This window comes from Lactuca virosa, chromosome 5 (assembly GCF_052849685.1).
Source record: "Lactuca virosa cultivar CGN04683 chromosome 5, Lactuca_virosa_CGN04683_v6, whole genome shotgun sequence".
NCBI lineage: Eukaryota > Viridiplantae > Streptophyta > Magnoliopsida > Asterales > Asteraceae > Lactuca > Lactuca virosa.
The window spans coordinates 289,966,534-290,038,622 of record NC_136430.1 but is presented as its reverse complement, the minus strand read 5'-3'; the positions used below and the strand labels follow the sequence as shown (position 1 = coordinate 290,038,622).

General features: G+C 38.1%; 2 protein-coding genes across 3 annotated transcripts; one reads left to right on the top strand and one right to left on the bottom strand.

Moving 5' to 3' along the window:
• Positions 1–47,527: 47,527 nt before the first annotated feature.
• On the top strand, positions 47,528–50,301 carry LOC145114679 (uncharacterized). 2 transcript variants are annotated; one of them, XM_079050746.1, is made up of 3 exons: positions 47,528–47,646; positions 47,814–47,904; positions 48,804–50,301. In XM_079050746.1, exons 2-3 carry the CDS (start codon positions 47,833–47,835, stop codon positions 49,917–49,919), a joined length of 1,188 nt encoding a protein of 395 aa, XP_078906872.1. In that variant the 5' UTR covers positions 47,528–47,646; positions 47,814–47,832; the 3' UTR covers positions 49,920–50,301. The 2 variants fall into 2 exon arrangements, with proteins under 2 accessions (XP_078906872.1, XP_078906873.1); XM_079050747.1 differs by having other exon boundaries at positions 47,534–47,904.
• Positions 50,302–50,456: 155 nt separating this feature from the next.
• On the bottom strand, positions 50,457–52,939 carry LOC145114680 (chloroplast thylakoid lumen protein). The gene is made up of 4 exons (XM_079050748.1): positions 52,484–52,939; positions 51,744–51,883; positions 50,845–50,917; positions 50,457–50,745 (listed from the first exon to the last, which is right to left on the bottom strand). Exons 1-4 carry the CDS (start codon positions 52,806–52,808, stop codon positions 50,636–50,638), a joined length of 648 nt encoding a protein of 215 aa, XP_078906874.1. The 5' UTR covers positions 52,809–52,939; the 3' UTR covers positions 50,457–50,635.
• Positions 52,940–72,089: the final 19,150 nt, after the last annotated feature.

Here is a 72,089-nt window from a genome sequence, read left to right as displayed (position 1 = left end):
ACCCTCCGGTCCGGTCTATACAACACATAGCATACATATATCACAATGCACATAATCTCATACATACACATAGCACATAAGACCCTCCGGTCTACACATAGATACCACTCTAGGTAATGTATAGTGAGAAGACTCACTTCGTACGAAGTCCGATAAACTCTCGTGCTTGACGTCCCGACCTAGCCTCCTCCTATCATCCGAATAACATCTCCGATCAATATTCTCTCATAGTCTCATCTCTAAAGATTGGGTAGAAGGCCATTCTACCCCTCTCTGAACTCTCTTGAATCAGTCTTGACCAGAACCCTAAAGTCAACGAAAGTCAACGGTCAAACTTTGACCCGACTCGTCGAGTGCACAAGGGCGACTCGGCGAGTCCATGTGGGTCCTCTGAATCCTTCCAGCCTCTCTTGGCTCGTCGAGTCATCCTTCCACTCGACGGGTTCCTCCGGTCACGAATCGCGGGGCAACCCCGACTCGACTCGTCGAGTCCACTTATGGACTCGGCGAGTTGCTCCCATAACAACTCTCAAGTGACCTTCTGAGGTCAGATCTGTTTCTCTAAACTATAGATCTGACTTCTTCACAACCAATAACCACGTAAAGGTCAAAACTTGACTCACATGCAAAGCACCCAAGGCTTTCCTTGGTGAAATAGCTTCTAAAATGGCAACCTAGTCTCCTTTCCTCCATAAACCAACATAAAGCAGAATGGGGAAGGTTCTCTGGACCTCTATGGGTCCAGATCCGAGGTCTAACACAGCAAGGGACCATAAACTCAACTTTTCAAGCCCTAAAAGGTTATAGAAAACCCTAGATCATAGATCTTAACCCAAAACAGGAAGGGAGTTCGATTTGATACCTCAATAGTGTAGATCTGAACTTGAAAACCCTGGATCCACAGCTCCTTTGACCTCCTCTTGCTGGAAACAACTTCTCCTTTGCTAAATCACACCAAAATCGATCAATATGGCCTTATCACTCTCTCAACTCGCTCAAGCTCTCAAGGGGCACTCTCTCAGGGCAGGTAGCCGCACAAGAGGGCTATAAGGTCCTTTAAATAGGGCTCAGGCCTGGGGATTTAGGGTTTCAACCGACAGCGTGGACTCGTCGAGTCCCCCCTTTCCGACTCGTCGAGTCCGCTCATTAATCCAGTCAGCAAACGCGCTCCTACTCGACGAGTCCAAGCGTCGACTCGTCGAGTCCCTCTCTTTTACAAAAAGAAAACATGATCAAACATAATACCTGGAAATCCGGATGTTACAATTCTCCCCCACTTAAATTAGATTTCGCCCTCGAAATCGCTCCTCAACCACATAGATAGAAACCAAACACTCGAAAAGCACCACTGAGAGTTCCTCACACCAAAACGATATCTTTCTCCATGAATACCTAGATCCGACCAGGAACTCCAAATTTGGAACAAAATCGGCCCCTCTGTCGCTAAAATACCCCTTTCTGACCTTCCCAGAATCGGGAAACTCTAGTGGCCTGGCCGGCCGCCAGACCCTCCACTCACGCTATCACCATGATATTCGCTCTTCGAACATCAAACCCTAATAACTCCCTGCTCCTCTGATTCTCACAAGACAAAATCCGACAATCGGCTACCGATCGCTCATACCAACGTACCAAAACAGTCCGAATCACGCCCCAAGGAACGAAAGGGTTTACATCCCATCAGGGCTCATCCACTGAACTACTATCAGAATCCATCCGAACAATAAACTTTCAACATCCTATTCTCTGACACAAGAGAATCATGCTCGCTCAGAAGTCCTCAGACATCTAAAATCATAAGCCTCAGCTGCATCCCTCGTATCCCTTTTTAACACTGAGTACCAGGTCTGATCTCGACCCAACAGTTGAACCTCCAGGGTCATCCGTTGCATTATCCCAACCGTCTCCATGGTTTCCTTCTTACTACAACCACATCGGCCCAAGGTGACACACGAATAACGAAGTTCGCTTAACCCTAAGCGAATGCCACCTCCCCAACTGGAGATCGACTCAACCCCAACCTCTGTCATCTGTTACTCATCGATCCATGCAACTTGCGGTACCTCCCGTACCCGAGTACTGACCCACATAGGTCTAAGACATCAGATGACAAACAATACTCCTCAACATGGAACCCACCTCAAAGTCCAGAATCTCATCTCACCTATTCAACGCACCACCAGAGCTAAACTCAAACTCGAGGGTTTGGTCCGACCCAGAGTTGGAACCACTCGTCCCAACGAAGCACTCAACTCAGAACTCATTTCCCGCAACCCATGCATACCTCACTTATCCCATTCTTTCGGATTGCGATGACCACACCTTACTCAGAACATAATGACTCCCTATCATTGAGGAGACCCCGGTCTCGCCCCTGGTCTGACCACCATGTTCCCAAAAACTCAAAAATTAGGGCCACCCGATGCCTAAAACTCTTATGCGCCATGCTCTGATCAACGAGTACTTTATCATGACAACTTCTCGCTGACTAGTGTGTACTACATCTTCCCGTAGCACCACCTCGACCTCTCACTGACTGGTGAGTACTACGGCTTCCCGCAGTATCACCACAACCTCTAACTGACTGGTGAGTACTACGGCTTCCCGCAGTATCACCACAACCTCTCACTAGTGAGTACTACGACTTCCCGTAGCATCACAACAACCTCTGACTAGTGAGTACTACGGATTCCCGTAGCATCACAACAACCTCTGACTAGTGAGTACTACGGCTTCCCATAGCATCACAAAAACCTCTGACTAGTGAGTACCACGGCTTCCCGTAGCATCACAACAACCTCTGACTAGTGAGTACTACGGCTTCCTGTAGCATCACAACAACCTCTGACTAGTGAGTACTACGGCTTCTCGTAGCATCACAACAACCACTGACTAGCTTACAATCTGCGGGTTAATCATAGATAGGTGCATGCACTTACCCAAATTATGCATCACTATATCTGGCGGCAATCGTCATAACAAAACACCCTTCCCTGCTACGATCCATATTCTTGGACAATCTCACTTGCTGTCATTAACCGAAAGGGCTCCCACTGGAACCATCGATGCTTGATCCACCACTTGCCGTCTCCACTCAAGACTCAAAATTATCTGAAATCCAATGCATTAAATTCGGATACCTCGATACACTACATAGGACCTCACGACGTCTCGTTTCATCCACTGATCTTCCTGTTCCACAACCTGAAATTGGTTGTCTAATCAACTTCTGCCCTTTCCAAGCTGAATAACAGCCCCATCATTGAACCAGAATTTCTCAACCGCCGAACTCACCCTACGAGCCAACCATCTCGAATTTACCATTATGACCTTGAATAATTCCCGTTCACCCCAAGGTCTCCGATCAACGGCCACTTGTCGTGGAGGCACTCATCCTTTTCAAACATAACACATCCATTATATCGCTCTGCACCTCGTCTCAATCACCAACAACCTTGGGCTCAATGAATTTGCATCGCCGGTCTCTATATCCAGATCTCTAACCATTCTCGATCGAATCTCTGATCCCCTCAATAAAATACCCGGTACTCCCCCACTTAGGGTTCGAACCATCCCTAATCGGTGCACCAGCAATCTATCACACCGACTGTTCCCACCAGTAATCATCGCACCTACTCTTGGAAGGTGCTACGCAACGCTCGATGATCTCCCGACAGGGATCGAGCAACTCCAAATGCCCTGAAATTCAGATGAAATCCTCAGAACTTCCCACCATGACTGCCTCTAGTCATTCAGAATCTCACACCATTCCATCACCGGACCTCCCAACTGTCCAGTGTTAACTCTGACTCTTAGTCTAGAAGTAATGATCTACCGTACTCCTCATCATCGACTCCTCAACCAACGTTCCATCCCGTCACTTATCATAAGAGCAGAAACCATATTTCCACTCTTAATACCCATCAAAGACAATAAGGTCCACCGCCCTGATATACTCCTCTTGATCGTCCGACGCTGCAGCTAACACATGCCCTACTATACTCAGTTAGGGTGTATCCTGGTCCTTGACCATCTCAGTCCCCACTGACTACCTGTTCAAGCTATATCTTTACCTCGCGGCAGACCTACTGCCATATACTCTGGTTGGAGATCACCATCCGTGCAATCCTACAGGGCTCACCCCCAAACTCAAAAACCGAAATCTCATCACCTCTTACGTCTCCCACAGGAAACGGAAATAGCACCACTCGGGTCACAGAAAGTGACTTCTCCACTATCGGTCGGTCGCCCAGCCCAGACCGTATTCTCCCATAATGCACCATCCCTACTCATCCTTGAGTCTTGCGACTCCAACTGGCATGTCACCCACAATCCCTCGGAGCTCACTCGATTTCCCTTTTCAAGGGATGCTCCACTAAAACTTGTTCATCAAGGCCTTCTGGCCCCATACTCATTCACCACTGATCTCAGTCTAGACAATCCCCACGGAATAACCGGTAAAAACCCGAAATACTAACCGCCACATGTCATGGTACTCAAACCGCATGGCCACCTCTCGATCTGCTATGAATCATGGTACCTGCACCATGTTATCTCCTCTTAATCTTCTACGAATCATGGTACTCGAGCCATGTTCCCTCTTCTCATTCCACCTCACATCATGGCACTCGAACCATGACATCACCTCTCGATCCGCTACTTATCATGGTACTCGAACCATATCATCACTTCTCAATCCGCTACTTATCATGGTACTCGAACCATGACATCAATTCTCAATCTGCTACTTATCATGGTACTCGAACCATGACATCACTTCTCAATCCGCTACTTATCATGGTACTCGAACCATGTCATCACTTCTCAATCCGCTACTTATCATGGTACTCGAACCATGACATCACTTCTCAATCCGCTACTTATCATGGTACTCGAACCATGACATCACTTCTCAATCCGCTACTTGTCATCCTCCGGATTAGCCTTCCGGATCGCCGCGGTCATCTCATCATGAATCATACGGCGAATCTCATCATCACTAACACCGCTGCTCTCCGGTGTGTGTGTGGTGTACCAACCATGATGTCTCGGAAACACAACACAAAGATACCAGAGACCCGATCGAGTATCCTCGCACTCGATCACCCAACCCTACTTGTTCCTTGGTACCCTAAGGATTTTTACTTGGACTGCTCACTGATCCGGTGTCTTCAGTAGTACGGGCCCTATACTACCGTCCACACCGCATCAGTATTCACCCCAAGTCCTCCTCCTAGGATCCCAGATCACAAGTACTCTACATCTCGCTGGCATAGGCTACCCTTCAGTAGACCTCTCAAAAGCTCCTCACTGCTACCTACTCACTCTCAAGCATCACATAGCAGCAGAAATCTTCCTAGGCTAAGGCATCAAAAATCAGGCCACTCTAGTCCTAATATGAATACCTAGCCTACTCTAGCACGCATAACATATAATATCATATCTCATAATACATAATGTAAGGGTATTTTGGGAAATCACCGTTCGGGCGCTGGCTGATCGTACACACTGCTCCTTTCTGCTTTTCTCAAAGTCTTTTACTATTTTAGAAAAATTGTTCCTTTTTATGAAAAACTTTCTGAAATCCTCAGTTTGAGTTCAAATACGCCCGAAGGTGCATCCGAATCCCTCAAACCAAGGCTCTGATACCAACTTGTAACGACGTAAAGTTCTAAAACAATTTTTCATTTTTAAAACATACTTTTATTCATAAGGTAATATCAAAACATAATGTATCCAATGTTATCATAACAAAACATATCACAGAACATACTTTTATTCATAAGGTAATATCAACGTGTACGTATCATGTAGGCGCCTTCCCGCGATCCTCGCTAGTACCTGAAACACATAACACAACAACTGTAAGCATAAATGCTTAGTGAGTTCCCCAAAATACCACATACAACACATACGCCACTCGAGGCTATAGTGCGACCCTACGGACGATGTGTCTCAGCGGAACCCTCCAGTCTCGTAGCTCGTTGGACCCTCTGGTCCGGTCATAGCTCCTTGGACCCTTCGGTCCGGTCTGTATCGTTGGACCCTTCGGTCCAATCTATATCGTTGGACCCTTCGGTCCGGTCTATATCGTTGGACCCTTCGGCACGGTCTATATCGTTGGACCCTCCGGTCCGGTCGATACAACACATAGCATACATATATCACAATGCACATAATCTCATACATACACATAGCACATAAGACCCTCCGGTCTACACATAGATACCACTCTAGGTAATGTATAGTGAGAAGACTCACTTCGTACGAAGTCGGATAAACTCTCGTGCTTGACGTCCCGACCTAGCCTCCTCCTATCATCTGAATAACATCTCCGATCAATATTCTCTCATAGTCTCATCTCTAAAGATTGGGTAGAAGGCCATTCTACCCCTCTCTGAACTCTCTTGAATCAGTCTTGACCAAAACCCTAAAGTCAACGAAAGTCAACGGTCAAACTTTGACCCGACTCGTCGAGTGCACAAGGGCGACTCGGCGAGTCCATGCGGGTCCTCTGAATCCTTCCAGCCTCTCTTGGCCCGTCGAGTCGACGGGTTCCTCCGGTCACGAATCGCGGGGCAACCCCGACTCGACTCGTCGAGTCCACTTATCGACTCGGCGAGTTGCTCCCGTAACAACTCTCAAGTGACCTTCTGAGGTCAGATCTGTTTCTCTAAACTATAGATCTGACTTCTCCATAACCAATAACCACGTAAAGGTCGAAACTTGACTCACATGCAAAGCACCCAAGGCTTTCTTTGGTGAAATAGCTTCTAAAATGGCAACCTAGTCTCCTTTCCTCCATAAACGAACATAAAGCGGAAAGGGGAAGGTTCTCTGGACCTCTATGGGTCCAGATCCGAGGTCTAACACAGCAAGGGACCATAAACTCAACTTTTCAAGCCCTAAAAGGTTATAGAAAACCCTAGATCATAGATCTTAACCCAAAACAGGAAGGGAGTTCGATTTGATACCTCAATAGTGTAGATCTGAACTTGAAAACCCTGGATCCACAGCTCCCTTCACCTCCTCTTGCTGGAAACAACTTCTCCTTTGCTAAATCACACCAAAATCGATCAATATGGCCTTATCACTCTCTCAACTCGCTTAAGCTCTCATGGGGCACTCTCTCAGGGCATGTAGCCGCACAAGAGGGCTATAAGGTCCTTTAAATAGGGCTCAGGCCCGGGGATTTAGGGTTTCAACCTACAGCGTGGACTCGTCGAGTCCCCCCTTTCCGACTCGTCGAGTCCGCTCATTAATCCAGTCAGCAAACGCGCTCCTACTCGACGAGTCCAAGCGTCGACTCGTCAAGTCCCTCTCTTTTACAAAAAGAAAACATGATCAAACATAATACCTGGAAATCCAGATGTTACACACTGACGAGGGGTCAAACTGTCCAACAACATCCTTCTTTGTCTTCTTTTTGCCTTATCTCCTGTTTTCCTGCTCCCAGCTTCTCGTATGCTTTCTTTTTGTCCCGAGCATTTTTTCGCTGCAACAAAACATATTTCAAACATAATAAGTACCTTTTTCTCTAGAATTAACACATAATGTAGAATAAAATATAAAGATAATGTATGAAATATATAACTAAATATGCACACATCAAAATACCCCACACTTAACTTTTGCTTGCCCCCAAGCAAAACTGAATTTTATCATACCAATATCGCACAAAACAATCCAAATTGAACCCAGCCATTATGCCAAGACCGCAATGCATGTATTTGTATCTAAATTTTCTTAAGAACCTCCCTAATCCTAAATACTCACAATCTTCATAAACATATGCCCACTTCTTTCGAACAACGCTCATTTTATGCATCCTTCCGAATCCATCCCCAGAGATCTTTCTTAACCTCAAGGTATATTTGGTTAAACCCCCAAGCATACATATGGAAAAATAACCTAGAAAATAAAATATACAATAAATAACTTGGCAAATTTCTCCTTTGAATATTTAATGATGATATTTCTTCTTCTTCATAGCTTTGTAGATTCTTCAAACTTGGAAACTCTCTTTTTTTGTTTTCAACTTTTTTTTCTTTTTTTTCTTTCTTTTTTCACAACTTTTTTCTATTTTTTTTCATTTTTTTAACATATTCACTTTTTCACTCAAAACTAAAAATCCTAAAAACAACATATGCTTAAGCAAAGGAACTTAACTTCAACCTTTAGTGGTTAGAGGTATTATTCTAATGTGCAATGACTAAATAAGCTCTCCTGTATACATTTCAAGTACACGATGCTAAACATATTGCGTCCCTCAAACTAATCAGGGTCGTGTTTTTGTTCTATAATTTCACTACGATAAGGAGGCCACAAATACACTATAACATATGTTGGCTCAACGAAACCTTTAGGTTCGCATTGAATCATCAAACACAATACTAGCATTGAATCCTAATAATGAAAACTGATTTTACCATAATTTTGTAAATTAACCTAGCAATTTTTATGCAATTTTTCAAAAATTATACTTGGATTCTAATAATGTAACCAACCCCCTACCCCACATTTAATTCATGCAATGTCCCTATTGCATGTTATGCACTATAAATAACAAGTAAGAACGGAGAAAAAGGAACAAACTCTCCTGGAATAGAAGTGGTGAGGTTCATTTTTTTCTCTTTTCTCTCTTCAGCTGACTATGGCGTGGGAACAGCTCATCCACGCCTTGGTTATCATTCGTCTCATGTGGTGGACATCTCAAAACAAAACTGGAAACAGTACTTCTAGACTCTTTTCTTATGAATGCAAATGTGCCGAATCGAAATAAATCAAAGAACCATTCTTTGAAAAATGTGTTGAACCTCAAACACGTCGTGGGAAAGCAACGCCACAACGCAGTGTAGAGCTTGAAGTCGTAATGCTCGCGAAATTTAAAATTGCCACCACGTGGTCTAATGGTTCCACGTCAAGGTGACTTCTCATAATGTCTTTAAGAACCAAAATAATGCATCTTTTCTTCTTAAGGGCTTAGGACCATTCCCGAACTCTTCTTTCTGTAGAATTCCTTCAAAACTCTTCTCTTCATCAAGTAGGGAACCCCACACATATTAAAAAACATGGTCTTCAATTGTAATCTTCAAAAATCGCACGGCTTTTACTCTCGTGACAAATCAACCTTCGACCCCAATTGTTGAAATTTCCGAAAGCATCCGAAGGGCAAAAATCCTGCAAAGATCTGAAACATTAAGAGCATCAACATGGAAAACAAAATTTAAACAAACTAAAAATAAAAATAAAAACTCACTAAAATAACTAAAAAAATAGCAAACCAAAATAACTAAAAAGGATATCACGATCACTCGTCTTCGTCGAAATCAAGCTACAATTCTTGATTAAATCCCTTGCATGCAAGAGTTGGTTTGTGAAAACAAAAACTTTCGAGGGCTGTCAAACTATTTCCTTTGTTTTCTTTGCACCATTAAATAATAAGTAGAACAAGAGTTGACCCAACTAATCAAGAGTAGCAAGAGTTCGGTCTTCCACTTAACCACCTTCATACGCCTTGCTATAGTACACCTCGTGGATTGAGTTGGACAAATCACAAAAGTAGTAGACTAAACAAGTACAGAATTCCCTAATCGCTTATAATCTCGAAACCCATGCAAAAAGATAAACCAACAATGCGTATGATCACGAATTTTAGCAAATAACAACAAAAAACCTTCCCGACAAGTGACATGATATCAACGAAAATAAAAATAAAAATTAAAAACAAATAAAGAATAATCAAATAAACTAAATTAATTGAAAGTTATTCCCCGGCAACGGCGCCAAAAACTTGATGTGATATATATATATATATATATATATATATATATATATATATATATATATATATATATATATATATATATATATATATATATATATATATATATATATATATATATATATATATATATATATATAATCAACTTTTCAAATTTATAAAACTAAATTTATCGCAACCGAACTAACACACACACTAGGCAGTGAACCGAATCGTGTAATAGTATAGTTGCGGTAAGAACAAGTGTCGAACACAAGGGGAACGGTAGTGAATTAATTTAGAATGTTTGATTATAGGTTACACAAAACACGCAAAACAATAAAGAAAGGTTTTATGGAATTACATCTCAAACAATCAATTAAACAATAAATCTCGATAAACTGACCAAAGACAAATCTCTTTAGTTACTTTGGTTTAGACAAATTACATCTTAAAATCATAAATAAATGCACACACAGATTTAGTTATTCATGTTCACCGATTTCTAAAATGATTGGGTTCATGTTCACTATTACTAATCCTTTGATTCCAATACAACTATTAATTCATTGATGAGGTGAACAAATAATTATTCAAATCAGTATTCAATTCGTATTAAGCAATATTTGATCTCATTTAACCCTAGTGGTCATAGGAATTAAAACATGTAGAGAATGGTCATTCTACTACATGCACACACACATTAAAGTTCATTATTTAATTCCAAACTCTAGGTTTTGGTCAAAACTCTAGTGGAAAGCCTTAATTTAAATCAACACAGTCAGACTGTCATCTAAACTTTATCAATTCAGCAATAAGGAATAAGTGACAATCTCTAACACATATGGATCTTGCAATCAAACTTGACAAAATAAATTAAACACAAATAAAAAATCCAAATAGCAATTAATCCACAAAACCAAGGTTTCTTTCAATCATAAACACAAAGTAAAGGGTTTAAACACCCAAATCAGAATGTAAATGCATATAGAATCACATTTGAAAGCTAATCTTTGTTGGAACAACGAACCACGTGATTACCGGCATGAATCAGCTCTCCAATCCTTCAGATCTTCGCTCCGGTCAGCTTAACGGCCTTCCAGCCGCCTTCTAGACCCTCAAAACGGCTTCTTGGGGGGTTTATAATCGCAGGAATTGATCTAGGGTTTAAGATCTATCATTGGGGCTAATTTTCCGCTCTATTTATAGGTTTCAGCGTCAGCACGGGGTGTTTGGACACAAACACGGTGTGTTCTTCATTAAAATACCATATTCCCCAAGTAAGCGTCAAGAGTCGTGAAGACTCCATTCACCACGGCGTGTTTGTGATCCACACGGTGTGTTCATTCAGAATCAACATTTTATCAAACCACAAAAGTCGTCCGAAATTGTGTCTAGTTTTCAATAAATTTTAAATCTCGTCAATAGGAGTTACGAGTCATGAGATATGGCCAAAACACTGACGAGCGGTCAAGCTGTCCAACGACATCCTTCTTTGTCTTCTTTTTGCATTATCTCCCGTTTTCCTGCTCCCAACTTCTCGTATGCTTTCTTTTTGTCCCGAGCATTTCTTCTTTGCTACAAAACATATTTCAAACATAATAAGTACCTTTTGTTCTAGAATTAACACATAATGTAGCATAAAATATAAAGATAATGTATGAAAAATATAACTAAATAAGCACACATCATAATGCATATGCGTTTGTGAGATTGAGGCTTCTAGAAAGAGGTGCCAAGTTCGATTCTCGTTGTTGTCATCTTTTCTTCCCTTATGCGTTCATTTTTAAAATAATTGTATGCCACCTCATCACCTAAGTGGCGCTACATCAGCCCATAAGGCGCCTATGTGATATGCCACATATGTAGGGGACCAGTTACTAACTTGGCAACCGGATAAAAAAAATCGTAAATTGCAGGCTTTAATGAACCTAAAATACATAAACTGGTAAAACCGAATATTTCCTAAAAACTAAAGGGCTTTTATGACATTAGCCCTATATAGTATATAGTGGTTATTTTAGTATTAATCGTATGATATGACCTTACTTAATTATATATTTTTGGACATCATTGAAAGGTTTTGATACATAAAATGGTGGGTTTTTCATAAAACCGACAACAAAAGCTTTAAAAATTTCTAGTAAATTCAAGTATATAGCAAAACCAAACCATAAAGGATCCTTTTAAAGAGGTTATAATGATATTAAAAAAACCATAAGATGTTTAAGAATGACAACTTTTGAAGACTTTGAACCCTCTTGGATTTGGGGTGTTTAAGTAGATGGCAAGAACAATAAGCTTGATCCTCTCTACAAGTAATTCACCAACAAGAATAAGGTATGAAAAATGCTAGTTTTCTTTTTGTATCATATTGTTCTTTAAGCCTTATTGTGCTTAACAAAGAAGCACTAAAGGAAGACAAAAAGGAAGCCCTAAAATCCAGGTAACAACTTCAAAATTTAGAGAGCTCCCAAGCTCTTGCTACTTACGGTTTTTTTAGGAGAGAAGCAGTAGAAAATGGAGACCAAAACCAGAAACTTTTTCATGCATAAGATCCCCTTTTTATATCCCGTGCAAGGTAAACCAATTCCATTAAAATACTCTAAAGTATTGGCATGAAATAAGAGCACGTGGGACAAGAGGATGAAGGTTGATAAGAAACCTACATCCCTCTAAGAACTTTTGGCCATATAGCCTAAAGGGGACAAGTTTTGTTTGCTATTTAATTTCACCATGGTAGAGTAACTCAATAATTTAATCATGGTTAACCAACATGTCCAAAACATTATACATGACATATTACATCGTACCATATGATAAAATGACTAGTTTGTTATATATATTATTATTATTTTCATATAATAATAATTATTCTCTAATTAAATACAAGACTTAATGTTGGGTCCAAAATATGGTTTATACTTTGTTTTTCTAAGAATTTATTGTTTTTATTATTTGGGCCAAAAATAGTATAGGATTAATTGTAGCTTGGACCGAGCATTGGATTATTTGTATTTTGGGCTTGGCCTTAGGTCCATATATATAGGCTGAGGAGTGCATGTGAAGAATGAACACTAGAGGAGCTTAAGTGTGTGCATTTGAAGGTGTTCTAGAGAGAGAAACTAGAGAGAAGAACAAGTGTGTGTTAGTGTGTGTGAATCTCATGTAAAGGATCATCATTCTATTCATTAATACATTGAGATTCATATTATTCTTCTTCTCCCTCTCTTCTATTTGATATGACATCATCCGTTTGATTGGGATTCCGCACCATCAAACGGATCTGATTGATACACAAGCAGATTGGGGACTTACAATTGGTATCAGAGCTTGGATTGTATCAGTCATTTTTCTCAGATCTGGAGCATATTTGACCTTATTTTTGAAAAATTCCTGCGTTTTTGGATAGATCTCTGAAAATTAGGGGGGGTTTGTTCTTCGTGTTTTTGATAAAAACGGGTTTTTGATCGAGTTTTGGAGCAAAAAGAGGTGAAAACGCTGTTTTTCACGTAATCTGCGAAGAGTTTACGGTCTTTGAAGGGTTTACGGTCGGCGGCGGCGGCTAGGGTTTTCCGGAGTTTACGGCCGTAAACGTGTTTACGGTCGCCGGAGTTTACGGCCGTAAATGTGTTTATGGTCGCCGGAGTTTACGGTCGGCGGTTTACGATCACCGGAGTTTACGGTCGGCGGTTTACGGTTGCCGGAGTTTACGGTCGCCGGAGTTTGCGGCCTCGGCTCGGAATTCGGCTCGGTGAACGGCTTGAAGGACGGCTCGGTCAGCAGCAGTTTCCGGTTTGCACGCCTTCTCGGTCAGCAGCATCCTCGCACCAGGTCCTCGCCTTCGCACTTCGGACTAGCATCTCGCATCGTAGCACCCTCGCCTTCGGACTTCAAAAATAGGAAACGGATTGGGGGGTGCCGGGGATCAAACCTGCGACCTCTGGTTGAGAAACCCAGCGCCTTACCAACTCTTTTAGCAACACCTTTGTTCCTTCCCTCCCAATTTTAATTCAAAAGCACTCCTTTTCGTTCCTAATTTCGATTTTTTTACTTTTTTAACCCAAAAATCAATTTTCTTTATTTTAAAATTCCATTTTCAACCCAAAAATTTAGTTTTTTATTTTTGTCTTTATTTTTTAACCTTTGACTTTAAAGTTTGACCTTTGAATTTAAACTTTGACTTTCTCATTTGACTTTTAAATTTTCAAATTTAGCTTTTTGGTTTGACTTTTCAAGTTTGACTTTTCAAGTTTGACTTTTGAGTTTGACTTTTGAGTTTGACTTTTTAAATTTGACTTTTGAAGTTGACTTTTGAGTTTTTAGTCAAAGGGCATATTTAAAAAAAAAAAAACAATGAGTTCTTCAAACGTTCCAGTCAATAAAGTTTCATGTTCTCAATCTTGTGAAACTACGATTAAATTTCTTCGAGAACAAATTGATTTATTAAAAAGAGAAGTTGAGGACCTGAGATATGAAGGATATCAACTTAGAAAATGACAAAAACCCCTAAAGGCCCAGTTAGAAACAAAAATTAAGGACTTTAAAAGAATTCAGACAGAATACAGTGAAAAATGTGAGCTTTATGATTATGTTAAAAGACAAAATGATGAGCTAATTACCGAGCTTGATACATTAAAAGGACAATTTGAAACTGCAAATTTTGATTTTAGAAAATTTGATGGATCAAGCGAGGTAGTTGCCAACATGATTGATCACTGCATGCAGTTCAAACGAAACCAACAAAAGGGCTTAGGATATGATAGTGTACCTCCTCCTTATAATCATACATATCAGTATCAACCCCTATCCAAGGATGAGATTGCCAACGAACCATTTATGGTTTATGGAAAGCCGTCTGGTTTCGTTTCAGGCGGATTTATTAATGTTGAAAGTACTAACATTTCTACTTCCCCTACAGATCAATCCTTAGATTAGTCAAAGCACAAAGTTGAAGGATCTATTTCTGATAACAAAACTGAGCCTGAACCTGATGTTTCTGTTTCCAATGAACAACCTTCTGTTTCTGATATTAAAGTTGATGATACATCTTGTGATGCCTTTGATGCTTTTGCATCGGATCATGTTGAGTTAAATTTTTTTGACATATTTGATTATTTGTTTGAAAATACTGATGTTCCTGTTTCTAGCACATCTACTTCATATACAGGTAAAGTAGCAGAAGATGAGAACAAGGAGAACACCACTGAACAAACCAACATCTCCTTGAGCTCTGAATCTGTTGCTTCGAACTCAACTGCTTCTGATCAACCTGCTGTTGAGAAATACAGACCACCAATTCCAGTGAAACAGAGTGCCTCCTGCAATTGTGCTTGTGGGAACAATAAGAAACAAGGCAAAGATACGCCACCAGGGGCAGGAAGAAACAACTTCACAGTGAAGAAAAAGACATGCTTTCACTGTGGAACACCTGGTCACATTGCCCGAAACAGTCCAAATCGCGCATACGTTCCCTACTACGCACATGGATGGCAAAACGCGCCAAGAGGGAGATACTTCAAAAGAAACCCCTCAAGGTCACGTTCAGACCATGATGACTGGAACGCGCAGAAGGCCAAGAATCAAACCCACAAGGCCAGGAATCTAACTCCCAAGGACAAGAAGGGAATGTCGGCCAAGAAGCCCAATCCAAGAGATGCTCCAGTGAAACATAGACCGATTAGGTCAAAGTCATCTCAACGGCCGACATCAAGTTCAAAATCAAGTACCGAGCCACCCATCAGATCAAAAAAGAAATGGGTTAAACCCAACTACAAATAGATTTCAAAGGCTCACTCTCCCAAATCTTCTAACGATTCTAATATTTCTTCATCTTCTGTTTGTGATAAACAGGATATGTCATGGGAGAGAGTATCGTGCAAGGATGAAAAAGGTCAACCCAGTTTCAAAATGGATTGGGTTCCCAAGACCAAGTAATCCCGCTCTGTGTCGGAGCAGCTATGGAGGCATATCATCAAACTTCGGTTTGTTGGTAGTGGCTGCTCCAGGCACATGATAGGGGACATCTCTCAACTGTACAACATTCAGATCTTTGTTTGAGAGTATGTGTCCTTTGCGGGAAAGGAAGAAAGGAAGAGATCACAAACGGGGTTAGTGCTTAATGACATGAAGAATTTTCGGATCTGTTCTGAGATTACGCGTGCTATTCTCAGACCTTCTGGCTGCAAATTCAATCGGTGACTTACGGTTTGAGTTTTCTTCTCTATACTCCTGAGTTTTTCTTAAGCTGATTCGCTTTAAAGACTAATTTTTTGTTTTAGGATAGTTTAAATTTGCGCATTTACTTTCGTTTCTCTCCTTTGCACAAATTTAGGGGGAGAAATAAAAACAAAACAAAAATTAGAAAAGTTATAAAAAAATATATGGTGTTAATGAAATGTGCTTGAGGGAGATGTTTTGGGAAGTGATATAATCATGTGATAACAGGCAATTTGAATCTGTGTAAGGGACTGAATCTGAATTGTCTAGGCTCTGTGTTCGATGCGCTGGTAGGCATGAGAGATTAAAATGGACTTGACTAGGCATTAATGAACTTAAGGAATTTATAGACTTGACAAATTTTGACCTAGTTAAATCTGTTTAGCCTGACAATACGACGCTTGGATAGGTTGAGCAGGGAGATATACATGATAATCCACCGGTCACATTAAAGTAATCCGTATCTAGAACTGTGGTTTAACTCTTCCTCGATGTGCGGATTCTGTCCTTAATTCCGGTATTGATGGGGCGACTGGTGAATTCCGATAAATTAGGTCTGTAGAAGGTTATATTCTTTCTTTCTATCTGTTAGTCATATGTTGCCTCCTCTGCATGATCGAAAGATCCGACCTGGAATGTAGCATATGCAACTCTATTTCTCTGCATCCTCTATCTATGCAATTCTTTCTATCTGTTAGCCATATACTGTCTCCTTTGCGTGACTCACAATCCGACCTGGTACACAGTATATGCAACATTCTACTTCTCAATCCCTCTAAAACTTCAGTTAGTCATATGTTTCACCCTCTACGTGATTGGAAGAGATCCGACCTGGGTGTATAGCATATGCATTCTAAATCTATCTTCTCTCTCAATAATTGTCTGCTCACCCGATGTAAGGAGTATTCTGGAAGTCCTTGATTACTGGAGCATATCAGGAAGCGGGAACCATGTTCTAGTACAATTAAAAATTGAACACTTACAGATTGTCTATAGATCTCGCTGCTCAATTTAGGTGGACAACAATATCTCTGGTCGTCGTCAGCTGAACGGTCCTTAAGAAATAGTATCTAGGAACTTAGGATCACTTTGTTTTATAACTTATAGTATGTCCTAATTTTGTCACAATCTCTCGTGTTTAAGTGGACCACAATACCGGCGATTGACCAGATCTATTCATGAAGGGAGAGGTACTGATAAACGGATAAAGGCTGTCTAAAAACTTTGATTCCAAATCACTCTTAAAGTTAGATATCATTTTATTTTTGTTAAATTTGTTCATAGTTTTCTTCTAATTTAAATATTAGGGGAGAATTAAAATTAAAAAAAAAAAACCAAACAAAAATCAGAAAATTAAAAATCCAAAAATAGTGTTATTTCTGTTTTATTTCTTTTTCAGAAAATATGAAAAATCCAAAAATATTGTGTGCTAAGTTTTCTTTTAGTTTTGTTTTGTCTTGAAAAGTGAATTTAGGTGAAGATGAAACTCATGGAGTTTGTGTCGAAGATTTCTGAGTCAAGGCTTCATCCGTGAGCATCGAAGAATTCTCATTCGAAGGAGAAAGAAATGAAGATTATTCTTTCGACATTCAATCTTTCAACCCCAGAAGCAAGGTGAAGCTGCACTTGAAGATTAGCTGACGGATTGCATTGAAGCCTCCACAATCAGTCTGCTGCTATCTTAAACCTGTTGAAGTGATCCAGAAGATTTGTTCTCTCTGACGTTCTCTCTAAAGATTCTCAAGCTGAAAGCGCTATCTTTCAAGAATCAGTACAAGAAGCCTCCTCATCCGACGTGCGTTCAAAGCCAAATTCTGAAGAAAAGCCCAACTGCTCAAGATGAAGTCATTCATTAAAGATTCATATGTTCATCTTGAAGTCATGAAGATATCAAAGAGTAAAGCTGAAGCCAAAGCTCCCAATGAAGATTAACAAGAAAGCCAGCTATTTTTTAGGGGGAGCTTGTTGGGTCATTTAAGAAAAGAAAAGAAAGCTATAAACCAAGGGGGAGATTGTTGGGTCAAAAATATGGTTTATACTTTGCTTTTCTAAGCATTTATTGTTTTTATTATTTGGGCCAAAAATAGTATAGGATTAATTGTAGCTTGGACCGAGCATTGAATTATTTGTATTTTGGGTTTGGCCTTAGGTCCATATATATATATATATATATATATATATATATATATATATATATATATATATAGGGTGAGGAGTGCATGTGAAGAATGAACACTAGAGGAGCTTACGTGTGTGCATTTGAAGGTGTTCTAGAGAGAGAAACTAGAGAGAGGAACAAGTGTGTGTTAGTGTGTGTGAATCTCATGTAAAGGATCATCATTCTATTCATTAATACATTGAGATTCATATTATTCTTCTTCTCCCTCTCTTCTATTTGATCTGACATCATCCATTTGATTGGGATTCCGCACCATCAAACGGATATGATTGATACACAAGCAGATTGGGGACTTACAGTTAAATTTATTTATTAATATGAAATACTTAATAAATATTTAATAAGTACCAACTTGATTAAGGTGTGACCCTATAGGATCATATGCCATTATCAATAGAACTTAATAATGATTCTTGGGAATATAGATCCAACAATCTCCCACCGGAATAAGATTCATTACAGACTAACATAGAAGTAGTTGGCATCTAGAAATGGGTTATTGCCCCTAACAACATATGAAGGGGTACCATAAATCAACATCTAATTCCAGGAGCTCTAATGTTACAATTGAAGTATAAGCTAAGTGTATCAATATTCTCTTTGTTACAAACATCATGTTGGATATGAGACATAGAATGTAATCATTCTCATTTCACATCCAAATTTAATTATGTCGCCTTAGATGTATAACTTTCAACACATAAGATGAAAAAATCCCATCTTGACTATATACACATTCTCATATAGTTCATGTTATACCCACTGAAAGCTTTTATGACTGCACAGTTACAAACAACGTTTAACCATGTCAAAGTATAACAATCTCCATGCTCGACTTCTCTAATATGCATCTCAGGTCGAAAACACAGAAAGATATTTACATGTGTTCAAGATTCACTTATGATAACGATCCATGAAGTGATTCTTGACGTGGGTTATATCCAATAGCTATTCTCTAACAAGTACGTATGGATTTGGATGCAACACATTTTTATTTCACCGCTTGAAATCAACCAAGCCGATTCATATTAGTCTTAATTCACAACTGCTCCTATAACAATTACAGACTACGGAAAATTTTGAATACCTACATTATTCAATGATTAAATAAGATGCTAACATAGAACACAATATTATTTAACACAAAAGAGATATCTCATATATCAAAAGAGATTACATATCATTGCTACATAGTCCTGAATATCCATATATTAGTAAAGTACAGATTTAAATCCAACCACTAGCTAATCGAAGACCTATTCCTTTTGCGTGACTCTCAATCTTGTTTTGAGAAATAGTCTTCGTAAATGGATCTGCTATATTATCATCTATAGGAACCTTCCTAATGCGTACATTTCCCAATTTTAATTCTTGACGAATGAAATTAAATTTTAGTTGAATGTTTCTAGTGTTGTTGGTAACCATTAGGTCTCTTACGATAGTGATAGCACCAGTGTCGTCACAAGGCATCTCAATGTCATTTTGGATGCTTGAAACAACATCCATATCACTGCTGAATTTCTTCATCCAATCAATTTCTAGAGCTGCCTCACACAAAGCTATATACTCTGATTATGTTGTAGAAAGTGCGACCACTTCTTGCTTTGAACTTTTCCAGGAAATGGCTTCTCCATCAAGTGTGAACACGTATCCCTAATATGATCGTGAATTATCTAGATCAATGTTGAAACCAGCATCAATGTAACATCTTATAGTAAGCACTTTTTCAACTCATTTGTAACTAAAACATCTCTTTGATGCAAAATGTTGATATTATGTTTTATGCATGCCAAATGTGATTTAAAACATAATGCTCATCACCCAAATTTAGTTTCTCAAAATATGACTTTTATCATAAGGTATATACAATTGAGTTTATTAAATAAAATGAGTTTTATTCTACAAATTCAAAAGATTCATATGATTTTGATTATTAAAAGGAGATTTAAAATTTTGATTTTAGAACTCATCCAAAACTTTAAGTCTTAAGTATAAAATGAAATTTTATTAAAAGACTAAAACCGGTTCTTAAAGTGTTATACGACTAAACTTTAAATATCGAATTTTAGTTTATAATTAGTCTCGACTAATGTCAAATAAAATGAAGTTTTATTTGGAACCTAAAGAACCTTATAACAAGTGATATGAATTTTATAAAATGGTTCATGAATTTTTGGATGCATGCAATATTCATGAGAGCATGTTTTTTATAACTATATTTATAAAACATATATATATATATATATATATATATATATATATATATATATATATATATATATATATATATATATAACATTTTCTTCAAAATGCAAGTCAATTCCGTCCTTTTGAAAAACACTTCGGAATCGTTTGTACGGTCTTGGTGGCACAGGGTCACCTGGTCATTAGGATTGTTTTATGATGTTCGAGGTGATTTTGTATTTTCTAGTGACTTAAGGGTCACCTAGTCACCAGTTAGTTGCAATGCTACAAGGTGTTTCAAGTAGGACGACTTGATCGGAATTTTGTGTGATAAAGGTCACCTAATCATAAGAGGTCTGAGGCGTAGATGGCATGAAACATGCCAAGATAAACAATAGTTGTTTAGGATCTCGTTATCTAGGAATTACATATTTTATGAAATTAGTAATCGCTACTTACCGAGTTTGATTAAGTGAATGAGATAAAGGTCATCTAACCATTTATTTATTTTGTTACTTGGATCGTAGACTTTAATAAATTAATGTGTTTAGAAACAATAAAATGTATTAATTTTTTAAAGACATAATATTGAAAATACTAAATAAATTTTTTTTAAATTCTTTAAATAACTGTTATATACTCATACGCCCATGTAAAACGTTTTATTTTATTAAGTTTCAAGAGATAATAACATTTGATGGTTATAATTTCAATAACTGGTATAATACATTGAGGTTCTTCCTTAAGGATAAATAGTAAGTATATACACTGAAAGATCTCATGCATGAACAACCTCTACAAAGCAGTCAGTCTGATCATGATGCTTTGATGGAAGCGCTATTGTGATGATGTTGATGTGTCTCACATCATACTAGAATAATTTTCCTTGACTTACATAAAGTCTTGGATAATTATGAAACATATCAGATGTTTCATCAAGTAAAGCAGATATTCATTATGAACGGTAGAACGTGCTTCAAAACTGTTCAAACATTAAATAAAAGGAAGAGCTAAGAGATTGTGTACTCTAATAGACCTTTATTTCAGATATAGAAAATACAGCATAAACCCATAAATCAAAAAATGACCAAAATGATTAGTGTTGTTTCTATTGTGAAAAAACTAGACACTGAAAGAGGAACTACTCCTCTAAATCTCATCAAGATAAGGACGTATGACTTAATCAAGACTCATATATCTATATGATATAACTATTTATTTTTCCATCATTCACTTGAGTATTTTATACTGCATGTGACACTAATAACTGATATTATGTGTTGATGTTTTGGAAGAAATAATCAACTGATTACAAATAAATGGTATTTCCATGCTGAGGATATGACAAGTGATGTTATTGATATTGCTGAAGCTTTTAATGACCATATAGTTCGCATTTAAACAATACATGTTTTGTACCTATTTATAGAAACATGTAACAATTATAATTTTATAAGAAAATCTATATTTACTTATCATTTAATGGATTTTCACATTCATGGTTTGAAACGATGTATTTAATTCAAATGATATTTCATTCAAACTTATCTATATCATAATCATCATGACTATATAAATATGAAACAAATATACCAACTTCAAAAGGATGGAATTTTTGAAGGCAAAAGAGTTTGATTCATTTGATTTATGTGAATCCTCTTTATATGGGAAGATGGTTGTAACATACACGTTCAGTTATCGTGTTATGTAATTCTAAAAGTGAATAATATAATGAAATATTATATGAACTTGAGCGTTGAGTTCTAACAGATAGTTTTTACTAGAAATGAAGTAAAACTATGTTTAGAATCGCTCGGAAAATATTAGAAGTCTTATGAGATTCCAATCAAAACTCAAATACTGAAATTTAACGAAAATATAGAATTTGAAAATAAGTAAAATTATGTTAATGAAAGTTGTAAATAATCTCGTTAGAAACATTTAGGTGAAAATTTCATCGAAATCCGAATTATAACGAAGAAGTTATGACTATTTGAAGTTTCGCGACAGAACCGGCACGACGCCATATGACGTAAAAAGTGAGTTTTCAATAAACTACTTTTTAGCTTTATTGATCTAAACGAAAGTCGTAGTATTCGTTAACCCGAGAATTTTCATAAAAAGAACGTCCAAATTTGACTTCGTATGAGGAAGTTATTATTTTTCTAAGTTTCGGAATAGCAGTAGACAGCTAAAAACTCGAAATAAAGATCGAGTGATTTTTCGCCGACGCAACCTAAACAAGAATCGAAGGTCTCGTCAATAGTAGTACAACGGTAAAAAGACAGACGCAAACAGACGTCAGATGAAGAAGCTATGAATTTTTAACGGACTTTTCCTGTCCCGGCCCGTTAAAAATATAATATTAAAAATAAATTCAAAATTAGCCGACGGAGTCTAAAAGAAAGTTGTAGAGTATAATCTCAACTACACGTGGATATAAAGAACGTCAAAAACAGAGCTAGTATGCAAAAGATATGAATTTTTGAAGTTTTTAAATAAAAATAAATGAAAATTCGAGACTTATCCGAAGGAGAACGCCCAGCGTACACCTTGTAGGGCCTCGGATTGACCACGTTGCCCCTTCTTCGCTCAGATGCTACGTATCACGCACATTTGACACGTCCGAAGCCACTAAGCTTCTACGCCCCGCGTACGAGGGGTACGCTCAGCGTAGTGGACCGCCTCGCAATACGCTCATCATATCGAGGACTTACGCCCAGCGTAGTCAGCAGCTTCGGACTACTATAAATAGGATGCGAAGGCTGCCGTATTTATGTTACAAAATCTCTCACTTTACACCCTCTACTCTCTCCAAATTTACACTAACACCCCCCCCCCCCCCGAAGTCCCGATATCATTCCTGATACCCGAAGCAAGTCCCGACACTCCGAAGTTCCCGAGAAAATTATATTTTTGAGTCGAAACTCTGCCCGAGAAAGGCCCGGTTTTCAACTAAAATCCGCAGTTTCGTCACTGAAAGTCATTTTTAGAGTCGAAGTGTTGCCCAAATTAATACTTTAACCCCCGGTTATTTCACGGTGAGTTCAATATATAGGAACAATTGTATGTTATGTGTCATATGTGCTATGTGCTTTTCCATGTTATCATCTCGTGTTATTATTTTCGCTATTATGGTAGCAAAGTTGTACCTTTGACCATGTGATCAGTGAAAGGGCTTAGATTCACAGTGGTACTGGTATGTAGCCTCTGGCCATGTACAGCATGTCTCGTAAGAGAATGACTTCTATTCTATGGCATTGGCAGAAGGTTAGATAGGGCTAAAAGCCTGAAATATACCAAAATGTTTAATCAGAAATCATCTGTCTTCTGTGCCATTTGTGCCCAAGTGTTATTGATGTATATCAAGTATTGAAATTGTTATGTCTCATTGATTGTATATCATTGAATCAAATCATCGATTGATATGGAAAGCTTGTCGCATTTTCACATATGCCTTTGTTGTTCCTTGTACCCCTTTGCTTCTGTCATATTAAAGTATATATATGGCATAACGTTATATTGTATCTATTATTGAACTCACTAAGCGTCACCGCTTACCCCTCTCAGTGTTTAACAATTGCAGGTAATGAGAATCCAGTATAGTCATATACTGTTGGAAGATTTAGAATAGTTTATACTATTATTTTTGTACTTGGGTTTACGTTTGTATAAATGCTTAAATGTCCTGGGTAGTTATGTAATATACTAAAACTTAGTGGGTTTGTATCCAATCTTTTGTAATCACACTATCAATGTAAAAACATATTTATAAATATGCATGTAGTATGTTTTGGGGTAACAATATTGTGAAGTATGAAAGTTTGGGTCTTTCAGAAGTACGAAAGTTTAGAAAGAGGTTCTTTCAATCATGATATCAGAGCACTAGTTTAAGCGAACTAAATATCACGGATTGATATTTAGACTTAAACTGTCTAACGTTCAATATATGAACGGAGTCATTTGTAAGTATATGGATACAAACCATAGGAAAGATTTAAGTGGGGTATTGGGTAGTGATAAACCCTAGTATTTTAAAATATTAAGTTACTTCAAAATTTTTAGAGAATTAGTTTAAGTGAACTAGGAATTTTGAGAATTTCTAGACTTAAACATGGATTGCTAAGGGATGATGGTACGATGTGTGCCTAGTATATTTTAGGTTGAATACCTAAATGAACACAAGCACTAGAATATTAGAAGAGATATGCCTTATATTCTAATATGTGCTAAATGATAAATGGATATAGCATGCCTTAGGTTGCTTACTTATATTGCTATTACTTGAGAAAGTTTAAGGTCTGTTGCCGACCTTGGTCTGGAAGTGAAATTCCTTTCGACTTAGGAAAAATATTAGGATATGCTAGATCAAGGTTATGCATAAAAGAATTCTAGAAGATGAATTTAAGAAATCCAAGATATGTTTGATAGAAACGCGAAATCCTTAATTGAGTCTAGAAGAAATTATTTGTGTGAACATGTTCGTGTGTGATATGTTCCTTTGTAAAATTCTTGGTATGTTGACTTGGGGACTGCGAGACAATTCTTGGAACGAGTATGAGTAGGTGTGAATGGTAGTAGAGGCCTATACTACCGGAAGCACAGGACTCACACTTGGATCAGGGAAAGTCACAAGGTTACCAAGAAGCTAGTAATCGATTCCGTTTTTGTTCGAGTATGTCATTACCTTCGTTTCGGTGATGACTAAGAAGATGATTTTCGTTCAGACCTTAATGGTCGTACAGAATCGAGTCCGACTAATATAGATCTGCGAAGTGAATTGATTAGTTCAGAGAACCATGTCTCGTGTAGTGACGAAATTTCAGTCAGAGAATTGAAGAAGGAGATGGTCAGACGGAGAGAACAATCCAAACGGTAGAAGATATGCTTTGTGCATATGTCTTGAAGTTGGTACGCGTCAAGTGGAAACACCATCGAGGCCCAAATTATAATTGGGAAAATAAGAATGAGATAAGAGCGAAATATCCCCACTTATTTATATCGATGTGATTTCGGGGACGAAATCCTCAAAAGGAGGAGGTATTTGTAACATACACGTTCAGTTATCGTATTATGTAATTTTAAAAGTGAATAATATAATGAAATATTATATGAATTCGAGCGTTGAGCTCTAACAGATAGTTTTTACTATAAATGAAGTAACACTATGTTTAGAATCGCTCGGAAAATATTGGAAGTCTTATTCGATTCCAATCAAAAGTCAAATATTGAAATTTAACGAAAATATAAAATTTGAAAATAAGTAAAATTATGTTAATGAAAGTTGTAAAGAATATCGTTAGAAACATTTAGGCGAAAACCTCATCAAAATCCGAGTTATAACGAAGAAGTTATGACTATTTGAAGTTTCGCGACAGAACCGACACGACGCCGTATGACGTAAAAAATGAGTTTTCAATAAACTACTTTTTAGCTTTAGTGATCTAAACAAAAGTCGTAGTATTCTTTAAACCAAGAATTTTCATAAAAAGAACATCCAAATCTGACTTCGTATGAGGAAGTTATTATTTTTCTAAGTTTCGGAATAGCAGTAGACAGCTAAAAACTCGAAATAAAGATCGAGTGATTTTTCGCCGACGCAACCTAAACAAGAATCGAAGGTCTCGTCAATAGTAGTACAACGGTAAAAAGACAGACGAAAACAGACGTCAGATGAAGAAGCTATGAATTTTTAACGGACTTTTCCTGTCCCGGCCCGTTAAAAATATAATATTAAAAATAAATTCAAAATTAGCCGACGGAGTCTAAAAGAAAGTTGTAGAGTATAATCTCAACTACACGTGGATATAAAGAACGTCAAAAACAGTTCTTGTGGCACAGGATCACCTGGTCGCTTGGATTTTTTTTTATGATGTTCGAGGTAGCCTTAGTATTCACTAGTGGGATAGGCTCACCTGGCTACTGGTTGAATGTTGATAGTACAAGTTTTTGAAGATGATAAAACATAGACCTTGCAGTCTACTAGATGATGCTTTTAAAAGGACTATTAACATTATCAATTTTTATAGTCATGCTCACTGCAACAAAAATATTATATATATATATATATATATATATATATATATATATATATATATATATATATATATATATATATTTCCATCCAAACAAAGTAGACTAAATACTTTCATTAGACTAAGGATGCACAGTTCTACCCTTATCTAAAAGGTATGGAGTTATGCAGCTTATGTTAGACAATAATCTTAACCACTCTAGCATCTAATAACTACATTTATGTAGACTATTCTAAATGATTGTTTAGGATGGCGTTCCTGCTAATCCCACTGATTTTCATTCCAAAAGACATATAGTTAGAAAGTTCTTTTTCTAAGTGAGAGCAATATGAAACTTTAAGAGATAAAGAACCGTAAACTAAATGCATCATAGTTTGGAACTTGCATGTTTTTCAGTTGTTGTTGAATTTGTTCAATAGTTTATTAGAAACTAATAGAACACATAGAGATGGATTCATGTATGATTATAGAGTATGGTCTTGATTAATCTTCCTCAATATATTATGAATATAACAAGTAAGTTAGTTTTCAAAGGAGAAAACATACATGAATGGATTTTTTTCATATTTAAGCTAACATACCAAAGTAAGAATCTTCTTTATTATAATATAATTACTTATTGCGAGTTAATTATAAATCAAGATGAATCTTATGTTTTCTATAAAGCTAGTGGGAGCGCATTAACATTCCTAATCTTATATGTAGTCAACATACTAATTCTTGGAATAAAGATCTACTTAGATAGATCATGGCAACTTAAAAGATTAAGTAGAATTGCATTAATTATCAAAGATCTTAAAGAGCTTAAGATATAAGACTCTGAGAGAGTTTATCTTGTCAATACCACATGACATGTGTTAAATGTGACTTGAGCATTTGGAGCATTCATATGGTGCATTTGAGTTCAATGGAGTACTTGGAACTCAATGGAGCACGTAGGGTTCATGGAGCATGTGATAAAGGAACGGATCATCTGAGAATGGGATGGATCTCCTAACAAAGGAAAGGATCAAGTGATAAAGGAACGGATCTTCTAAAAGGGGGTATGGAGCACCTAGAAGTGGAATGGATTATACTAGTGCATGGATGCGCCATCTGTAACCAAGAAGCGTCACCCTATGCTTGGATGTGCCACTTAGAAGTCAAGGTTTTGCACTATTGAAACTTGATATGCCACCAAGTGTCTTCATATGCTACGAACTGACATGATACGCCATGAAATGACTTGATATGCCACCAGGTGACATAATATGACATCAAGTGATAGGATATGCCACCAAGTAACAAGATATTCCATTCATGAGGTGGATGTGCCATTGTGGAGAGGGTGCTAACTAGAAGTTGGAGTTTGCATCTCAAACACCGGACAGAGTTGTGATAAGTGATGAAGAGCAAGGAGGCAGTGAACAAACTGGACAAGATAAAACCCAAGAGCAACCCATACAATCTTCATCTAGTGTTGTTGATGCCAGGAAAACTAGTGAGTCTGAATCTATAGCATGGAGAATATTAAAGAGGGTTATATGAAAACCTAATAGATATGTAGGATGTGTCAATCCTGGTAATCTTGGCTCCATTGCTTTTGCTTTAGGAACTAGAGAGGACATTGACACTGAAGAGCCTCAATCATATAAAGTGGAATTGGCGAGTAAAGAAGCAACAAATTGGTTGAAGGTCACAAATAAAGAAATGAAATCATTGGAGAAGAATGAAACATGGGATATAGTTTTATTACCAAAGGGATCAAAACCAGTTGGATGCAAATGGATCTTTAAAAAGAAGGAAGGGATACCAAGAGTTGAACCATATGGGTTCAATGAAAGGTTGGTGGCGAAAGGTTTTCTCAGAAAGAAGGAATTTATTATCATGAGGTGTTCTCACCAGTCGTGAAGCACAAGACAATTCCAGTTCTTTTGGCCATGGTGAGTGCATTTGATCTGGAGTTTGAACAGCTTGATGTGAAAACTACATTTCTTCATGGGATCTTAGAAGGGAAGATTTATATGTCTCAGCCAGAAGGGTTCCTTGATTCTAATAAGTATCATATAAATGACTTGACAATTGTATTTATTCAAAGGAATTGGCACTAGATTCCTACACATATTTGTTGTTATATGTTGATGATATGCTCATAGCAACCAAGTCATGGTTGGAATAAATGACTTGAAGGCGAACCTGAAGAATGAGTTTGAGATGAAGGATTTGGGAGTAGAAAAGAAGATACTGGGGATGGAGATTCAAAGGGATAAAAGAGCAGGGTGCTTGTGTATTTCTCAATAAAAGTACATTGAGAAAGCTATGCAGTCTTTCAATTGTGATCAGTCCAAACTAGTTGTAACTCCTTTGGCGGTTCACTTTAAAATGTCCAGATACTATACCTACAACCAATGAAGAAAGGAAGTACATGAGTAGGGTTCATTACTCTAGTACTGTTGGAAGTCTCATGTATGCAATGGAATGTACTAGACCTGATTTGGCTCATTCAGTTAGTGTGGTAAGTAGGTTTATGAGTAATCTAGGGAAGGCTCATTGGGAAGCTATCAAGTGGATCATGAGATACCTAAAGGGAATGAAAAATGTTTGTTTAGTGTATGGAACTAATATGAAAAGTAACTTGGTTGGATATGCAAACACTGATCATGGTGGTGATTTATTGAGGCGAAGGTCACAAACATGTTATATTTTTCACTTTGTTTGGATGGCCATCAGTTGGAAGTCAATGTTACAAGATACCATTGATTTGTCTACAATTGAATCCGAGTAGATTTTTATGACGGAAGGAATAAAAGAGGAGATATTATTACATGGGCTTATTCAAAGTATTGGTCTCAAGGTGGAGAAGCATGTATTGTACTGTGATGGTCAGAGTGCGTTGAACCTTGCAAAGAATCCTATATATCACGAGAAGATGAAGAACATTGATGTCAAATTGAATTTCATTCGTGACATTCTAGAAACAGATAGATTCTCAATACTAAAGATTGATACCATGGTGAATCCAACAGATATATTGACAAATTCGTAGCCCATGGAGAAGTTCAAGCTTTGCTTGGACTTAGTTGATGTTTGCAGGAGTTAGGTCCCTTCGGGGATGAATGGTAGGAATGGAGAGGAAGTTCTTGTTTAAGGTGGAGTTCAGAAGAGGCTCAAGTCAAGGTGGATATTGTTAAATGTGACTTGAGCATTTGGAGCATTCCTATGGAGCATTTGAGTTCAATGGAGCACTTGGAACTCAATAGAGCACTTGGGGTTCATGGAGAAAGGTATGGATCTCATGACAAAGGAACGAATCTTTTAAAAGAGGGTATGGAGCACCAAGAAGTGCAATAGAGTATCCTGGTGCATGGATGTGCCATCTGTGATCAAGAAGCGTAATCCTATGCTTGGATGTACCACTTAGAAGTTAAGGTGCACTACTACTGAAACTTGATATGCCACCAAGTGACTTGATATGCCACCAAGTCACATGATATTCCACGGAGTGACTTGATATGCCACCGAGTAACAGGATATGCCATTCATGAGGTGGATGCGCCGTTGTGGAGAGGTGTGCCAACTTGGAGTATACATATGCCAACTTAAAAGAGGATGCACGAACCTTGGAGAGGATGCATCATCCCTTGATCAATATGCGCCATCCACATGCCTAATGCGCCATCTTGATGAAAGAATGCACCACTTGGTTCCTTTATATGCCAAGGTATCTCTTGATAAGTTGTATTCTATGAACTCCCCTATGATGCTCAAGACTGTTCAAGGAAGCTCAGAAGTTGAAGATGCTCAAGGATTATTGATTGATGTGCCACCATGATGGTTGATATGCCATGGTGATCTTGATGTGCCAGTCTTGCATCATGATGTGCCATTATGGATCATGATGCTCCAACATGTGTGTTGTTGATGCTCATGGGTTGTACGGCAAGGATGAATGTTCCAGAAGATGCTACATGTCGGAATGTGATTGGTTGACACCTTTCATGGACCTATGGGCCAATGGGCTTGGCCCATTAGGGTTTTAGGTCTGATCCCTCAAGTATAAATAAGGATGGATGTTTAAGTCATTTGAGTGTCTATAATTGTAGAGTGGTATGCGAATCCTTATGAAGTTGTCTGTTTATGAACTGTGAAATAAAGAATACTCCCCTCCTGCCCATGGACATAGGTCACCTTGACCGGGCCATGTAAATATTATGTCTTGTGTGTTGTTGGTTTTTCTATTTATCCGCTTTACTTCCTAAAAACATGATTTTGAGCATCCCTTAAAATCCTAGTATAATTTTTTGGTCTAGATAATATGATTGTATTACATATGTTGTTGTAATTGGATTAATTATATATGTTATGATTATGCATAAAGGACATATATGTCGTAAGAGCATGTCGAATAAATAGTAGTATAATCCGAGAACAAGTCATGGTATGACTTATAGAAACATCTTAAACTACTTGAGAGAACTAGAGAAATATTCCTAATCTGTCAACTATTAAAAAGAAAGTTGTGTTTAAGCTGTTACACATATGTTGAGCTTCCAAATACATTGAGATGATTCTCAATCATAATCTGGCATGTCCTGATTTTTAAATGAAGGAGAAATTTACATGGATAATTGTTCCATGTAGATTTTAATTACAGTTAGACATGAAAGTTAGAACACATTGTTGTCTGGGGAACCACATACAAAGATGCTAAATGGCTGTGAGTAATCTCGTTATGCAAGTATTGATATCTAAGTCATATTTAAGCATCTACAACATTCTTAATAGTTTTCTCTATATATGAGTTATATATATATATATATATATATATATATATATATATATATATATATATATATATATATATATATATATATAATGTTTGTATTCACAAAATTTATGCAAATCAAGTTTGTCGAATCTACTTAACAAAGTTCCTTCATTAGCTAAAGCATGAAAGTCACATTGGTGATATAGGATCTTGTTGAGCTAAGTGGTTGTATTTGATTGAAATTTAGTATTTAGATATTGGAACACTACATGCAACATATATTGTAATGAACTTATATATAGGATATAGTCTTTCGTGAAACAATTGTTGTGTTCTATATTAGCATGTTTAATCCTTAAATAACTTTGGTTATTCTAAATGTCCATAGTCGTACATAGTTATGGGAGCATCTATGAGGTAATACTAATATGAATGGATTGGTTAATTTTCATGGAGATGAAAATAGCAAGAGCTGCTACCAACTTCATATGTACTTGATTAGAGAACAAGTATCGGACCTGACCCGCATAAAAATCAATTTGTTGATCGTAGTCATAAGTGATTTTTGATAGAAGGTTGTATCTTTGTATTCATCAACCTATGATACATATTTGGGACTTGTGTGTAGGAATGGTTGTGCTTTGACATGGTTTAATGTTGTTCCATAAAAGGCGGGTATAAGGTCCATCGTTAGGTATAACATCAACTACATGATAGGCATATGTAGTCAAGATGGGATTTGTTTTCTCTTATTCGTTGAGAGTAAGACATCTAAGGTCTTACTAAAAGTTAAACACTAAATGAGACTGATCGTGATCCATATATCATGTTCAACACGATGTCTGAGACAAAGGAATAACTGATACCACACTTTTGGTAACAATTGTAGCTTTGAGCTCCTGGAATTGGTTGTTGATGAGATGACACCCTTCGTATGTTGTTAGGGTAGTAGCCTATTGCTAGACTCCAACTACTATTTATGTTAATTGGTAATGAATCTTTTGCAAGTGGGAGATAACTGGATCTATATGCTCAAGAATCATTATTGAATGATATTGCTAATAACATATGATCGTATAGGGTCACACCTTGTTAGGTGCATAATATGCACCATTTTAGCATGTTTAATTCACTCTTTTTCATTCCAATTCAATAATAATCCATGCATTTTACTTGTTTTTGGGTCAAAATTTGGCACACTTCATTTCTACACTTTATGCCATTTCAGGTGGTTTCGGAGGTTGGAGGTGTCCAGAAATGGTGAAAAAGGGTCGGGAGCAAAGATAAGGATTTTTCAGAGCTTAAATGTAGAAATCAAGAGTTTTAAATAGGAGAGTTCACACGGGTCGTGTCAAATTAGGCATGGAGTTTCACACGTGTCATGTCACCCTGACACGGGTCATGTCATCTCAGTACAATTTCACACAAGGCCGTGTCAAACGCAGATTTGGTCAATTTTCAGTAATGCACTTTAGAGACAGGACAAATGATAGAATCATACTTTGGAGTGACATGGGGCCGTGTTCTTTTAGCCATATTTGACATGGGGCTTGTCAGGCGTGTAACATCTATTTGGCAGTTTTTCTTTATGTCTGATTTTTGGTTTTTTGAGCCATTCTACACACTTTCTCTCTCTAGAAGGAAACAAGTGGCGATTTCTACCAGAACTTCTTGCTAGGGTTTATTGGGAAATCATTTTGGAAACAATTATATCATCTTTGTAAGCGTTTTAGCACTTTAATTTCCTTCTTAGATTTGTTGATCTTGTTCTAGTCATGTGCGGATAGAACCCTAATTTCTCCAATTTCATATTTTGACTTCTTGGCTGTGATTTCAATCATGTGACATGATATTTACTTCTAATTTCTATCTAGTGAATGTGGTTTTATTTTAATCGTGTGTTTGATTCTTACTTAGTTTCGTATTGACATTTGAATTAGGGTTAGATCAATAAAGTTATCTAAATTGCAAAATCCATAATGGTTTTGTGAATTGGAATAAGTAACAAACACTAAATTGACTTCTATTGAATGAATCAAGTTTAAATCATTTTCACATACTTTTACACTCCCAAGCTTGTGAGGAGCATCGAGTGTTGTTGGGAACATCCATTTTAAGCTTAATGCAACCTTTTGATTTTCATTTAAGAGCTTATTTAGATTCAAATTAAAAGGTTAGGTTATTTTCAAATTTCTTATTTTGAAGTTGACAAATTGACGGATGGGAAGTGCTAGAGCCTATTAACACTTCCAAGTACTGCTTAGATAGGAGTGAGTAATTATCTTGTCATTTTTGAATCACATTGCTATATTGTCATACATGGAGTTGGAGCTCTTACAAATTCTAAATTTACTTTAATCAGTTAGTTGATTTCTCGTTCCTTTAGTCATTTTCTCTAATCATTACATACAAATTCCCTTTTTTCTATGACTTTAATATATTACACAAACATGTACAAATATTTGTCCCGTGCCTCTGTGGATCGACCCTACTTACTTTATACTACTCTTTATTGCAAAATAGTAGTGTATTTGGAGTCATTTTGTACCCCATTATTTGTTGGCTTTCACATTCCTAACAAATTGGCGCTGTTGTTGGGGACATGGTGTTACTAATTGTTTATGCCTAGATCTTTTCGTACATGTACACTATTTCCAATTGACATGGAGATAGAGAACAAAGAGGTTACGAAAGCAAGCCAAAATTCGTAAGAGGCAACCGGGCTCCATGACTTCTTCATCATCTACCCCGCCGGTCATAAACATTTGGGAGGGCATATCCCTCTCAATTGTATCCGCATCCGAAATAGAAACCCTCTCACTCTCACCATAACTCTCCTCACCTAGAAACACCACTCCACCTCCTTCACCTAGTCACAACATCCTAGAGTTTACACCCACAGAAACCTCAATTACTACTCCTACCATGGAAGAAAAAGGAGGAAACGGAGGTAATAATAACAACCGTGGTCCACTAAACCCACCCGAGGAAACCCTTCGCCAATGGGCGAGGCAAGAGGTTATTCAACAACCTCTTTGCATCATCCATCCGAAAGCCATAACCCTTGAACTAAAATTCAGACTCATCCACTTACTCCCAACCTTTAGAGGCCTTGAAAATAAAGATCCCCACAAGTTCCTCATCGAATTCCATGTTGTGTGTGTTGGCATGAAACCACATAATGTCATGGAGGACCAAATCAAGCTTAGGGCATTCCCTTCGCGGTGCAAGATGCAGCGAAAGATTGGCTTTATGACATTTCATCGGGGACGATCACTACATGGGTAGATCTCGCACGATCGTTCCTAGATAAATATTTCCCAGAAATGAAAGCTTCAGCTTTGTGCTGGGAAATTATCGGCATCAAACTGAAAAAGAATGAAGCCTTGCACACCTATTGGGAGAGGTTTAAAAAGTTATGCACTCGGTGTCCAAAGAACGGGATCTCTGAATACAATCTCCTTTAATACTTCTGTAAAGGCATGTTACCATGGGAGAGGAGGCTACTTAATGCTTCAAGTGGAGGGTCCATTGTTGATAAAACCCCAACAGAATTTCGGGAATTGATAAAGAATACGGCTGAAGATTCAAAGAACATTTCTCAAGAAGATGGATGGTATGTCGATGCACCTCAAGGTGTTAAAGAAGTTAGTACTCCACCAATTGAATCACAATTATACGAACTTACAAAAGTTGTCATGATGCTCGTGAAAGACAAAGGTGTGCAATCTACACCCCATCCTTATGGTATATGTACTCAAACCGGGCATCCTAGCGATGTGTGCTCCCAACTTCAAAAAGAAGATTATGCGAAAGTAAATGCTTTAGGAGGTTATTCGGGGTCGAATTAAAGGGGATACGAGCAACTAAGGGGTGACCAAAGGTGGAAATCAAAATGGAGGCTTCCAACAAAGACCTCAACCCCCTCATTATCAACAAAGGCCATTGTTTCCACCGCAGAATTTCGAGCAAAGGCAAAACCATCCCCCACCTCCTCCATAAACTAGCTCTTCAAGTATGTCCTTGGAAGACATTGTCAAAAGCCTTGCTACTAGAACTCAAAGCTTCCAGCAAGAAACTAAGGCTATCATAAAAAGCTTGGAGCAACAAATGACACAACATTCTCAATCCATAACTAAGATGGAATCATAAGGCAAGCTACCTTCTCAAAACCGAGAAGAACCTGAAACAAAATGCATGTGCCATTACTTTTAGAGGTGGAAAAAGCTATGATGGCCCAAGCATGCCGAATGAAGACGAGGAAAAAAAATGAGATTGAAGTAGAGGAAGCTGTCACGGAGGATGAAAAGAAAGAAACGTTAAAGCCAAAGAAGCCAATAGATAACGAAGTAAAAGTCACTCCGGTCCCATTCCCTTCAAGGCTAACAAGCCAAAAAAAAGAGCGCGAAGATGACGAGATCATGGCAATGTTCCGAGAGGTTGAAATCAACATCCCTCTTTTAAATGCCATCACACAAATTCATATATATGCTAAGTTCCTTAAGGAACTATGCACATATAATAAAAAGCTTCAAGGAAATCAAATGGTAAAAGTAGGAGAAAACGTGTCCGCCGTCTTATAAAAACAACTACCAAAGAAATGCAAGGACTCGGGTGTATTCATGGTTCCTTGTAAAATGGGTAACCTTTTTGTGCCACGTGCCATGTTAGATCTTGGGGGCATCAATTAATGTCTTAACTTATTTGAGTTACAAAACAATGGCAATTGGACCTTTAACAAAAATGAGAGTCATAATACAACTTGCCGACCGGTCTTTAGTACACCCAAATGGTGTATTGGAGGACATGTTAGTGCAAGTCAATGAACTCGTAGTCTGTGACATCCCAATTTTTACGGCCAGAAAAGACCGATTTAGTTTATGCTTTTTAATAAAAATCAGAGTAACTTCTTAAGAAAAGTGTTGCAGAATTTTGTTCCCAGAAAAACATGATAAATATGTTATCAAAGCATTTCCGAAGAAATGTGTTTTATTCCTTTTAAAACCTTGGGATGTCAACGTCAATACATAAACATAAGCATAAACAGAACTTACATTCATTTACACTAGTGATCTACATCTCTTTAATCCCTCAGTGGAGTGTAGCTTTATATCGACACCTGTGATGCAAATAAACTGAGTGGGTCAGGTTGGGAAACCTGGTGAGTACATAGGGTTTTCAGCCCACAATAGTAAAGTTATTATGTTTTATCATCAAACAATTAACCCAATTACCCATCCCCATTATCTTCTTTAATTCCTAGGGATCTACCCTAAGAATCATCTATCACTCATTCCAAAGGGTTTTCCTAGAGAATAGGCACGAAGTCCATCGTCGCCAAGGTTTATACAACAGGCACTAAATCCATAGCTGCCAGGGTTCATCCAACGGGTGCTAAGTCCATAGCTCTCATTTATCGACAATATTATTTGCGGGAGTCCACCTGCAATACATGTCAATGGGTTTTTAGAGTACACCGGGTGAACGTATTGTTCACAACACCTACAGGTAGCGAGCCTGCTAGTGTTCCACAGACTGTCTAGAATAGTCCATGGTTGTCATCCGTACTCTGCTAGATGACGGGGCCATCGTTTGGGTAAAGGTTTCTCTCATTTTTCACCTTTCACCCTCATCTCATAATCTATATTACCTTTTATCTCATCCTCTGACTCATCTTTCATCACACACCAACTATTTCATCTACCCATGTTTTACCCAACATATTTGTAGATATAAAATACATATACAGTTCAGATCGGAAGAAATAGTTTAGATCTGTAAAGAAAATACATATACGGTTCAGATCTGAAGAAAAAGGTCTAGATCTGAAAAACAAAGTCTAAATCTTTCATCATAGTTTCAAAGCATAAAATACATATACAGTCTAGATCTGAAGAAAAGGTCAGATCTGGAAAGATAGAAGTTTAGATCTTTCATCCAGTACAGTCTCAAGTATAAATCATCCATATATCAGGTTTAGATCTGAAAAGTTCAGATCTGCAGTGAGAAAGTCCAGATCTGAAGGAAAAAGTTCAGATCTGACAAAAATACATATACCATTCAGACCGGAAGAAAAGTTTTAGATCTAAAAGGAAAAAAAAGTTTAGATCCGAAGGAAAATCTAGATCTGAAGGAGAAAGTTCAGATCTGGAAGAAAATGTTTAGATCTAAAGGAAGAAGTTCAGATCTGAAAAGATAGAGGTTCAGATCTTTCATCCAGCAAACATCTCAGGTAAACAGACAACATATATTTAGACACTTAGCACATAATTTATATAAAATACTTCATATCTATGTGTAAGATGAAAGTGACTATGCACACACCTGATAAGGAGTGATTCGGACAGCACTACGCTTCTTAAAATAATCTCCTTTGATGAAACCGGGAAGTTTGCTTGAAAACCGGGCTCTACACGGGCAGAGTTTCGAACCGAAAAACTCTTTTTCTCGGAGACTCCGGGCTCTCCGAACCTTCCTTCTAGAGATAGAAAGGTTTCCTAGCTTCTTGGGGTGTTTTGGGAGGTTTAGAGAGTGAGTAGAGAGAAGAATAAGTGGGTTTTGGTATGAAAAATGAAGGAACTCTCGGGGGGTATTTATAGGCTGAAAAAGGGGTGAACTCGTCGAGTTTCTGGCCCAACTCGTCGAGTTTCTGACCCCCAACTCGTCGAGTTGCTGGTCCAACTCGTCGAGTTGGTGCCACGTTTCGTCATCAGATTGTGTCACGTCACCCAATTCGCTGTAGCACCCTGCCGACTTCTAAACCCCATAACTTCCGCATACGAGCTCCGTTTTCGACGTTCTTTATATCCACGCGTAGGTGAGGACAAGCTCTACAACTTTCCTTTTGACCCCATCGGCTAATTCTCGACCGATTTTAAATTTAACAGTATGAGAAGATTACACTGTTAAACGACCGTGTAGAATTCACAACTTCTACATACAGAATCCGTTTTCATCTGTCTTTTTATCGTTGAGCTCCTATTAATGAGATATTTAATTTTCATTTAGGTTGTGTTTGCCAAAAATCGATCGATCTAAAATTCGAACTTAGGGTTGTACACCGCTAAGTCGAAACTTCGAAAAATCATAACTTCCTCATACGAAGTCAGATTTGGGCGTTCTTTTTATGGACGCTCTCGGTTTAACATATTCTACGACTTTTGTTTAGATCGCTAAGGCTAAAAGTCGCTCTATTGTAAATTTACTATTTACGCTTCCCGGCGCCGTGTCGGTTCCGTCGCGAAACTTCGACGGGTCATAACTTCTTCGTTATAACTCGGATTTCGGCGTTCTTTATATCCCCGGAATCCTTGTTTCGACCACTACAACTTTCTTCATCGATATCGGGCTTATCTAACATTTTAGTTTTGACGCTTATTTTATTATATCTTTATAAATAAGTATATAATCACATAAAAGCACATAATTCACATAATATTCAAATAATTCATCTTTATTACTTTAAAATAGGTTACAGTGGTTGACCTAGACTATTACATCAACGCATCAATGCTTAGCCTCGAAACACGGGCGTTACAATTCTCTCCCCCTTAGGATGATTCCGTCCCGGAATCATGCATCAGCAAACAGATGCGGATAGCGACTCATCATGTCACTCTCTGTTTCCCAGGTGAGATTTGGCCCATTCGAATGTTTCCATCGCACAAGCACTAAGTCGACCATCTTGCGTCGCAACTTCCTCGTCTTACGTCAACAATCACATCGGGCTCGTCGATTAGCCTCTTATTACTCATCCATCCTTAACTCTGAAACTGGAATTATGTCCGGAACTTCTCCCGTGAACTTCCTCAAATAACACACATGGAATGTGTTATGAATACCATCTAGTTCTTCAGGTAATTCGAGCTTGTAAGCTTGGTTCCCAATCCTTTGAAGAACTTTGAACGGTCCAATAAACCTTGGACTTAACTTTCCTCATTTCCCAAATCTTATAAGTCCCTTCCACGGTGAGACTTTGAGTGAAACTGAATCCCCAATTCGAACGTCATCGATCGTCTCTTCTTATCAGCATAGCTCTTCTGACTATCCTGAGCTGCTAACATCCTTTTCCCTAATCACCTTTAACTTCTCAGTAGTCTGATGGACTATCTCGGGGCCCATAAACTGCTTTTCTTCGGCTTCAAGCCAACAAGACGGCGTACGGCACTTCTGTCCGTACAAGGCTTGATAAGGTGCCATCTTAATGCTCGAATGGTAACTAATGTTGTAGGAAAACTATACCAGAGATAAGTTTTCATCCCAGTTACCTTGGAACTCTAGGGTACACCCTCTTAGCATATCCTCCAACGTTTGAATCGTTCTTTCGCTCTGGCCATCGGTTTACGGATGATAAGCTGTACTAAACACAATTTCGTACCCAATTCCTCTTGTAGACTCCTCCAAAACCTTGACGTGAAACGACTATCACGATCTGATACAATCGTTAAAGGAACACCGTGAAGTCTTACTACCTCCTTCACGTAAGCATTTTCAAGCTTATCCATAGACCATCTTTCATTGGCTGCTATGAAGTGTGCACTCTTAGTGAATCGATCAATGACCACCCAAATCAGGTCGTGACCGTCCTTTGTTCTGGGCAGCTTAGTCACAACATCCATGGTGATGTCTTCCCATTTACCCATGGGTACAGGTAAAAGTTATAAAATCCCATATGGTTTCTGATGTTGTGCATTAACTCTCGCACATGTTACACTATCTGCCACATACTTTGCAACATCGAGCTTCATCGTCGGCCACCAGTAGTAGGGTTTCAGATCCCTATACATTTTAGTGTTGCCATGATGAGTCGAGTACATGGTCTTGTGGGCTTCTTCCATCAGAAGATCTCTTACTCCTCCCGTTTTAGGTACCCAAATCCTATCTTGGAATACCTTTAATCCTTGACTGTTTGTACCTAACACTAACGTTTTGCCCAAACGTTCCTCCTTTCGGTCATTTTTCTCTGAAGCTTCTTCCTGAGCTTTCTTGATGCTCTTCATAATCATTGAGACAACTTCAATACTTAATGCCCTTGGCCTTTTCCTTTCAAGTCTCACTTTTCGGCCTACAACATCAGCTACAACATTTGCTTTACCAGGGTGGTAAAGTATCTCGCAATCGTAATCCTTTAGCAACTATAGCCAGCGTCGTTGCCTCATATTCAACTTTTTTGATCAAAGAGATATTGAAGACTCTTATGATCAGTGAAAATCTTGCACTTCGTGCCGTAAAGATAATGCCTCCATATCTTTAGTGCAAATACTACCGCCGCCAACTCCAGATCATGAGTGGGGTATTTCTTTTCGTGTTCTTTCAATTGTCTCAATGCATATGCTATCACCTTATCCCTTTGGGTCAGAACACAAACCAGCTCCAGATGCGTCGCTACAAACTACAAAGTCTTCAATTCCGTTCTCGGAAACACCAACAAGACATGACTTGTATAATGACTCCATATGTTATCTCTTCATCCTAGGTAACAGTCGTAACTATTATGTTTCCTTCGAATGAGTATCTAACTTTTGGAATTCTTGTCTGCAGGCGGTGCTCGATCTTGCACCCGCTCCCTATCCCATGCTGAACATTCAATTGTGACCTTCAAGTCACAATCTCGATCCTTATTGGAGACTCCTCCTTTTTTTTAACAAACTTAGGATAAGTTCTTTCCTTTGATTACCATAGTAGACCGATGGGTCATGTTCTAATGACCTCTTATCGTATGATGCAACACTTAGACTCAGGCCATTTAGAGTCAAATTCCAGAACGGAATATACTTTCCTTCATGTTTTAATGTGATATAATCACATTCTAGCATGTAGCACTTCTAGCTACAAGCTTCTTAGCTTAACAATTTTTACAATACTTCTATTGATCGCTTCGATTGTCTTTCACTTTAATCTTCTGGCTTAAGTCGGACGCTACATCGATCTTGTTTCTTTGAACAACGTAACATACTCATCTTATTCAGACTCGATTTGATATGGCCACTAGGGTCGGATTAACAATCATCTTCTTAGTCATTACTGAAACGATGGTAACGAAAGATATGAACAAAACAGAGTCGATTACTAGCGTCTTGGTAACCTTCTGACCTTCCCTGATCCAAGTGCGAGTCCTGTGCTTCCGGTAGCATAGGCCTCTACTACCATTCACACCTACTCATACTCATCCCAAGTATTGTCTCGCAGTTTTCCAAGTCACCATACAAGAAAATTCACACAACAGCTTAACACCTCAGATAGCAAAACGAAGGTATTATATTATTCCTAGAAAAAATTACATAGGTGTTCAAGTTCACCCTAGACTATGCCTCTAATAGGTTACATCATACGATACTACCCTCATGGCTAATACATATATTGATCTTCGGATGGAAAATCCTCACTCGTGATTCCTTGCATTGTCACCTTCTTCGTCGAGGATTGTCTGAGATGCTCTTGCCTTCGGCTTTAGAGGCGCATTTGCTCTTACGACTTCATTTTTCCTCGGGCAGTCCTTAGAAATATGTCCTTCTTCCCTACAACCGTAGCACACCCTCTTACTAAATGTACACTCATTGGCGTAATGCCCAGTCCTTCCACATTTGAAGCAAGTCACCTCCCTTCCAGAGTGTTTATTTTTGCACTTCTCGCACCGTTTGCCTTTACCTCCCCCTTTGCCAGACTTTGAGAACACATTGCTCTTGTTGGACCTTGAAGTCCCCTCAAATTTCCTCTTCTTGCCAACTTCAACCTTGTTGGCGGTCCTATCGTTGATCATTTCTTCGACCGACTTAGCAACCCAGATGGTTGCCTCAAGAGTTGGTGCCTAGCGTACCGGCACTGTAAGTTTGTCCGTACTTTGTTGAAGTAAACGCCTTGTTTCTTCCATCTGTTGATCCAACATCATCCGCACCATTGCCTGTACTCCTGCCATCGTGATTGGTTCAGGTGCAACTGCTACTTCTGGTGCTTTCTCAGTCACTTGTGGCTCAGGTTGCGGGTTACCGTTTCTGAGTCCGCTTCGAGTGCCCACCATGTCGATCTATACACCAAAATCAGACGTTCGGTGTGTAGTGACGAGAATTCAGATAGAAAAGATTTATTTATGATAGACGTATAAATCTCATTATCACTCCGAAAAGTTACATGCCAGTTCTAATTCCGTAATCAAACGTTTAGAAAACTGTACACATAAAATTTCCAGATCCGATCGGCAACAGACCATAGATCTGGTAGCATCATAAAGCATCATAATTCATTTAGCACATAAAGCAATTTAGGCATCTTTCCTAAAATAAACTAGTGCTCGTGTCTAAAATATGGTAGACACTCATCTCACAATCATCGCTTAGCATTCTAAGTTTAAGTCTAGAAATCCTACAAATTCCTAGTTCGTTTAAACTAATGCTCTGATACCAACTGTGACATCCCCATTTTTACGGCCAGAAAAGACCGATTTAGTTTATGCTTTTTAATAAAAATCAGAGTAACTTCTTAAGAAAAGTGTTGCAGAATTTTGTTCCCAGAAAAACATGATAAATATGTTATCAAAGCATTTCCGAAGAAATGTGTTTTATTCCTTTTAAAACCTTGGGATGTCAACGTCAATACATAAACATAAGCATAAACAGAACTTACATTCATTTACACTAGTGATCTACATCTCTTTAATCCCTCAGTGGAGTGTAGCTTTATATCGACACCTGTGATGCAAATAAACTGAGTGGGTCAGGTTGGGAAACCTGGTGAGTACATAGGGTTTTCAGCCCACAATAGTAAAGTTATTATGTTTTATCATCAAACAATTAACCCAATTACCCATCCCCATTATCTTCTTTAATTCCTAGGGATCTACCCTAAGAATCATCTATCACTCATTCCAAAGGGTTTTCCTAGAGAATAGGCACGAAGTCCATCGTCGCCAAGGTTTATACAACAGGCACTAAATCCATAGCTGCCAGGGTTCATCCAACGGGTGCTAAGTCCATAGCTCTCATTTATCGACAATATTATTTGCGGGAGTCCACCTGCAATACATGTCAATGGGTTTTTAGAGTACACCGGGTGAACGTATTGTTCACAACACCTACAGGTAGCGAGCCTGCTAGTGTTCCACAGACTGTCTAGAATAGTCCATGGTTGTCATCCGTACTCTGCTAGATGACGGGGCCATCGTTTGGGTAAAGGTTTCTCTCATTTTTCACCTTTCACCCTCATCTCATAATCTATATTACCTTTTATCTCATCCTCTGACTCATCTTTCATCACACACCAACTATTTCATCTACCCATGTTTTACCCAACATATTTGTAGATATAAAATACATATACAGTTCAGATCGGAAGAAATAGTTTAGATCTGTAAAGAAAATACATATACGGTTCAGATCTGAAGAAAAAGGTCTAGATCTGAAAAACAAAGTCTAAATCTTTCATCATAGTTTCAAAGCATAAAATACATATACAGTCTAGATCTGAAGAAAAGGTCAGATCTGGAAAGATAGAAGTTTAGATCTTTCATCCAGTACAGATCTCAAGTATAAATCATCCATATATCAGGTTTAGATCTGAAAAGTTCAGATCTGCAGTGAGAAAGTCCAGATCTGAAGGAAAAAGTTCAGATCTGAAAGAAAAGGGTTAGATCTGTAAAAAATACATATACCATTCAGACCTGAAGAAAAGTCTTAGATCTAAAAGGAAAAAAAGTTTAGATCCGAAGGAAAATCTAGATCTGAAGGAGAAAGTTCAGATCTGGAAGAAAATGTTTAGATCTAAAGGAAGAAGTTCAGATCTAAAAAGAAAGAGGTTCAGATCTTTCATCCAGCAAACATCTCAGGTAAACAGACAACATATATTTAGACACATAGCACATAATTTATATAAAATACTTCATATCTATGTGTAAGATGAAAGTGACTATGCACTCACCTGATAAGGAGTGATTCGGACAGCACTCCGCTTCTTAAAATAATCTCCTTTGACGAAACCGGGAAGTTTGCTTGAAAACCGGGCTCTACACGGGCAGAGTTTCGAACCGAAAAACTCTTTTTCTCGGAGACTCCGGGCTCTCCGAACCTTCCTTCTAGAGATAGAAAGGTTTCCTAGGCTTCTTGGGGTGTTTTGGGAGGTTTAGAGAGTGAGTAGTGAGAAGAATAAGTGGGTTTTGGTATAAAAAATGAAGTAACTCTCGGGGGGTATTTATAGGCTGAAAAAGGGGTGAACTCATCGAGTTTCTGGCCCAACTCGTCGAGTTTCTGACCCCCAACTCGTCGAGTTGCTGGTCCAACTCGTCGAGTTGGTGCCATGTTTCGTCATCAGATTGTGCCACGTCACCCACTTCGCTGCAGCACCCTGCCGACTTCTAAACCCCATAACTTCCGCATACGAGCTCCGTTTTTGACGTTCTTTATATCCACGCGTAGGTGAGGACAAGGTCTACAACTTTCCTTTTGACCCCATCGGCTAATTCTCGATCGATTTTAAATTTAACAGTATGAGAAGATTACACTGTTAAACGACCGTGTAGAATTCACAACTTCTACATACAGAATCCGTTTTCATCTGTCTTTTTATTGTTGAGCTCCTATTAATGAGATATTTAATTCTCATTTAGGTTGTGTTTGCCAAAAATCGATCGATCTAAAATTCGAACTTAGGGCTGTACACCGCTAAGTCGAAACTTCGAAAAATCATAACTTCCTCATACGAAGTCAGATTTGGGCGTTCTTTTTATGGACGCTCTCGGTTTAACATATTCTACGACTTTCGTTTAGATCGCTAAGGCTAAAAGTCGCTCTATCGTAAATTTACTATTTACGCTTCCCGGCGCCGTGTTGGTTCCGTCGCGAAACTTCGACAGGTCATAACTTCTTCGTTATAACTCGGATTTCGACGTTCTTTATATCACCGGAATCCTTGTTTCGACCACTACAACTTTCTTCATCGATATCGGGCTTATCTAACATTTTATTTTTGACGCTTATTTTATTATATCTTTATAAATAAGTATATAATCACATAAAAGCACATAATTCACATAATGTTCAAATAATTCATCTTTATTACTTTAAAATAGGTTACAGTGGTTGACCTAGACTATTACATCAACGCATCAATGCTTAGCCTCGAAACACGGGCGTTACATAGTCCCTGCTGATTTTTATGTCTTGGACATGGGTGATGACAACACCCCACAATCGAGCTCCAAAATTTTGGGGAGACCCTTCATGAGTACCGTAAAAACAAAAATAGATGTAGCGAATGGTACTTTATTTAGGGAGTTCATGGTGAGGTGATCAATTTCAATATCTTTGAAGCCATGCATTATCCTAGTGATATTCATTCCTTAAACATCATAGATGTTATTAATTCATGTACTAATGATTGGTTTGAGTTATCAAGCCAAGATATGCCAACCACCATCTTGAGCAAACATTTTGATGAACAACCATTTCCCTTTGCCATTCATCGATCAAATGCTTGAATGATTGGTTGGGAAATCCCACTATTGTTGCCTTGATGGTTTTTCTAGTTTTTATCAAATTTCAGTTGCCCCGGAAGACCAAGAGAAAACCACATTTACATGTCCCTTTGGCACCTTTTCATATAGATGCAGCCCCTTTGGTTTATGCAATGAACTCGTAACTTTTCAAACATGTATGGTGAGTATATTTTCAGAATATGTTGAGAATATCATATAGGTTTTCATGGATTATTTTACTCTTTATGGAAATTCTTTTGATGAATGTTTGCTAAATCTCACTAAAATCTTACAAAGGTGCATTGACACAAAATTAGTCATTAATTATGAAAAATGTCATTTTATGTTTGACAAAGGCATGATGCTTGTACATGTGGTGTCTCAAAAGGCTTAGAAGTAGACAATGCCAAAATTGATGTGATTAAGAGTTTACCGTACCCGACAAATGTTCGGGAAGTACGTTCTTTTCTTGGCCATGCAAGTTTCTATCGATGGTTCATCAAAGACTTTTCCAAAATCACAGTGCCGATGTGCCAACTTCTACAAAAGAGGTTGAATTTGAGTTTAGTGATGCATGTAAAAGTGCATTTGATAGTTTGAAGGACTTGTTGACATCCTCCCCCATCATTTAACCGTCGAATTGGTACCTTCCATTCAAGATCATGTGTGATACTAGAAATACCACGGTTGGGACGGTTTTTGGACAAAAAGTGGACCGGGCTCATCATGTCATCTATTAGATGAATTTAACACACTCATTGTAAATTCTTTTAGTTATGTTTTTTTTATTTACATGGTTGATGTGTGATTTATAATTAGAAAATTCTATATTATAATCTCAAATGTCATACTTTCTTAATACAACCTCAAATATATTAACAATCATTATATCCACGCGTTCATATTTAAGTCTACTACAACTTTCGTTTAAATTACTCCCATTAAAAAGTAATATATTTTTACTTACGATTTTATAAAAAGTCGTTCATACATACATTCATAAAAAACGCATGTATATAAAGATCATAAGTAAAAATATATTACTTTTTAATGGGAATAATTTAAACAAAAGTTGTAGTAGACTTAAATATGGACGTATGAATATAAAGATCGTTAAAATTTAAGATCAAAAGTTATGACGTTCATAATACAAGACATTAAGCCAAACCACAATACCTAAGCAAACAATCAGCTTAGATTACTCCTGTTAAAAAGTAATATATTTTTACTTACGATTTTATAAAAAAACATTCATACATATATTCATATAGAATGCATGTATATAAAGATAGTAAGTCAATATATATTACTTTTTAACGGGAGTGATCGAAATGAAAGTTGCAGTAGACTCAAATACGAACACGTGGATATAAAGATCGTTAGAATCTGAGATCATATGAAGAATTCACACCGTTCAAAATACAAGACCTCAGCGAAACACAAGACCTAAGGAACCAAACAGTTGAGGTTGCGGTGACCATAAACATTAACAGTCTCAAACACCTCATTAATGATTGTCCCACCTAAGATGTCGTGAGAAAAACTTAAAGAACCCGATTTTGTACAATAATAACAAAAACTTATTTTGCAACAAAAAAATATGAAAGACTAAATGTAAAAAAAATATATTAAGAACTAAATGTGTACAAAGTGAGAAATATATTATCATATTAAGTCATTTTTCCGATTTATCTGGCATAGCCGGTCGTAAAGACTTATTATGTACAGTTAAACAAGTTGAAAGGAAAAATATGAAAAAAAAAAAACTCAAAAACCAAATGTGAAAAAATAATTCGAAAAATATATTACCCATTTAAGACATTATCCCAAATACAAACAATATATCGGACTCAAAGAATTATGATTATACTACAGGGGCGATAAAATACACTTTATTATAGATGAGGGGCAAAAGTACATATTTTCCCACATATTTATGCTTCTTACCGTTCTCGGAAGAGAGAGATTTCAGTTCGAAGAACTACAATTTCGTGAAACAAAATCTAAGTCGGAGAGAGAGAGAGAGAGAGATAGAGAGAAAAAGAGAGAATCACGAAGGTAGAGTGTTTATCAATCATTTTCGAAGTTTTAGAGAGAGAAAGCTATACTTTTATCGCTCCTTTTGCTACAGTTTATGATTTGTGAAGAGATTAGTACATTTATCTTTCTTGATTACAAACAGTTATAGAGTTGGTTGGTTTTTTTGTGTCTTTGTAACTTTTTAGGGTTTTTTTGTTCTCAAAAATGGCGAGCACTGGTCCAAACGATGACGTTGTTTCCTTGGAACTCCCTGCACCTTCGGGCTGGAAGAAAACGGTTCTTTCTCTTTCCCCTCTCTTTACATTTCAATTTAAATTGAATATGGTTTATGTTAACTTTTGCTGCTTTTTTGCTTACATTCTTTATTAATTCTTTCAATTAGGTTTCCGGTGTAGTTCATCTGTATGAAAATTAACCGTTTTGGGTGAAATTTGGTTTGATTTTTCGAAACTAGGGTTTTGGTGGGTATCCACTAATTTGAAAAAAAATAATGTTTTTCAAGTTTCGTCTTTATGCTATCTTGCATCAGTTATATACGCTGGTTTGTTTTATGTGATTTGGTTTGCTTCTTTGTTTACACTGTTCTTTAATTTTATGATTTGAGTTCTAGATATGCGAAAATTTTGTCAGCCTTTGACTTCTTTGAGGAAAATACGGGTCGATTCATTAAACTTAAAATTAGGGGTTTTTCAATTGGAGTTATGTTAATTCCTTATTTTGATTTTAAACATTATGAGTCGGGTTTCCACTACAATTCAGTTTGCGAACCTTTGATTTGCGTGGAGAACATCTTGAAATTAGGGTTTAAATTAGGGGAATTTCAAACTCTAACTATCTGAATTCCTTAGTTTCCTTACCTTTGCGAATTAGGTTTCCAATGTACACTTCAACCTTTTTAGTCTTTGATTAGTTTGATTATATTCAAAATTAGGTTTTTCTTTTTCAAATTTAATTATGTAATTTGGGGGTTTTACGTTTGGTGAATTATAGGTAAGATCTTTGAGTCTCAAAACTCAAAAAGATCCATCCAACTATCTTTCACTATCCCCCCATCTGATTTTCTACTAATTCTATGGATCAAATGTTATCTTGTTCTTATTCAAGATTTCATTCTCTATCATTTGTGAATTGTGAGAAGGGTATTTTAGACATCTGACACATGGTTTAATGTGTAGTTTTCACTAACGAAAGGAGGAACACCAAATAAGAATGCAGTTGTGTTCACTTCACCAACAGGGGAAGAGATCAAGAACACAAAGCAACTGAAACAGTACCTGAAATCACACCCTGGTGGGCCCAAGATTTCTGAGTTTGATTGGAGAAGTGGTGAGACTCCAAGAAGGTCTTCAAGAATCAGTGAGAAAGAAAAGTCAACTCCACCACCAGATCCTGAACCGGTCAACAAACGCCCCAGAAAGTCAACATCTTCCAAGAAAGGCAAGAAAGAAGAAGAAGATGTTGAAATGAAGGATTCTGAAAAGATTGAGAAAGATGATGAGAAAATTGAAATCCCAGAAATGCCCCTGGCAGATGAAGTGGCTGAGCCTGTAAAAGATGTCGATATGAAGGGAGAAGAAGATGAGAAACCAAAAGAAGAGGGCGATGGGAAGTGTGAAATACCAGAAATGCCCCTGTCAGAGGAAGTGGCAGTTGAGACTGTAAAAGCGGTGGATGAAGAAATGTGTGAAATACCAAAACTGCCCTTGGAGGAAGTAACTAAGCCAGAAGAACAGCAGGAGCCGAAAGCTGCAGAAACCAAAAATTTGGAAGGTGAGTCGGTCAAAGAAGTCAATGAGGAAGTTTGTGAAATACCAAAATTGCCCTCGGAGGAAGTAATCAAACCGGATGAGTCGGTCAAAGAGGTCAGTGAGGAAGTTTCTGAAATACCAAAATTGCCCTTGGAGGAAGTAATCAAACCGGATGAATTGAAAGCTGCTGAAACCAAGAACGGGGAAACTGAGCCCGTAAAAGAGGTTGTTGAAGAAGTGTCTGAAATACCAAAAATGCCCTCGGAAGAAGTAACCAAACCAGAAGATGTCAACGAGTGTGAAAACCCGGAAATGACCCTGGTGGATGAGCCTGCAAAAGAGGTCAATGAAGAAGCACTTGAAAACCCTAAAACGCCCCCGCCGGAGAACGCAACCAAGCCCGCCAATGAAGAACCAGAACCGGTGGTCAAGGATGCTGTTCCGGCGACTAAAGTGGAAGCAGGCGGTGGTGGTGGTGCAGCTGAGAATGGTTGTCCGGTGGCGGAGGAGAATCCTTCATGGGAGGAGATAAAGATAGAGTGACCGGTGATTGTAGTGGCGGCGGCAGTGGTGGTGGTGGTGCCGCCTGTTCTCTAAGTTAGTGTTGTTTGTTTATCATCTTTCTTTTGGTGAAAATCTTATTCTGTGATAGGATTTAATTAGGAGTCATGAAAAACTTTAACTTTAGCAACATCAAAGAGACACAAGTGAAGTGACATTTGTTGGGGGTAAATCCGTCAACAAAGTAGTCATCTATTATGGTTTGTTGTGGTCTTTGTTGTGTGTCTATAGGCTTATATTATTCTAGGTTACAGAGGTCATGTTAATGCCTGTATCATCGTTATGTAATAGGCAAACTCTTTTATGAGCTTTTAACTTTTGCATTTCCCTTGTTTTATTGCACAAACATTCATGTGTTCTATCACCATTTGTGTTTGATAATCGTTGCAAATTGCTTTCCTTTTTTGTGTTTTTTGTGTTTTAAGTATTTTTTTTGTGATAAATATAGAGCATCATGATTCGTATAAGATGTAAATTATATAGATTCCAGTGAATTATCAAAGCTTTGAAAAAGGTATGTTTGAAAGCATAAAAGATATTTTAATTTGATCTCATAACAATCAAAGATTGAATTGGGGGTTTATGAAAATGAAAGGAAGAATTTAATTCATGCAAAGCAAATTGCTTCTCATATCATATGAACCCTAAATTAGAAAACCAAAAAAAAAAAAAAAAAAAAGGAAGGAGCCTAAATATGCTCAAAGGCCTTTTAGCTGTCCAACCAAACCAGTCAATGTTGTCCACTTCTCAAATGCACTTGCGGAGTCCACAAAAGCTGATTTCGATGCTTCTATGTCATTCTTTGTTACTACAACAAAAAAAAAACAAGTATTCAATGCATATAATCTCAAATAGTAACTTTTACGCATTAGTAGTTGTACTCTACAAGTAAAATTCTCAATAGTACCTGATGAATACAAAGAAGTCAACGACGAGTTGAATGCATCCACCTCAGACATCTCCTCAGGGCTCGAACTCAACTGTACAAAACCAAACATCAACCACAACATTTCCCATACAGTTTTTAAGGCTGTTTTTTATTAAGAGGATAATAAGGGTATTTACGTCTTTTACACAGACATAAAATTGAATCTTTGTCCCAAATTATTCCATATTTTCAGTTACTACAAAAGAATTATTTTTTTTTATCCTATAGACATCAGTCTCCCCGTCCCTGTTTAATAGACGTGAAGGTCAAAACACAGTACAACCTGTTTTGTTTTGTCGGTATTCCCCACATAAAAGTCAAAACACAGTTTTGTTTTGTCAGTGTTTTGACACCGACAAAACTAAACATGTTGTACTGTGTTTTGGCAGTACAAACTGTTTTGTCTATACCCTACATGAAAGTTGAAACACAATACAACTTGTTTTGTTTTGTCGGTATACCGTATACCACACATGAAAGTCAAAACACAGTTTAACCTGTTTTATCTATACCCCATAAGAAAGTCAAAACACAATACAACCTGTTTTGTTTTGTTGGTGGTTTGTTTTGTACCAACAAAACAAAACAGGTTGTACTGTGTTTTGAGAGTACAAACTGTTTTGTCTATACCTCACTGTACTGTGTTTTGAGAGTACAAACTGTTTTGTCTATACCTCACGTGAATGTTTAAATAATGTACTAACTTGTTTTGTATGTACCTTACATGAAAGTCAAAACACAGTATGTGTATTCTATGGTAATATGATATATATTCTATGGTTTATATACCTGTCCTTTTGGATAGAGTTAGTACATTTAGGAAAGCACAATGTACAACCCTATAAAGCAGAGAGATTAGAAGGAGAAAAAATAAGGACCTTTGAGAGGGCTTCATTGGCCATCTTGAGCCAGTCTGCATCAGGGGTTTGACCAAGGACTGAACCAGCAGACGGGAGATCATTGTTCTCGATGGCTTGGCCTACTTTGCTAAGCTTGTAAATAACATCTTGTAAATATTCTGCACAAATCCCAATATTGTACAAAATTACTCATTTACCCTTTGTTGTAACATTATCGATGGGTTACTAATTATTTATGCAACAAAGTTACGTTTTTTTTCAACCAATTTATACAATCCTTGTGTTATATTATTGCGAATATATGCACCTGTTCCATATTGTCTCCGACTTACGAATTAATTTACTTTAGTTTTACAAATGATTGATAAATTGGTGACAAAGTAAATATGATAAGAAATTCATTTTGTTATGATATGACTTTGTTAGATAAATAAGTAACTTGTTATGATTCATATGATATCATATATTTCGATATGAGAAATCAAATATACTCCTATTGTTCTTTCTTACTGATTTAAAATCATAGCAAAACCATAACACTAGTCTAATTTTATTTTTCCAATAATATTTTAGGACATTTTGTAATAAGAAAAAATAGGAGGATATTAATTAATTTTTCTTTAGATATAATCCAAGCACATTTAAGGCATTTGATTATATTTTTGGTGAGAATACTTACTACTTTGCTTAATCAAGTTATGAAATTTTCTCATTTAAAGAAGAACAAAATTAGTAAAAGGGTAAATGACGAAACTAACCTCTGTCTTTGGTTGAATTAAGTACGGTTTGTTTTTCAATCCGCTTCTTTCTGTCTTTCTTGATTCTCTCCATGAGTTCCAAATCATCATCAGGCTCTAAAATGGCTGCATTGGCACCATTGGGATTTCCAGTTAAGGACAAGAGGAAAAGGGAAGTGAGGCTTATGGATAGGCTTCTCTTAGAGATTTGAGGAGGACAATTTGGTAATTTACTCACTGGTTTGCATACACTGGTTCCCCTCGATGCTTGTTTGTGTGAGGCTGAAGAAGATGATGACGATGATGGGAGGAAGGTGCTTGGATTCGAGAGAAAAATCGCTGCCATTTTCACTTTGTTTCTTTTTTCTTCCTTATTATTTTGTTTTTTATTTTTATGTTTTGTGTTGGTGGTTTTTGGAGAGGTTGCCTGGTTGATACTTGAGAGAGAGCCAGAGAAGTAGCAAAAGGATAAGATATTGGATTTCTTAATATCCTCCTACACTTTGTAATTCTACATAATAATAATAGTAAAAAGAGTAAATTACAAACTTCGTCCTTGTGGTTTTGCACTTTTTTGAATAAGTCCATTTATTTCAGTTATAACTCTATTCGTTCCTCGAACTTAATTGTTACGATAATTATCCCTCTTATCAACATTGTTTAAGGATCATCTTTAAGACTAAAGATAAATTTATTCTTATTTCTTTATTATGGTTAATATTTGATATGATTTTTACATGGACCAACCATATATATTCATCTTCGCGTATTCCCTTCATGTCAATCGTCCCCTACCACTTTTCCCTCTAGTGAATTTTTTTTTTATTTACTTTTGCTAACGTCCAACATACAAAATATCAATATAATCAAGCAAAAACTTGGTAGAACAAGTATCATTTTAGGGTAATGATTTTCTTCCCCTGCAACTGCCATCTACCACCACCACCACCCATCCATGGCTGCTACTACAAATCTATACTCTATAACTATCATATCATATCATCATATTATATTATAAAAGAAACATTTTTTCTTTCACCACATTTATTTGAAACTCTAATGCATTTTTCATTTCACCACATTCATTTGAAACTCCCATGACTTTTTAATTTCTTTCTAATAATGATTATAAGTTGGTTAATAAGATTAAATAAATATCAAACCTAAAATGTAATCATATATAAACTAAATTTCAATATTAAAAGAATATATTTACTTCTACTTATAAAGTTATTTTTTTTTAACTTTTTACATATTATACTTAATTTATTAGTTTTAATATATTGTTGGATGTAAACCATTATCATTTTAAAGCTACAACTTTTAAACAATTTGTATAAAATATTTAAATTATAAACTTAAATATAACATTACAAGACCAACTTAAATATAAATTTTAGTTTAACTTAAACAACCCAAATAATATTTTGTAAATAGTTAAAAGTGATAAATTGTAGTGTCTTTCTAATAATGATTATAATTTGGTTAATAAAGTTAAATAAATATCAAACCTAAAGTGTAATCATAAATAAACTAAATTTCAATATTAAAATAATATATTTACTTCTACTTATAAAGTTATGTCTTTAACTTTTAACATATTATACATAATTTATTGGATTTAATATGTTGTTGTATGTAAACCATTATCAATTTAAAGCCACAACTTTTGAACAGTTTGGACAAAATACTTAAACTGTTAATTTAAATATAACATTACAGTGTCAACTTAAATATAAATTTCAGTTCCACTTAAAAAACCTAATGAATATTTTGTGAATAGTTAAAAGTGATAAATTGTAGTGCTAAATGCAAAAACTAAATTATAATCTCAATTTAAATAAAATATTTCCTAAAGATATTTGTATAATCGGTAAAAGTTTTCAATCAAATAGTTTAAAATAACTTACAATAACAATATTTAAAAATAACTCTATATAAATGATTATATTGTTATCTTTAAAATCAAAAAACAATGTCTGATGTTTTAAATAATTATAATGATAGAAATTAAAACGTTAAGAAAATAAATTTTAAAAAATAAATTAACAATAACAAAAACTATAAATAACATTAAGCCATATATTATATTTAATTTTATTCATGAGTAACTCGCGGGTAGAAGTCATTCAAACGGTTGAGATTATACAATTATAATAGATGTATATATTATCATATAATCCAAAATAATCAATATATTCTATCAATTTAGTATACGAATTATTATATCAAATTTAACAACAACGTAATCGTTATATTTAAAAAAAACATATATTTGTAATGATTTCAACTATATAGGTGTTTCTGCGTAACGTGCGGGCATTCACCTGGTATAACTTAAGAAGATTTTTGTTGATTTATTGCAAAGAGCGCATTTGAAGGCCACATGGCAAGCCTAATGAAGCTCTATTTGGCAATAACAACCTCTAAGGAACCTTTATTTCCCGACGTGTCGTTCGATTGTAAGAGGCTCTTCGATAGACTACGGTTACAAGTTGTATTTGGTCGTTCAACGGTAGCCTTTGATCTTCCATCTTTCATTGTAACCAGTCTTATTGTCATGTATAAGTAAGGTGTCTTATAGTTTTCACATAAATATGGTTGCCATTTATGCTACCTTTGTTGTTGAATTTTTAGATCTTGGGTGTAAAACAATGTGACTTAGGTGTGAATAATGATCATGGATAAAGTTTTCATACCCCACGAAGGAAATATATAAAGTTGATGTCGAATAGTTAATGTATGTTTTTCTTTTATGTTATAGACTTAGAGGTTATTAAAGGTGTTAGTTGTTTTTTGTTTGTATTTCGATTATGTATGTGTTGTTTTGTAACAAACCGTTACTTCAAATTTATGTAATAGTATAAATCAATTTGTAGTTCTTTTTAAAATAATAAAGAGAAATTTTAGCATACTATGTACATTTACATAATCGACCCTCAAAAATGAAGTATTAAATAATCTCGATTGGGATGAACAAAGTGGTATAGATTTTAACAAGGTTTCCAAAAATATAAAGAACACTAAAATCCGAGTTATAACGAAGAAGTTATGACCAATCGAAGATCCGCGACAAAACCGGCAAAACACTGTTCAGTGTAAATAGTGAGTTTTCAATAAAAGGCTTTTTAGCCTTAAAAATTTAAATGAAAGTTATAGAATATGTTAAATCGAGAACTTTCATAAAAAGAACGTCAAAATCTGACTTCGTATGAGGAAGTTATGATTTTTCTAAGTTGCAGTATAGCAGTATACAGCTAAAAACTCGACATAAAGATGGAGTGATTTTTAGCCGACACAACCTAAACGAGAATTGAATGTCTCGTCAATAGTAGTACAACGGTAAAAAGACAGACAAAAACGGACGTCGGATGAAGAAGTTATGAATTTTTAACGGATTTTCCTGTCCCGGTCTGTTAAAAATAATAATATTAAAAATAAAGTCAAAATTAGCCGACAAAGTCTAAATGAAAGTTGTAGAGTATAATCTCACCTACGCGTGCATATAACGAACGTCAAACGGAGCTCGTATGCGAAAGTTATGAATTTCGCAAGTTTTGGGCACAAAAATCGAAAAATATTGGCAACCGGGAAATTTCGCATGGCTGAGGTTCGGCCACGTCGTCTCGCATGCGAGGTTGCCTCGTGTCCACCACGTGTCTGCTTCTGATTCGACCGAAATCGCGGCCCAGTGAGAAGCCGACGCGCCTCGCACCCGAAGCTGCCCCTCCTCGCCACCTGTCCGATGCGAGCCTCCTCCTCCCCTTCGGATCTGAGCCTTTGGTCCTATATATACCTGCGATATTCTCCGGTTATCATTCCCTTTTTACAATATTTTTTCATACTTTTCACCTCTTTCACTCCCACAAACCTACTTACAACCCCTCGAAGCCCCGAGATTCACGAGAAAAACAACTTTCTCTAGTCAAAACTCTGCTTGTGTAAAGCCCGGTTTTTCATCAAGTAAACTCCTTCCCAGAAACGAAACGATGTCCAAATCACCACATATCAAGTGAGTTCATACCCCCCGTATTTTCATAGTTTTTACAGTTTTAAGGGGGGGGGGGGGGAATACAAGTCTAACACAAGGATTTTTGTGTTACAAACAAATGATTTCAAATTGTGATAAAATGACATCAAGTCATTAAAAGTATTTCAAAATATTAAACTCTTTTATAAACTTATATTTTTCCCAAAAATCATATATATATATATATATATATATATATATATATATATATATAAAAATATATATATATATATATATATATATATATATATATATATATATATATATATATATATATATATAAGATTTAAAAGGTTTAGGACTGATAACTCACTTTGGGTCCATTTCCTTGTTTGGATGTGGGCTTATAGTATCAGTTATTTATCTGAATGTCGTTTAAATCATACTTATATATAATTGTATATGTATATGAATATAAAAGTTATTTCATTCAGTTTAAATACCCTTTGTAACATGTTGAGCAAGGGGTTACATTCATGAGCAGTTAGTCCCAATTCAGAAAGTACATATAAATTATAATAGGTATAATTTATGATACATAGAACATTAATTCACGATTCAATTATACTAGAATACACCGTTTTACAAGAAATAAAGGTTTAATTCAAAACTAATCAAGGGTATACAGCTTTCAAATACATGTTAAGAATACTAATTCAGGAATATACAATCAGTCATTATTTCAGAATGATTGGGTTTTCACTTATACTATACACGTACCGTCTATATGCTTTTTTTATGAGTCATTTGATTCAGGTTGTTTATTCATTTAAACAACATAGTTAAAGTCCTGATATTGTAACTAGAATCTCCCATCGGGGATCGAAACAAGTGTATATAGATCTATATTGGGATTGACAACCCCGCACTCGGACTACTAGCTATAGTCAGGCATACACGCCTACGAGTGACAGTTGTTATCAACAGTTTTTAACGCCTTCAAAGCGTTGTTTCAGGCCATCTAGTCTCAGTATGGTTATAATAACTCATTAAAAAGATGTTAACAATATGGTTAGTGTATAATTAACTAAACATGAGTACATTTTCAAAGTACTAGCTTACAGAAATACATTTTACAGTACAGTTTACAATAACAGTTGGTGGAGCCAGGCACACTCACTTTTACAGAATATAAACACAGAACAATGATTTACAAATAGAACGGTTTTGTGGATTAAAACTACTTTTCGTATACAGCAGAAATATATATGATTTTCTGGAACAGTTTACTTATTCAAGAAACAGAAAACATACTTTAAACATAGAAATTTATGTACTCACTCAACTTTATGTTGATACTCTCTTTTCAAATTACTTGTATTCTCAGGGAAACAATAAACAGGTACTCTCCGAGCTTTATGAGAATATGGAGCCTTTTTGAGTCATATCTTCTGTATTTTGCTATAATTATTTTGGTGTCAATATACAGTGATTGGACACTTGTAATTACTTTTACTTTTAAATGCAATGGTTGTTTGTACTTTGATTACTATGATGCATGTGTTGTGATACTACAAATGAAGTCCTCCACTCCCGGACGTTTCCGCCGTCTGGTTTGGGGGTGTGACAGATTGGTATCAGAGCATTGTTTATAGTGAACTCAGTATATCAATCCATAAAAGATATACAAACTATAAATACATTTGGGGCTGAGAGCTCTAACTACAAGTATACTTTTAAAATTTTAAGTATTATTACAAGAAGTATACTAACCCTCATACCTACAAGTACAACATCACGGTCATAAGAACTTAAAAGTATTTGGTTGTTGAACACTGCTGTCAAACCTGGGCAGTTATGTAATCATATCTGGGATTAATATAGCCTGATCAACTATATTGGTTTGAGATATGACCAACATGTGTTTGGGAGTGAAAGTAGTGTTGCAACAAGTCTAAAACTTACCAACTTTATATACAGAAGAAACTCTAAGAGCAGAACATGAATTTAAAATACTATAGGAGTATTTTATGATACTATAGATGCAATGATTTAACATCGATGTTTAAGATTATGTGCTTTAGTTTTTCATGCACTTCTCGTGTCCTTATTCTCGCACAGACACAATGGTCGGATATCATTTACCAGGAGACCCGTACTTTCCCAATCACGGTAACGAAGGATGGATAGAAGAGGATCCAGAAGAAGAGGAATAAGAAGATGAGGATGAAGATTCAGAGGGCACCGACACAGAACCTACAGGATACAATCCCCTACCAGCAGTCAGGCAAGGATATCAAGGGCCAACGCCAGTTTGGGGAGATCACATATACCACTGGAGCAGACAACAGGGCCAGCGCCCACCCTATCGAATGTGCCGAGATATCTACGACCTCAGTAACGGAGGATCAGCCGACAGGGCTATTCCTGTCATTGTTCATCGTATAGCTCGCCAAACCGATTGTAACGTCCGGATTTTCAGGGATATTATCGTGTGGGTTAATCTTGAAATTAAAGGAGAGACTCGACGAGTTGAGGGTCGAACTCGCCGAGTCGAGTCGGGTTTCTCCCGTAGAATTAATGAGTAGACCCGACGAGTCAGAGGAGGGACTCGCCGAGTAGGTGTTGGGCAGAGAAACCCTAAATTCCGGGGTTTGGGACCTATTTAAAGGCACTTATAGCCTCCTTGGCCCCTCCCCATCAGTGTCTTCGTCCCTTGAGAGAAACCCTAGAGTTATTGGTGAGCTAGAGAGGAAAGAGGCTAATTGGAGGTTATTTCCTTGAGAAGAAGATCAAGGGTGTTGCAAGAATCTCAGAGGAGGGTTGAAGGATCAGTTTCATCTTCTTTCCAAGCTTCAGATCTGGTATAAGCTCTTCCCTCCCTTGTGTTTGTATAGCTTTCCTTTGGTTGCTAAGTTAGGGCTTGTATCTCCATAGTGATGGGGTTTTGGGTGCATCCAAACCCTTTTTCGAGTCATTTGTGGATCTGGACCTTGTAAGGTCCAGAGATCCAGAAAGTAGGCAGCCATGAATGAGTAACTTTGGAGCTTTGAAGCTATGGAGCTTCAATGGAGTCAAGATGGTGTATAGAGCAAAATACACCATGCATGAGTCTCAAGTACAGACCTTTACATGACTTTTGGGTAGTAGGAGGTTAGATCTATGAGTTTGGGTTACAGATCTGACCTCAGATGGCTGAATGAGAAATCTGTTGGAGCCAACTCGCCGAGTCCATGAGATGACTCGACGAGTCGTAGCGGGTTTGACCGAGTACTCTTAACCCAGTGTGGCTCACCGAGTCGGGGGTCAACTCGACGAGCTGAGTGAGACCTAGGTAGGATTCAGATGATGCGAGGGGACTCGATGAGTAGGGTCAAATGTGGACTGTTGTCTTGAGTTGACTTCTGTTGACTTTGGGGTTTTGGTCAACATAAGTAGTAGAGACCATGGAGGGGTAAAATGGTCTTTTACCCACTTCCCGAGTAGAGAGGGAAAGAGTAAGCATCGGTTTAATTAAATTTGAGATTTCGGGTGTTGATTAGAGATATTTACCCTACGTGTTAGGCGGTGGCGAGTTCGAGATTCAAGTGTGAGGATAGCTGCTTCCTGCTTGCCAGGTGAGTCTTCTCACTATACTTTACCTAGAGTGGTAATTAGAGTTATGTGTCAGCGTATCTTGTATGTTATTTATGTGATGTGATGCACTGCATTATTCTATGTAATTTATGCTGTGTGTATGATTCCAGAGCTTACAGAGTTAGGACCGGAAGGTCCACAGAGTTAGGACCAGAGGGTCCACAGAGTTATAGCCTCGAGTGGCTAATATGTGTTGTTGTTGGTATTTGGGGAACTCACTAAGCTTTGTGCTTACAGTGTTATGTATTATGTGTTATGTGTTTCAGGTTCTTTCAGGATCACGGGACGGCAACGGCTTGATTGTACACACCAGTGGAAGAGTTACATTTTGAGGATCCTGAATTTTAAATGGTGCAATTACGGAGTTTGAGTTGTAAACCTAATAAATGAGCTTTTTGTGAAATACTTTATGAAAATTATGTGATTTAAAAATGAAAAAGTTGTTTGAAAATTTACGGTGTTACAAGTTGGTATCAGAGCCTTGGTTTGAGGGATTCGGATGCACCTTCGGGTATGTCTGGACTCAAACTGAGGAATTGAGGAAATTTTTTCAAAATAAATGATTTTTCTAAAACGAGCAGGAGTTTTAAGAGAAAACGAGAAAGAGCAGTGTGTACAATCATCCAGAGCCCGAACGGTGATTTCCCAAAATACCCTTACCTTATGTGATATGAGATATTATGCATGCTAGAGACAGGCTAGATATTTCATATTTTAGGACTAGAGTGGCCTGATTTGTGATGCCTTAGTCTTGGAGTTGCTGTTATCTGTGATGCGCTTTCGAGTATGTGCTGAGTAAGAGTATCCAGCGGGAATCCTTGTAGAGAAGGGACTTGAGTAGAGAAGTAATCTAGGAGAGATACCTAGATAAGCACTTATGGAACTTACTGCGAGAATAGTTAGACACCCGCGAGGGGTAGAGTTACTTGAGTTCGGTGATATCTTTTGAGTGTGAGTAGAGCTAGTGGAGTTGTACCTAGAGTGGTTTCTCGTGTTGGTAGAGATTATTCGATGCCCGAATGTTGCTTGCTTCATGCCTTGTAGAACTCTCGGTCATGGGAGACAACTACTAAGTGAATATGACGATATTCAGGAGGTAGGTGGCTGGCATCATTAGGAGTTCTTCAACAGCTGATGGCGGAGAAATGTGAGAACCTAGGAAGAGCCTAGGAAGTGACCTTAGTCAGAAGAGTACGCTGGCAGAGTAGAGCATTTCGCTGGGGAGCGAGTACGCGTATGGGGATTGGTGGTTGAGAGGGTTGAGCAGCTACTCAGGGAATCTGGGATGGTCCGTGTAGAGAGTATGGGTAGATGTGGCAGGTAGTATGGGCCCGTACTACTGAAAGCAGAGGACCCATACTCGATGCAGGGAGTATTCCAGACATTCTGAGTAGCAGATCGAGAGGTGATGTCATGGTTCGGGTACCATGATCAGTAGCAGATCGAGAGGTGATGTCATGGTTCGGGTACCATGATCAGTAGCAGATCGAGAGGTGATGTCATGGTTTGGGTACCATGATCGGTAGCAGAGCGAGAGGTGATGTCATGGTTCGAGTACCATGATTCGTAGCGGACAGTGCGTGTGCTTTTTCCAGTTATCCTGTCGTGTTTGGGTTATTCTATGATCGGATGCGATAAAATATGGGGCCAGAGGGCCATGTTGAACGAGTTTCAGCAGAGCCTACCTTGAGAAGAGATTTGAGTTGATTTCAGAGAGATTTTTAGTGAGATGTCAGTTGGAGTCGCAAGACTCAAAGATGAGTGGAGATGGTATTATATGAAGGATTGCGGCCTGAGTTGAGCAATCAGCCGATAGTGGAGACGTCACCTTCTGTGATCCGAGTGGTACTATTTCCGTTTCCTGTGGGAAACATAAGTAGTGTTGAGATCTTCGGTTTTTGAGCTTGGGGGTAAGCCCTGCGGGGTAGCAGTGATGGCGATCTTCCACCGGAGTATTAGGTAGTATGTCTGCCGCGAGGTAATGATATAGCATGAGCAGGTTGTCGGTGGGAACTAAGATGGTCAAGGACCAGGACACACCCTACTCGAGTATAGTAGGGCACGTGTTAGCTGTAGCAACGGATGATCAAGAAGAGTATATCGGAGCGATGGCTTTTGTCTATGATGGGTATCGAGAGTGGAAGTGGAGTCTCTGCTCTTACGATAAGTGATGTGATAGAGCGTTGGTTGAGGAGTCGAGGATGAAGAGAATAATAGATCATTATTTCCAGACTAAGAGTCAGAGTTAATACTGGACAGTTGGGGAGGTCCGGTGATGGGAAGGTGTGAGTTTCTGAATGACTAGAGGCAGTCATGATGGGAAGTTCTGAGGATTTTATCTGAGATTGGGGTTATTTGGGGTTGCTTGATCTCTGTCGAGAGATCATCGAGTGTGCATAGCACCTTCCAAGAGTAGGTGCGATGTTACTGGTGGGAACAGTCTGTGGGATAAATTGTTGGTGCGTCAAATAATGATGGTTCAAACCCTGAGTGGGGGAGAACCGGGTACTCTAATGAGAAAATCAGAGGTGGGTTCAAGAGCGGATAGAGAACTGGATATAGAGACCTGTGGTACGGATTCAGAATACCAGCGTTATTGGTGGTTAAGGTGAAGTACAGAGTAAGTTTATGCATGAGGCACGTGTTCGTGAAAGGATGAGTGTCTCCATGGCCGGTGGCCGTTGGTCAGGGAACTTGTAGTGGTTAGAAATTCTTCGAGGTGGTTTGGCTTGTAAGGATAGTTCAGCGGTTGGGAAATTCCGGTCCAATGTATGGGCTGTTATATGTAGTTTGGGAAGAGTAGATGTGGAATTAGACAACCAACCTCAGGGTCGGTCAGTGTATTCTTGCATGAGTTTTGAGCAATAGAGGAGGGAGTTTCGGATGGTTGTCATCGTGTTCTGAGTCATTGGTGATTCCTCTATGTTATATTGAGAGTTGGGACTCTCCGAGTTGCGCGTGGTGTGAAATGAAGATTAGTTATGAGATTCTAAGGGAATGCATTGGTGTATCTGTGTATGATGCCGCAAGTGGGAGATCAGTGGTTGGGGCAGGACATCGTGATGTTCTGTAATGGTGTTCTGAGGAGTCCGAGTATAATGCCCTGATTTCCGAATTATTTTTAGAGTCTTGAGTTTGAGGCGGCAAGTGGTGTATCAAGTATCTACGGTTCCAGTGGGAGCCCTTCGGGTATTGACATCAAGAGGGATCATTTAAGAATGTGGATTGCAGCCGGGGAAAGGTGTTTTGTTATGGCGAATGTCGTCAGATATAATGATGCATAATTTGGATGAGTGTGGGTACCTATCTATGTTAGTCCGCGAAGCATGAGTTAGTGGACGCGGGGAGGGGTTAACGTGAGTATGAGATTGTGGGATGATAAGAGAAAGTGCTGCTAGTCAGCGAGAGGGTGTTGTGATACTGCGGGGAGCCGTAGTATTCACTAGTCAGCGATAGGGTGTTGTGATACTGCGGGGAGCCGTAGTATTCACTAGTCAGCGAGAGGGTGTTGTGATACTGCGGGGAGCCGTAGTATTCACTAGTCAGCAAGAGGGTGTTGTGATACTGCGGGGAGCCATAGTATTCACTAGTCAGCGAGAGGGTGTCGTGGTACTATAGGAAGCCGTATTATTCGCAAGTCAGAGCATGACGCAGAGGAGTGTTAGGCTTGGGTAGCCTTATTATTGAATTGTTGGGGACCTGGTGGTCGGATCAGGAGCGAGACTGTGGTCTCCTTATTGATCAGGAATCGTTATATTCTGAGTTAAGGTGTGGTTATCACAATCAGAAGGAATTGGGGAAGTGATGTACGCATGGGTTGCGGGTCATGAGTCATGAGTTGAGTGGTTCATATGGACGAGTGGTTCCAATTCTGGGTCGGACCAGACTCTTGAGTTTGAGTTTGGCTCTAGTGGTGCTTTGAGTAGGCGAGATGAGATTCTGGATTCTGAGGTGGGTCCCAAGTTGAGGAGTATTGTTTGTCATCTGATGTCGTAGACCTGTGTAGGTCAACACTCGGGTACGGGAGGTACCGCGAGGCGCATGTATCTAGGGAGTAGTGTTCGACAGAGGTCGAGGGTGAAACGATTTAGTGGGGTTGTGGTATCCGTTGGGGTAAAGAGAACTTCATGACTTGTGTGTCTCTGGGCCAAGATAGTTGTGGTGAGAAGGAAGTCAGTGAGGCATTTCGGGATATGTTACGAGTGACCCTTGGAGGTTCAATTGCGGGGTTAGGAGTTGACCTGGTGCTCAGTATTAAAAGGGATGTGAGGAGCTTATGATTGTGATGTCTGAGAACACTCCTGAGTGAGCATGGTTATTCTCTTGCGTCCGAGAGCAGAGTGTTGAGGATTCCTTGTTCGGATGAGTTCTGATAGCAGTTAGTGGATGAGCTCTGGTGGGATGTGGACCCTTCCGTTTCTGGGGGCGTGATTCAGATCATTTCGCATGTTGGCACGAGTGAGCGGTAACCGATTGTTGGATTCGGTCTTGTGAGAATCAGAGGAGCTGTGAGTTATCACGGTTTGATATTCGAGGAGCGAATATCGGGGTGATCGCTTGAGTAGGCGGCCTGGCGGCGGGTCAGGCCACTAGGGTTTCCGGATATTGGGAAGGAGTTTGTTAGCGGCAGAAGAATTGGTTTAGTTCTGGATTTGGGATTTTCGGTGTGGTATTAGGTGTCCATGGTGAATGATATCAGTTTAGCATGAGCTCCTTTCGATGGTGTTTTTCAGGTGATTAGTTTGGTCTATGTGGTTGAGGATCGATTTCGAGGGCGAAATCTAATTCAAGTGGGGGAGAATTGTAACATCCGGATTTTCAGGGATATTATCGTGTGGGTTAATCTTGAAATTAAAGGAGAGACTCGACGAGTTGAGGGTCGAACTCGCCGAGTCGAGTCGGGTTTCTCCCGTAGATTTAATGAGTGCACTCGACGAGTCAGAGGAGGGACTCGCCGAGTAGGTGCTGGGCAGAGAAACCCTAAATTCCGGGGTTTGGGACCTATTTAAAGGCACTTATAGCCTCCTTGGCCCCTCCCCATCAGTGTCTTCGTCCCTTGAGAGAAACCCTAGAGTTATTGGTGAGCTAGAGAGGAAAGAGGCTAATTGGAGGTTATTTCCTTGAGAAGAAGATCAAGGGTGTTGCAAGAATCTCAGAGGAGGGTTGAAGGATCAGTTTCATCTTCTTTCCAAGCTTCAGATCTGGTATAAGCTCTTCCCTCCCTTGTGTTTGTATAGCTTTCCTTTGGTTGCTAAGTTAGGGCTTGTATCTCCATAGTGATGGGGTTTTAGGTGCATCCAAACCCTTTTTCGAGTCATTTGTGGATCTGGACCTTGTGAGGTCCAGAGATCCAGAAAGTAGGCAGCCATGAATGAGTAACTTTGGAGCTTTGAAGCTATGGAGCTTCAATGGAGTCAAGATGGTGTATAGAGCAAAATACACCATGCATGAGTCTCAAGTACAGACCTTTACATGACTTTTGGGTAGTAGGAGGTTAGATCTATGAGTTTGGGTTATAGATTTGACCTCAGATGTCTGAATGAGAAATCTGTTGGAGCCAACTCGCCGAGTCCATGAGATGACTCGACGAGTCGTAGCGGGTTTGACCGAATACTCTTAACCCAGTGTGGCTCACCGAGTCGGGGGTCAACTCGACGAGCTGAGTGAGACCTAGGTAGGATTCAGATGATGCGAGGGGACTCGACGAGTCGCAAGGGTGCACTCGACGAGTAGGGTCAAATGTGGACTGTTGTCTTGAGTTGACTTCTGTTGACTTTGGGGTTTTGGTCAACATAAGTAGTAGAGACCATGGAGGGGTAAAATGGTCTTTTACCCACTTCCCGAGTAGAGAGGGAAAGAGTAAGCATCGGTTTAATTAAATTTGAGATTTCGGGTGTTGATTAGAGATATTTACCCTACGTGTTAGGCAGTGGCGAGTTCGAGATTCAAGTGTGAGGATAGCTGCTTCCTGCTTGCCAGGTGAGTCTTCTCACTATACTTTACCTAGAGTGGTAATTAGAGTTATTTATCAGAGTATCTTGTATGTTATTTATGTGATGTGATGCACTGCATTATTCTATGTGAATTATGCTGTGTGTATGATTCCAGAGCTTACAGAGTTAGGACCGGAAGGTCCACAGAGTTAGGACCAGAGGGTCCACAGAGTTAGGACCAGAGGGTCCACAGAGTTAGGACCAGAGGGTCCACAGAGTTATAGCCTCGAGTGGCTAATATGTGTTGTTGTTGGTATTTGGGGAACTCACTAAGCTTTGTGCTTACAGTGTTATGTGTTATGTGTTATGTGTTTCAGGTTCTTTCAGGATCACGGGACGACAACGGCTTGATTGTACACACCAGTGGAAGAGTTACATTTTGAGGATCCTGGATTTTAAATGGTGCAATTACGGAGTTTGAGTTGTAAACCTAATAAATGAGCTTTTTGTGAAATACTTTATGAAAATTATGTGATTTAAAAATGAAAAAGTTGTTTGAAAATTTACGGTGTTATACCGATCAGGCGAGGGTTTCGATAAACCGGATCCTGGAAGTCAATCCAACGGCACAAATCAACGCTGCGGATATTCGTCGTCTGGACGAAATTCAAGATGAATCCCAAACCCACACCGCAACACTACAAAACCAAATGAATGCTGCCCTAACGTAAATAAGAGATTTAAGGGAGCATCAGACTACCTTGGAAAGACAACTAATGGAAACCAAACTCCAGGAAGCAGAGTCTAGCACTCGTCGCAGTACGCGACGCAAGTAGTGTTTATTCTACTTCCAATTTTGTTATAGATTAGGACTTCGGCTAAATGTTTTAATGTCAGTAAATTGGTGTACTCTAGACCTTTAGATAGGTCCAACTTTCCAAACAACATATTGTATTTCATAAGTTTTGGTTATAGTGTAAATCTATGAATATGTTCTAGTGTTATTTTTCATGTTTTTTAGTACGACCGCGAAAATTTCATTTTCGATAGGTCTGTTTGATGTCGATGTTTTCCTAATATTATGGTATATTATAGACCTGTTTTAAGGTCAATTTTTCCAGACTATATACTTAATATACCAATACAATCGACATGTATTTTCATACTATTTGAAAAATAACCACTCAAATTCATATTATCTTTTTGCAAGTTGTACTTGTAATAGACTACTATTACCAATTCTTTACAAGGTTCATATTGAACTAAGTATTTTAGTTCAGAGATATCAAATTCATGTTTATTCTTGATATCTAATTGTCTTTTTCATCTTTTATAGTAAAAGATGCCTCCTCGGAGAATCCCAAGGCGTAACCCTGTTAATGAAGCGCCAACACCACCTCCGCCGCCACCTCCTCAATTCGATGTTGCCGTGTTCCAGGCGGCGGTCACGACAACTGTTGCAGCTGCTATGTCACATATAAACACCCCTGGTGCTAATGGATCAGGAGTTGGTGTGCATCCCTCTAACCACGGCGAGAGTCACGGGCACTCACAAGAGTGTACTTATAAGGATTTCTCGAACGCCAAACCCATGACCTTTAATGGTGCTGGAGGAGTTATGGCGTTAAGATAATGGATTGAGAAGACAGAGGCAATTTTCGAAATCTGCTCCTGTCCGGAGACCAGCAAGATCAAATTCGCTGTTTGTACCTTTGCTGATAAAGCCCTAACATGGTGGAACGGCCATGTTAAGTCACTGACCCTGGTAGTGGCTAACTCTATGGGTTGGGAGAACTTAAAAACCCTACTGATGCGGGAATACTGTCCGCGAGGGGAAATTCAGAAACTTGAGCAAGAGCTCTGGGGTCTTTTTATGGTTGGTTCGGACATAACAACCTACACAAATAGATTCTTTGACTTAGTGATACTTTGTCCAGAAATGGTTGCTCTGGAGAGCAAAAAGATAGAAAGGTATATTTGGGGGCTGTCACCCCAGATACAGGCAAGTGTCTTAGCTTCCAGGCCTGTTACCTTTGAGAGTGCCAAAGAGTTGGCACAATCTCTTATAGACCACGGAGCCCATCAAAACTCAGTGGTTGCTGCACTAGAACAACCGAAAGGAAACAACAACAACAACAACAACAACAACAACAACAACAGCAAGAAGAAAGGTTGGAATAAGAGGAAGGGAAAATCTTCACAAGAACCCTCGAAAAAACAACAGTTAGTGGCAGTCCATGCTGCTACTATACCTGCTGCTGTCCCTGCTAACCCTGCATCAGCTAAGCCTTATGCTGGTAATCTCCCCAAATGCAACAAGTGCAATTTTCACCATAACGGAAATTGCCGGGAAATACAGTGTCGTAACTGCAACAGAAAAGGGCATACTGCCCGATTCTGTAGATCACCACCCCAACCGATTAACCAAGTACCTGCCGCTGGACTAAGTCAAACATGCTATCAATGCGGTGATGTGGGGCATTACAAAAGAGATTGTCCGAAAGCTGGAAATGGTGGTGGAGTTGGGAGGATTCTAGCTTTGGGTCACGAAGAAGCAGTAGCAGACCCTGCAGTGGTCACGGGTACGTTTCTTCTCAACAATACTTATGCATGCATTCTATTTGATTATTGTGCTGAGAAGAGCTTCGTGAGCCATAATTTCAAACACTTGCTAAATCAAAACTCCCAACCACTAAATGAAACTTTCATAGTCGAAATGGCTAACGGGAAATCCTAATCCACCAACGATATATACATAGGATGTATCCTTACCTTGAATAACTTTTCTTTCCCAATAGACCTTATGTCGGTCTCTATCAAAAGTTTTGACGTCATAATAGGTATGGATTGGTTGTGCCCTAACCATGTTGACATCCTATGCTATGAAAGAGTCATTCGCCTGAACTTGCCAACTAACGAAACTCTTATTATCTACGGCGACAAACCCGGAACGAAGCTTCAGATCATTTCTTGCATCAAGGCACAGAATTACCTTCGCAAAGAGTACTGTGCTTTCTTAGCTCACGTGGTAGACAAAAAGCAAGAAGTGAAATACATCGCGAACATTTTTTAGGTCTGCAACTTTCCCAACATTTTTCCCGACGATCTTCCAGGAGTGCCTCCCGAACGACAAGTCAAATTCAGAATCGACTTAATCCCCAAGGCTACCCCTATAGCCAAATCCCCCTATCGTCTTGCACCTTCTGAAATGCAAGAATTATCCAGCCATCTTAACGAAATCCTTAAGAAAGGTTTCATAAGACCAAGCTTCTCACCCTGGGGAGCACCGGTTTTGTTCGTGAAGAAGAAGGATGGATCATTCCGCATGTGCATAGACTACCGTGAGCTAAATAAACTTATCATCAAGAATCGATATCCTCTGCCTCGCATTGACGATCTGTTCAACCAACTTCAAGGTGCGAGCTACTTCTCGAAAATAGACTTAAGAACCGGGTATCACCAATTACGGATTTTGGGGGAGGACATTCCCAAAACCGCGTTCAGAACTCGTTATGGTCATTACAAGTTCGTAGTGATGCCTTTCGGATTGACGAATGCACCTGCTGTATTCATGGACTTGATGAACAGAGTGTGTCGTCTATTCCTGGATAAATTCGTCATAGTCTTCATTGACGGCATCCTTATCTACTCAAGAAGCAAAGAGGAGCATGGCCAACATCTTCGTCAAGTATTACAAACTTTGAGAACCGAGAAACTTTATGCGAAGTAGGTATTGAGGCAAGACTGTCATGAATCTAACTGTAGATTGTCTAGGTATTTTAGACATAGCACAAGTTTGTTGCAGTGTTTATGAGTACTCCTGGAATAAAATTTGAGTATTGGATTAAACCCACGCTCACTTGAATCACTTCATGGATTTTGTCACGAGTGATTGTGAAACGATAATATCTTATATTCTTGAAACCAAGACGTGTGAGTTGTAGTTTACAAGTCGGTTGCACATTGACATACGTAAACGCACCGGTAACTTGGTGTTATAAAACATATTGTTGTGTGTGATTTGATGAGTAAGTACAAGCAAGCATTTGAGTCGAGGTTTATTCGTTCCTTTTACCCCATGTGGATAAAAGTGATATTTGTGGGCCCTTAGATGATTTAGTGATGACACCCTAAGCGCTTGGCCAAGCCTGGACTGATTTGATTTGTTCAATTAGTCAGTTGTCATAAATAAAAAATCTGGAAACAACAAATGGACAGAGAGAATGATTATAATCCATGTCTCATGTCCATACGATATCTAGAATGGAGGAATATATGATCCCTTATCTAATGGACACGTCATTGACTGGGTCAGAGTTCGAAAACGGCTTTTAAGAGCTACGATTGCTAGTCGGGATTTTGGAGTCGTACTTGAAATAATAGTTATTAGACTTATCCAAGTGGGAGACTATTGGATTAGGTGTCTAAGCCCATAACTATTATTGGTATGTACTTGACCCGAGAGTAGCATGGTCCATTTTGGGTTGCATATCACCAGGACAATTTGATAGGATGGACTTTTGAGAAGAGGTTAGTTATGATTTATTAATATATTATAAGTTCTAATATATTAATATGAAATCATATGAGTTAATTAGTATTGATCAAGAATTAATTTGGAATTAATTTAGTGATCAAAAGAGACTAATTAAATTAATAGGGGCTAATTATGTAAATTAGTTATATATATATATATATATATATATATATATATATATATATATATATATATATATATATATATATATATGGTTTGGGCTTATGATACATGATGGACTAAGTTTATGGATGAATCCATAAAGAGTTAGCCCACTTGAATGATGGATCATGGATAATAAGCCCAAAGGTATGGATTAGGGTTTAACCATGACTCTTAGACTATATATAGAACACCTCATAGCTAAAATCGGTACCCTAGTGTTCTTGGAGTTCCATATCCGATTTTGAGTGCATAGAACCTTTCTCTCATGTTCTCCTTTGTCGAAGGTGTGTTGTGAACCGTTTGAGGAATCACACTTGGGGTGCTAAGTTCTTAAAGGCGAAAACTACAAGTTACTACAAAGAGGTAATTCTATAACTCACTTTTATGTTGTTTATGTCAATTGTATGCTAGTTGTAGGCTTTATGCTTTGGAAACAATATTGCATGTATAATTAGAGAAAACATAGATCCAAAGCATTTATGGTTGTATGTGCACTATAGGATGTTGTAGTATACAAAACTCAACAAATGATCCGTCCAAGATCAAACTGTTTGATCGTATGGTAAAGAGAAAGGCTATTTCTAGGATCGTTTCATGTGTTGACCTCAAAGAGTCTATTTGTTTCTACTGCCAATTAAACAAACATTAGTTGCAAAGCTGGCCAAAGTACCTGAAGGATCTCAAAGATGGTAAATTCAATTCGTATGACTCTACTTCAGGTACATCCATTAATTAACTCCATTATTTTAACAAGTTCTCATTCATAGATTCTTAATATACGATGTGAGGACCATATTTTGATGGTATTGCAGGATCTAAGAGAAAGAAGGAAGCTTAAGTAAAGTGAGCTAAATCTGATTGTGGGAAATGTGCTTTTGTCACGTGGTTTGATGGTCAGAATTTGGAGCTACTGCTAAGGAGTTAGGATAATTTAATATATTGCTAATACTCTTTGGATATGTCTAGAAACATAGTTTTCATTTTATGCATTGTAAGGACAAGTTCCAATTTTTCATTTATTTTAAATAAAAGTAAAGTTGTAACACCCCGACTCCCAAGTATAAATTTTACAGCTTTATCTTCATATTTAAAGGCCTACTCGGCGAGTTGGATGCCCCAAATCGTCGTGTAGAAATGGATACGGTCGCGTGACTTAAGGGACCTACTCGACGAGTTGGAGGACCCAACTCGACGAGTTAGAGCTGGAATGTGAAACCTTAATTTCCAGGATTTTGCACCCTATTTAAAGGCTCATTAGCCACCCTCTAACTCTCTTATCGCCCCCTTGACCTCAAAAAACCCTAATCATGTATTACTCCCCATTTTGTGTGTGTAAAAGCTTGGAAGGTGGTTTTAGTGCAAGGAACTTGAAGACTCAAGAGCTTG

What these genes read in the sequence shown, in the direction of transcription:
- LOC145114680 (XM_079050748.1), bottom strand. Translation starts at nt 52,808, where the DNA reads ATGGCAGCGATTTTTCTCTCGAATCCAAGCACCTTCCTCCCATCATCG. An exon ending in TAATTCAACCAAAGACAGAG is followed by an intron (nt 51,884 to 52,483) that starts GTTAGTTTCGTC and finishes GGATTTGTGCAG; the next exon opens with AATATTTACAAGATGTTATT. An exon ending in CCAATGAAGCCCTCTCAAAG is followed by an intron (nt 50,918 to 51,743) that starts GTCCTTATTTTT and finishes GGTTTTGTACAG; the next exon opens with TTGAGTTCGAGCCCTGAGGA.
- LOC145114679 (XM_079050746.1), top strand. Translation starts at nt 47,833, where the DNA reads ATGGCGAGCACTGGTCCAAACGATGACGTTGTTTCCTTGGAACTCCCT. An exon ending in CTTCGGGCTGGAAGAAAACG is followed by an intron (nt 47,905 to 48,803) that starts GTTCTTTCTCTT and finishes TTTAATGTGTAG; the next exon opens with TTTTCACTAACGAAAGGAGG.